We start from the raw sequence: 72,089 nt of genomic DNA, 5'->3' as shown, positions 1-72,089 counted from the left end.
TATAGCATTAAATCAAAATGTACAGTACATCAAGGACAGAGATCCCACATGAGGAGCAAGCGCACAGTGGCTCCTGTTGTTGACCCAACAAACTTTGCCATTCTATAACATCTGGAGTTTTCATCTGGCTAAGCAGAATAGTCTGGGTGTACTTCAGTTATGGTACACATGTATTGAGAAATTGTGTCCACGGATTTGGAAGTTTGAATGGATAATTTTGAGTAATCTAGTAAAAAGATAACTTGAAGTATGGCTGTGATTTCCAGGATACTAACACTTAATAATTTGTTGTTGTTTTTAATTACCTCTTCAATACTTCAAACACTTATTGAGTACCTATGGTGTCCTCAAATACTTCTTTTGCTTTGTTTTTGTTTTTTTGTTGGTGTTCAGGATAGAAAGATGATTAAGATGTAACATCTGACCTTCTGGAACTTTCAGTCCAATGATCTATATTCCATTTGAATTTGAATTGAAGCATTAATTTTAAAGTCTATGTTGCCAACTATTACATTTAAATATCCAATTTCCCCTATATTATATAATTAAGTGTAATTTTTAGCATAAAAAACTAGTAACTGCTCATTAGTAAAGAAATGTTATAGAAATGCTCAAATAAAAATGAAGATTTCCTGAAGTGATGTCATCTATTGTTTGTAGTTAGACCATATTTCAATCTAACCATATTACACAAAGTACTAAAAAATGATTAAGTAGTTATTTTTGCCATAAGACACTGGAATATTTTTCCCTAAGAAAATATAAATAAGAAAAGAGGCAAGTCAACCCAGAGACCCTGTGCTAGCAAAATACAGTCAGGATCTGGTGACTAAATATGAATATCTCCAAAGAGTCCTGTTGGATGTATTTAAAGGAACAGAAGATTTGTTAAATAAACACACAGTTTGGAGGATTTCTAATAAAAGATCATGCATTTAACTCACATGGAAATACTAAGTGTCAGAATCTGCCCCAAGACCATAGCTTTCTAGCTCACCCAGAAGATATTAAAAGAAATCTTCAAAAATCAGGTTTGGGTTGAGCACCTCCTTGACTGACATCATAGAGGCTGCCTCTATGGTCTACTTTTAGGGACCAAGAGAAAGAGGAAAGAGCTAGGCAGAAGGAGCAACATAAGGCTAGGCAGCAGGCCAATTAATGACTGCTTTACACAGTGATCTGTCATCAAGGAGACTCAACAAGGCCAGTCCACCCCAAATGGCACCTGTTTCTGATATGAGAAGCCAAGGCATTGGTCAAGCAGCTGCTGTGACAGAAATCAGCTTCTGTCAGCTCTGCTAAGAGCAAGGCCACTGGAAATGGAACTGCCCTGGGTGTCAAAGGATTCCTGGTTCAGAACCACAGACCCTGTTGGCCCCAAGCTTAAAAACCTTTAGCTCTGTCCAGCCTCTGCCCAGTTTCCAACTCTAACCACTGTTATTGAGAGGATGGCCTAGGGTCACTGAAATGTAAATTGCCAATTTGTACCAGCCTCCTATTCAGCTCTTCTCCTAGTCCAGCCACATAATGGAAGTCAACACATGGTGCCTTCCTTGGGGCCAGCGGTGCTGTGGCTCAGTGGGTTAACGCCCTGGCCTGAAGCGCTGGCATCCCTTATGGGTGCTGGTTCAAGAGCTGGCTACTTCACTTCCAATCCAGCTCTCTGCTGTGGCCTGGGAAGGCAGTAGAAGATGGCCCAAATCTTTGGGCCCCTGCATCCACATGGGCGACCAGGAAGAAGCTCCTGGCTCCTGGCCTTGGATTGGCACAGCTCTGACCGTTGTGGCCAATTGGGGAGTGAACCATCAGATGGAAGACCTCTCTCTCTCTCTCTCTGTCTCTCCTCTCTCTGTATAACTCTTTCAAATAAATAAATAAATCTTAAAAAAAAAATACGGTGCCTCCCTTAAGGAGACTCACATCTCTCTTGTAATTCTCTTCCAGCACCCCATGGATAGGTCTGGGCCTCACACATACCTGGCCACGCCTTAAAGCCTATCTGAATATTATTAAGCTTAAAAAGCACTTCCTTCCAGTTCCTAAAAAACAGAGCTTAGAGAAACAGCTAACTTAGACAGTCCTGCACCTATCTGGACAGGTCCTCACTGAGGAATTAAAGGACCTACCTCTTGAGGGAGAGTGCAAAATAATCCAAAATGTAGATGGTTTATTAGTCTGCTACCTTCCCCAGCCTGAAATTCTGGTCTTGTGCATTAGCTTAACTTCTTAGCAAAACATAACTACCAGGCATCCAGGAAAAAAGCATAGCTATTCCACCAGAAAGTTAATTATTTAACCCTTATCCTCACTCCTCAGGAGAGAAGATCAGCCCCAAGAGTGGATACAGGCCCTGCCACAGATTGCTACTTCTGCAACTTTCAGGTAGTCCCAGCATTTCCCTAACAGGTTATGAATCCCTAGATACAGAGAAATAGCAAAGTTCTTAAATCAGGCTCCCAATAAGGAGCCAAAGCAGAGCCCCCTCCCTTGGGAAAAACAAACAAACAAAGCACAGCTTTCATCCATTGAAAAGCTGCCCTGACTAAGGCTCTCACAAAAGGATTGCTAAAGTCAGTCCATCAAAACAGGCAGGCCCTAGACCTGCTAACCGCTATGCAAGAAAGTACCCTCAAACTATGGTCAAACTAAATGGGTACAAAATCATGTTCATGCTTTCTTGGATGAGGCCAGACAACTCCAAGGCCAGGTCAGACAAGGCTAAAATATCTGGCCTAACATCTGGTCATAAAAATCCTGATAGTTGCCTCTCCTTGGAGACATAGCATCAGATTCTTTTTGCTTCTCCATAGACTATTGTGCTTTAATGCGTCTCCAACAGAAGACAAGCATACAGCTCCAGGTAATTCTGAGACAGGGCTTCCATCATCAAACAAGATGACCAGCCCTATAGACCAAGCAGAACAATGCTCACCAAGGATATCAGAGGACAGATAGCAAGAGAAAAATACCCATATCCATCTCAATGCCCATTTGTCACCTTCTGAAGCAGCTACAGAAGATGGACCTTCAGCCTTTTATCCCCTTAAGATTATGAGTATTTTCTCTTGAGGGGGGAAATGTTAGATAGGAAGTTAGAAATTAGCTTATGTGTGTGAGAAGGGCCTGAGGAAGCTGATAGCTACAGCATCTGCATTTCAAAGTCACCCTGATAACCTTCCAAGTACACTCAGTACCTGCATTTCAAAGTCCTGCCCAGACCATGAAGATCTTCAATGTGGTCCTAGACCTTCCCCCAAGGAAAGCTCCCAGGAGAATTCTCTATCCTCAAGACCAAATGGATTACCTGACCTGATAACATGGGGCAATAAAACCCGCACAGCTGTCCTAGGGAAGCCCCTCTGCCCCAGTGCTAGGGTGCTAGGAAACCTGGGGAGGAATTTGCTAATTTGTTCTCAAACAAATCCTTTCTCCTATAGGAGGAGGAGGGGAAAGAGAAACCTAGACCCCTTTTTCTTTATAAGCCCCAGTCTAAACAAAGACTGTGCACTCAGCTCTCTGCTCTCCGATGAGCCACCCACTTGGCTCTGCCCAGGTGCATTCTCCATTTAACCATGTAACCTTGCTTTCCCCCAGTCTGAGTGACTGGGCACTCTCCCTCTGTCCCTTCTATTCTAATGGATGCCCTGACCCTAATAAAACCTTGTTACTTTGAAAAAAACAAAACAAAACAAAAGATCATGGAAGCTTTACCTAAGGGCACACATAACAGTCAGCAAAGACTTAAAGCTGAATCTTTCCCAATCTGAAATCAAGGAGTAAGCAAGAAAAAGCCAAGAGACTCCCTGAAAAAATTTCCATTTGGTTCAGAATCCACCTAATCTTCTAGCACTTTTTGGGACAATCTGTGCAGTGGGACCAATCATGGTAACTTATTAAAAGACCATTTTAAAGAGCTTATTTCAGAGCATGCGCTGCTTCCTGTTTCAAAGAAATCATAGACCCTTTGGCATTCTTGGCAGCAATAAATAAATAATCTCTAGGACTAAAGGGAAGGCAAAGAATTGAGATAAATACAATAGTGAGAAATAAGCTTAGTTACTGTAGTAGTTTTCCAAGTATTTGTTCTCCAGACACATTCAGATTTTTAAAAATTACTGAGGACCCCAAAGAGCTTGATAAGGTTATAACTATTGATATTTACCAATTAGATTCAAACCAAGAAAAATGTAATTATTTAATGCATTAAAAATAATAATATACCTATTTCATGTTGCCATAGCTAATCAATTTTTGTGAAAAATAATTTTTGTATGACCTATCTCTACAGGTGTTGTAATAGCCAGCTTGTCATTAGTGTTTAAAGGGGTTGGGGTGGGGTGGGCACTGTGGCTTAATGGGCTAAGCCTCTGCTGCAGTGCCAGCATCCCATATGGGCACCAGTTCAAGTCCCAGCTGCTCCACTTACAATCCAGCTCCCTAGGAAAACAATAGGAGATGGCCCAAGTGCTTGGGCCCCTGTACCCATGTGGGAGACCTAGAAGAAGGCCCTGGATCTTCACTTTGGATCAGTTCAGCTCTGGCAGTTGCAGCCATTTGGGGAGTGAACCAACAGATAGAAGACCTTTCTCTCTGTCTCTCCCTCTCTGTCTGTAACTCTAACTCTCAAATAAATAAATAAAATCTTAAAAAAAATCCTGCGGCCAATTTACTTTGTAAAGAGGAGAGGATTATTTTAGCTCACTATTATGGAAATGAAAGGTCTAAGTGCTTCATCCGGTGGTGGCTGTCTTGTTGGCAGAGCCCTGAGGCAACACAGAGCATCAGATGGGAAGAGACAGGCAGCATATGTGTTTGCCTAAAAGTTTTTGGTTTTTTCTCTTTCTCTCCTTGTATCTTGATGAAGGCATCAAGATGCAACCATGGGGGCCACAACCTATTTTATAATCTAAACAAATCAGTTCCTAAATGCCCTGTTTGTAGACATACTGGATTAATTTTCTACTCTCTTAATCCTATCAGCATAAAACTTTGAGGACTAAACTGTTGGATGAATTCAGATCACAGCATGTGTCTCCTGGTCTTTGACATATTGCTGTGCATGCCAAGAATTCAAGATTGTGATTGCTCCTTACCTTGGTTATCTCATGGCAACATAGGCAATGTGCACCAGGAGGAATAAGATAGGGTTTCCCTCCAAGACAGAGGGTAACTTGCCTACTGTCTGTTATAAATGGCAGGGTCCCCAAATTCTGTTTTCCTCTCCTGTTAAGCAACCCACTGTGTATGCTGTCATCCCTCTAAGCCCATTTGTGTTACACTTGGAGAACTGATGCTCACTGCAGGGAAACCAGTGTAAACACACACAGGCTATTGGTGTGGTGTAAAAACCATGCTACAAGAGTATTGTGCCTTCTATCATCTCCCATTAAACTACAGTAAACTGACTTGTTAAGTTGCAAATAGGGAAACATCTATGATCCTTTACAGTTCTTGGCTACAACTATATTTTTGACAACAAAAAGAAGTAACAAAAAGAGTAGCATTGACATTTAAAAAAAATCTCTGAGGCTTGGTTTAATTGAAAAGAAGTCAGCTCTTGTATCTGATTCGATCTTTTGCACTATGTTGTTTTGGTTGAAATCCATGACGAAAATCTGGCAGCATACAGCATGACTTTGCAGACCCATGAAAAGGGCCTCAGGACTCTAGTGGTCCTCAGCCCACACACAGTGCAGATGATCTACAGCCAGGCAGATTATTGTCTATGTTAAGATGTCTTTACTGTTGGATACAGTTCCACAAAATTCTTCCTTTGGAAGATGAAGTTGCAAATAATTTGTTTCATTACCGTGATTGTTGTTTTTGTTACTTGTTATTTATTGTTTGTTTTAAGAACCTTCTGAAAATCCACTTGTCCAAATATTTAACCAATAAATTTGCCTTCACCAGGGTAATAGATCATTCATTGATCTTATCACAGACTGCTTATTTCTCAAGGCTAATTTCTAAGTTTTTAAGATTTATTTTATTTATTTGAAAGACAGAGTTACAGAGAGAGGTAGAGACAGAGAGAGAGGTTTTCCATCTGCTGATTCACTCCCCAGATGGCCTCAAGGGCCAGAGCTGCATCAATCCAAGCCAGGAGCCAAGAGCTTCTTCCAGGTCTCCCTGGTAGGTGCAGGGGCCCAAGGACTTGGGCCATCTTCTGTTTTCCCAGGCCATCAGCATAGAGCTGGATTGCAAGAGGAGCAGCCGGGACTAGAACCGGCACCCAAATGGGATGCCGGCACTTCAGGTCAGGGCTTTAACCTGCTGCGCCACAGCACCAGCCCCACAAGGCTAATTCAAAATCATTCCTTTTTTGATCCCACAAATCCTAAACTATTATTTTATAAACTTTGGCTGATCCCAATTAGTCCTCCTAGTCACATTGAAAGACCTACCTTAAAAAAGACTCTCCAGCCCTTACAAATATTCAGCCTTTCATCTCCTTTCGCAAGATAATGCTAGAGCACGGTCTGTATGGTGATCCCACATATATACTTAGTACACAAAGCAGCAAATTTGGCTTTCCTTCCAATTAAACCAATTAAAAAATATGTATTTTTATTTGAAAGGAAGGGAGAGAGAGAGAGTGCTTTTCTATCCACTAGTTTACCTACCAGTACCTGCAACAGCCTGGGCTGGGCCACACCAAAGCCAGAAGCCCAGACTCAATACTAGTTTCCCACATTAGTGACAAAAACCCAACCACTTGAGCCATCACTGGTGCCTCTCAAGGCACACAGAAGCAAGAAACTGGAATCAGGATCAGAGATAGGACTCAAATCCAGTCACTCCAATTTAGGATGTGCCAAAGATATTTGCATTTAATTATCTATTTTGTATTGGAATTTTTCCCTTATCAATAACTAAAATTCTAAATTTTGAGGTACTAAGACTCAAAATGCTTAATAATCTCTGCACATAGGAAGAGAAAGTTTTGGGGGCCTTCATTACAAGAAAAATCTTGGTATCAAATCTATCATTAAATTCCATAAAATTAGGGTCCAGTTTTAGCAAATAAAAATAATCAATTAATTGATTCAGAAAAACAATAAATCATTTAAAATATTAATATGTCTCAAATATTTCCTGGGTATTCTGTGTTTTATGATGTAACTTTATACAACATTTGTGCTGTATGATTTGTGGCTCCACTTTAACAACAAATATTTTTATTTGCTGGTTAATTTTGAGCCTAAAAGATCTCAAGCACTTGACAAGATCAGATAAAGTAATTACTTTACTATAGATTGGGAAGTGATTACAGATACAAGTGTGAGAAAGAAAACACAAAATTTTAAGGTAGATGAAAAAAATCTCTTATGCTACCAAAGAATTCTGAAACTCTGTTTTGTTTAAATTTTAGCATAAATTTTAAGATTTGAACAATAACTGCAGAACAAAAAATGATAGGATGAAAGCCAGAATCAAACTATTTACAGAGAGAGGCATGGAATTGCAGTCCATGGTATATAAGAATATAACAGGGATTGGGACAAAAATGTGATGGCAAAGGTGAGACTATAAAACAGGTATCAAATTTTTCAAGCCTTAAAGGCTCAGCATATCGAAAAGGTATGAATCCTTAGTCCGGATTTCAGAGCATAAACATATTACCTCTAAAGTTCAATCCTTTGCTGATAGTCAAAATTTGTTGAGACCATCTGTTGTTCAAGAACAGCAAAGAGCAAGAACAACCTACACATTTTTATTATACTACAATTTTGCATATGTGAAGAATTTTGAAGATTAATCTTTTGTATTTTCTTAAAGATTATTCGTTTTATTTAAAAGGCAGGGGGACAGAGAAGGAAGAGGAGGGATGGAAGGAATCAAGGGGAGACATACACATACACACACAGAGAGAAAAAAAGAGACAGAGGAGAGAGACGGAGAGAGAGAGAGAGAGAGAGAGAGAGAGAGAGAGAGAGAGAGAGAGAGAAAGGAGATGGCCATGATAGTCAAGTCTGGGCAAGGCTGAAACCAGAAGCCAGGAATTCCATCTTGGTCTCCCACATGGGTGACAGGAACCCAAGTACTTGGGTTGTTTGCTGCTGCCTTCTCAGGAGCATTAGCAGGAAGCTGAACTGGAAGCACGGTAACTGGAACTCCAAACCATGCTCCAATATGGTGTACTGGCGTTGCAAGAGGCGGCTTAACCCACTGCACAACAGTCTCTGATCTTTTATGTTTTCATAGCATAGTAGCATGGAGAACGTATCAAAGAGAAAGGCAGAAGACTTGGATTTTAGTCTCAGATCTGTAACTACTTAACATCTTCATTCTGGAGCAAGTTAATTCCTTTATATAAGTTTGCTAGGGCTTCCATAACAAAACACTGCAGGTTGGTAGCTTAAACAACAGCAATTTATTTTCTTGCAGTTTGGTGGCTTGGCAGTCTGAAATCCAGATGTCAGCAGGGTTGATGTTTTCTGAGTCCTCTCTGCTTATAAATTGAAGGCTGTCTGCTCCCTGTGAGGGAGCTCCGGACTCAAAGCAGGCCAGACTAACGCCATCCCAGCATGAACACGCTAAACAGAACTGGATGGAAGCCTCTTGTAACAGACACTTACCACTGATTACAAGATCTAGGTTTCAATAAAAACAATCTAGAAAGGGCTCCATTAAGACTGTCCCAGCCTTCAGAGTAACCAATGTGTAACCACTACTTTTGTTCCTTGGAGATAACCTGTTACAGACACACATACTCCTAGACTGTGAGACCTCAGTGGCTTGGTCTTTCTTTCTACCAGCCCCTCTGTTTGTTTGGAGTGTTTCTTCCTTTCTTAAATAAAAAGTCACTTCTACTCATGTTGTGTCCAGTCTTGTAAATTGTCATCAACACAAGGACACAAACTGGGACTCATCTTACTGGTTTTCCTGCAACACCTGTGTCTTCTCATTATCTTCCCTCTAAAGATCTATGTCCAAATTTCCTCTTCTTATAAGAACATCAATCATAGGGGCTCATCCTAATGACTTCATTTTAATTTAACTTCCTTTTTTTAACTTTTATTCAGTAAATATAAATTTCCAAAGTACAGTTTATGGATTACAATGGCTTCGCCCCCCCCCCCATAATTTCCCTCCCACTCGCACCCCTCCCATCTCCCGCTCCCTCTCCCATTCCATTCACATCAGGATTCATTTTCAATTATCTTTATATACAGAAGATTGATTTAGTATATATTAAGTAAAGATTTCATCAGTTGGCACCCACACAGAAACACAAAGTGTAAAATACTGTTTCAGTACTAGTTATAGCATTACTTCACATTGTACAACACATTAAGGACAGAGATCCTACATGAGGAGTAAGTACACAGTGACTCCTGTTATTGACTCAACAATTTGACACTCTTGTTTATGGCGTTAGTAATCTCCCTAGGCTCTAGTCATGAGTTGCCAAGGCTATGGAAGCCTTTTGAGTTCGCTGACTTCGATCTTATTCTAACCCACTGTTGGTGGGAATGCAAACTGGTTAAGCCACTATGGAATTCAGTCTGGAGATTCCTCAAAAACTTGAATATAACCCTACCATACAACACAGCCATACCACTCCTTGGAATTTACCCAAAGGAAATTAAATTGCCAAACAAAAAAGCTATCTGCACCTTAATGTTTATTGCAGTTCAATTCACAATAGCTAAGACCTGGAATCAACCCAAATGCTCATCAACAGTAGACTGGATAAAGAAATTATGGGACATGTACTCTATAGAATACTATACAGCATTCAAAAACAATGAAATCCGGTCATTTGCAACAAAATGGAGGAATCTGGAAAACATTATGCTGATTGAATTAAGCCAGTCTTAAAGGGACAAATATCATATGTTCTCCCTGATTGGCGACAACTAACTGAACATTTTAATTTAACTTCCTCTTTAAAGACCCTGTCTCCAAATACAGTCACATTCTGAGGTTATGACTTCAACATAGAAATTTTAGGAGAGTTCCCTTTTCTGAATTTTGTTTTTCTCTCTTATAAAATAAGGATATGGAAACTGATCATTTCTAAAGTCTCTTCTTACTCTATGATTTATACATCATAAATCATAGTTACCTGTTATACTTTATGGACTACAAAATTAAAAGTAGCAGTACAAGCGCGTGAGGCAGACTGATATTCCAGCCCTGAATATCTGAAATCATGATGCTATTATAATGTTAATGAAGATCACAGATGGTAAATGTTCATTTGAATTTCAAATAATTGAAGCTTTTCAAATGTAATGAAACAATTCAGCAAATTCTGCATAGTGGGAAAAGTGTATTTTTTTTATTGATTCCAGTAGGACACAGCAAGACATATCTGTTGAACTGTCACCTATTGACCCTAAGGTCAAAGGTCTTTTATTGAGACTACTAATAATCAGTAACTCTATAATACCATAGTCTATGGTTTGAGGATATAGGAAGATATTTGTTTTATTTTTTGGTTTTTCAAATTATGTAGCTATTTTATAGCTAAATTAATTGTATGTTATATCTGTTTTTTTCAATCCTTAGCTTTCTTTATTAATGGCTTAGCAGGAGGGAAAACTTTGTCTCTATATTTACTTGAAAAAATTTAGGGGGAAGCCCCCTATAGCCTCTCCCTGCTAGGTTCAGAGGCCATCATAAGCTCTTCAGTTTCATTTTGGTGGAAGCCACAGCACCATGAATGCCTTCAATAAGAAGTGATCTAGACAGGTGCATAATAAAACCAACTACACAGAATGTTCTGAAAAGTACATTAAAAATAAGACCATCTAGGCCTTACCCCCAGCATATTGATGCAGCATTTCAAGGATAGAGCCCAAGAGTCAAAATCTTGGTAAAAAATATCACCCCTGACCTCTGCCACAGAAGATTTTGATGTAGCTAGTCCATCTGTGTTTGCAATTGCTTCAGAACCCTGGATCTCAGGGCTGGTGCTACGGTGCAGTGGGTAAAGCTGCCATCTGCAGTGCCGGCATCCCAAATGGACTCCGGTTCGAGACTGGGCTGCTCCACTTCCTATCCAGCTCTCTGGTCTGGGAAAGCATTAGGAGGTGGCTCAAGTGCTTGGGCCACTGCACCTGTGTGGGAGACTAGGCGGGAGCTCCTGGCTCCTGGCTTTGGATCCGCGCAGCTCCAGCAGTTGCAGCCAGTTGGGGAGTGAACCAGTAAATAGAACACCTCTCTCTCTCTCGTTCCGCCTCTCCTTCTCTCACTGCACCTGTGTGGGAGACCAGGGGGGAGCTCCTGGCTCCTGGCTTTGGATCCGCGCAGCTCCAGCAGTTGCAGCTAGTTGGGGAGTGAACCAGAGGAAGACCTCTCTCTCTATTTTTTCTCTCTCTCTCTCTCTCGTTCCACCTCTCCTTCTCTCACTGTGTAGCTCTGACTTTCAGATAAATAAATAAACAAACAAATAAATAAAACCCTGGATCTCACAGGACTTTGCCATCTTACTATAAGAGTTCATCACTCCTGGAGCATGCTCTATACTACACAAGGTCAAGAATGATGTATAAAGGACTAGTAACATATTGTGAAGGTATGGAGATAAATCTGAGCTATGCTACTATATTTAGGAAATCCATTCCCCTAATAATCAAATATCATAAGTCTCCAGTGAGGTGTCCTAATTTTCTGTATACATTTGGAAAGAAAAGAACTAAGACTCTTCTCTTGCCTGATGTTACTCTGATGTACACTTTCTCTGTACCATTCATTTGTAAGGAAAAATTGTGAGATACTTTGAAACTCAGTGTCTAGTTCAGCAATTCAGTCTATCTTTGCCTTTGCCTTTGACTATTATTTTACAACTCTGCAGAGACAGAACTGTGGAAAAGTGATAATGATGAGAATAATTTCTATATAGAAAGGACAATTGTGCTAGATCAGCACTGTGGCATCACAAGTAGTCACCTGTGACACAGTCATCCCATATGAATGCTGGTTGGTGTTTCGGCTGCTGCACTTCTGATCCAGCTCCCTTCCTATGCCCCTCAGAAAGCAGTGCAAATGGCCTACATGCTTGGGCCCCTGCCCTGAAAGGGAGACCAGGATGGAGTTCCTGGCTCCTGGCTTTGGCCTAGCACTGTCCCTACCATTGCAGCCATTTGGGGAGTGAACCAGTAAATAGAATACCTCTCTCTCTCTCTCTCTTTCTCTCTCTCTCTCTCTCTCCTTCTCTCTGTAATGCCAATAAGCTAAATCTTCTTTAAAAAGGAGAGTTGTGTGCATGAAGTGCCAATGATGACTGCTTTGCAGATATTGACTAGTTTTATGCTGACTCACAAAAGTCATTTCATTATTCTGTATCTGACAATAATATTTAGTACTCTGAGTTTTCATTTGAGTGGCTTATTATATCTTATTTGTTCTCTCATTAATTGGATTAAATAAAATAGTTGACAAATGTTAATTAGTATGATAAAATTTAAAAATTTATCCTTTAGAAGGAGGTACCTTTCTCTGAAGGGAGGAGAGAATTTCTACTTTGATTATGGCTTTGTCTAAATAAGGCCGGAGCTTGTGAACTCAAGAGGCTTCCATAGCCTTGGCAGTTCATGACAAGAGCCCCAGGTGCTTACTGGCATCATAAATCAGGGTTTTAATTGTTAAATCAACAGCAGGAGTCACTGTGCACTTACTCCCCTTGTAGGATCTCTGTCTTTAATATGTTGCACTGTGCGAATTAATGTTAAAACTAGTATTCAAACAGTACTTTATACTGTGTGTGTCTGTGTGGGTACAAACTGTCGAAATCTTTACTTAGTATATACTAAGTTGATCTTCTGTATATAAAGATAATTAAAAATGAATCTTAATGAAGAATGGGATGGGAGAGGGAGTAGGAGATGGGATAGTTTGTGGGTGGGAAGGTGGTTATGGGGGGAAAAAACGCTATTAATCCAAAAGTTGTACTTTCGAAATTTATATCTATTAAATAAAAGTTTTCTAAAAAAATTTATCCTCTAATGTATTCAGTTATAGAACAAAGAATTATTGACCATGCCTTAAGTACCAACTTAGGAATTCAAAGGATCCTAGTGTACTGGTAACAATGCTTTGTGCCATCCCTTCTCTTGAGGATGGTCGAGGTTTACTGACTCACCTATCAGGAATAGAAGTGTAGCATATCACTTCCAAGGTTGCATTATAAAAATTACAAACTCTATGCACATCCTTTCTTATCCTCTTGCTTGTGTCTCTACAGAGTGCTCTCACATGATAAGGAACTGACATCTCCAGCTAACAGCACATGAATGAGTTTGTAAGTGGGTCCTCCTTCAGTCAAGCCTTGGAATGACTGCAGCCCCAGGTAATACAAATACTGCATGATCGAACTTATATGTGGAATCTAAAAATGGTTGAAATCATGGAAGTAGAGAATGGAATGGTTGTTACCAGAGGCAGGGGTATTGTGTGTTGGGGAGATGTTGGTCAAAGGAAACAAAGTTTCAGTTAGATAAGAGAAATTGCTTCAAGGGATCTATTACACAAGTGGTGACTATAACAATGTATTATGTTCCTGAAAATTGATGAGAGCTTTTAAGTGTTCTCACCACAATGTATGTGAGTAATACAAATGCTAAATAATTCAGTATTCCACAATGCATACATATTTCAAAATAGCATGCTGTATGTAATAAATACATGCAAGTTTTATTTATCAACTTAAAAAAAGAGGTAGCATGGGTCAGTGTGAGAAGCATCATGGTAGAAATCACAACCACAGATTTTGGAGCTGAAAATGCCTAGATGTACAGCGGCTGGTGTGCTGCGTGATCCAAAGCCAGGAGCCAGGTGCTTCTCTTGGTCTCACTGTCGTGGTCACTACCTGTAGAGCTCTGGGTAAGTCTGATCTTTAAACAGGGTTACTAATGGCTACTTTTTGGAGTTGCTGTGTTTGAGCTTCTAATTTTGAAGCAACGCATTAAAAGATTCAGCGCACAGTACATTCTAGATAAACTACACTTGATGGAACAAGGACATAAGCCTCAGCCATTTTTGATCATTGCCCAAAAGATAGATAAACATTGAATTTATTCTTTGCCCTTGAATCTCAATTGGGTCTCACACCCTATTTCCTTTACACCCCTGCACTCTTTACCAGGTTTCCAAGGCCTCACAAGGCCAATTGAGAGACCAGTTCCAGGAATTCACCTCTGCCTGCTACCCTCACACCCACCCCTTCACTGGGCCTCCTAAAATATAAAAAGGCCCAGCCCCTTGGGATGGAGCCTTCTGTCACGTGTTCTATCATGTGCACACCTGCAGGTGGTCACCCACCTCTATGAATTTATTGTCTCTGAATAAATTCGGTTTGACTGTAGGTTTGGATACTGCCTCCTCTCTATTCTGCACCTCTTTTCCTAACAACAGTCATCATTACCCTCTGTCCTCTCATTTTCTTTTTAAGGCTGGTCTTAAGTATCCTCCAACATATTTTATTTAAAATCCCTTTGTCAATCTGTATTTAATAGCAGTAGACATTCCAGATTCCACCTACTTGCCTATCCCAGGATCTAGAAAATCCTTTTTCAGTGTACGGTCGCACACCAGTAAAAAACATACCTACAACATGAAAATATTAGTCCTTTACTGCAGGTTGTATGCAGAAGAAAAGATGTATTTGTTTGTTGGCATTTGCCAATTAAGGGGTAAAATTACAGCAAACATACTGTAAGACAACTAGTAATGTGTCCCCCACCTGAAAACAAAAAGAAATATAATATAACTGACTGGTAGTTTAAAACTTTTAAAAATCTGTCAACCAAATTAACAATATTTATTTGTTTGCCTGGAGGGTGTAAAAAATTAGAGAGCAGGAGAGGAAAAGTTCATCTTTCTGCTTACAGAGAGAGAAAGAGATTTTCCATCTGTTGATTCACTCCACAAATGGTCAAAACAGCCAGGAGTGGGCTAGGCCAAAGCCAGGAGCCAGGAATTCCAACCTGGTCTCCACATGGATGGCAGGGGCCCAAGAAATTGGACCATTCACTGCCTTCCCAGGTACATTAGGCTACTTAATTCACCCTAATGATATATTTGTTGGCAGTTTAAAAATTTTTATTATGTGCATATATTCTTAATCAAAATAATCAAAATATATTCAGGTTGAATCATATCATTTCCCAATTGGTAATTCCCTGTCAGTTTTATTCCTCTCAACATTTCAGTTTTCTATTTTAGCATAATAGAGCAATTCTAAACATTTCCTTTCAAAAATAGTGCAAATATCACTTTTTCTCCCTGGAGAGGTTGATGCCCACAAATGTAGTTTTGCTTCCCATTTGAGTAAGCATATCACCCAGCTTTGATCATGTCTGGTAAGGGGAAGTCACCTCTCTCTTGGGCCTCTCCCCAGGGAGAGAAAACAAAGAAATTTCCAGCATCTTCCAAGTCAACTATTTCTCATTAACCACAGTTTTAGGCAGTTCATCCTTGGTCTGCACCCCGGACACATCTAGACAAAGCACAGTAAAGCCCTAGTTCTTGTTTCACACTTGATACTGTGCACTTACCATTTCAGTTGACCTCAAACCTTAATGTAGTACTATGTCAATGGGCTTAGGTTTACAGCTAGTATGTGGTTAATGGAAGATTTATATTCTCAAACATTTTGAAGCCATCATATTTAAGATTCAGAGACAACAAAACAAAAAATACCTTTAATTGACTCAAAGTTAATTCACCCCTGAGTTAACCCAAACAAACTAAAGATTTTTGTCCTTTGGTGGGAAATAACCAAATGAGGCCCTGTTGCTGTAACAGCTATGGTATTTGTACTGCAGGAATCTGTGCTGCTCTCATAAAATCTGCTGTTACCAATCTGAATAATAGCCAGATTCTCCTAAGGACAATGTCATGTTTATTTGGGAATAGAATAGCATTTCAACGGGAATACATGTGCGTAATAAATGGTGAGAATATTCAAAGAGGTTGGGGCAAGGAGAAGTTTTTAAAGGCAAAATCCAGGAGGGTTACATAGATATTTTGAAACAATAATCCTTGACCACAAGGATTAGCAACAAGGGTGGCGCCAGCCACTTTTGTCAATCCTAACATAAATAAATAAATAAATAAGGAAAGAAAGAAAGAAAGGAAAGAAGAAAGCCAAGAGATAATGAAGAAAGGGTTCTCATTCCTCAGTGCTTGATTTCGCAAAGACTGCCAGAACTGCAACCTTGCACGGCGGTTTCAGTGTAGGATTTACAAGTCCTGATAGGGGATCCAGGCAAGGCATGAAGGTCTGCAGGATCTCTGACCCTCACTTTGCCACGGAAAACAGTCATGCCCTCTGCCTCAGATGCTGGAAGGTTGTACCCACCCTAGACACCACAGGGGACCTTGCCCTGCTAGCTGTCTCCTGTTTCCTGCTCCTACCACATACTTTTCCTCTCCTAATTCATGGCCTTTCATTTTGAACCCATTTATTTGTGTTATTAACATGATCTCTCTCAATAGGCATGATTCTTTCCATTGCTCTGCTGGCTAGGCTTCTGCTCTTCCCTTTACGGAGCAGTTGTACAACCTTGGCCGAAGCACCTGCTTTTTCTGCAGGTGCTTAGCTATAAAACAACCCCTGCTGCATGGGGTCACTGGGAGGATTAAATAAATTAGACGAGTCACTTTTCTTAGAACAGCACTTGACATGAAGGGAGTGCTCTGTTGGGCAGATGTTACAATTTTTATGGAGAATTTCACTTATTTTTCCCTTATTCTATTTTTCATTTCTGTAAATTTTAGCATAATCTTATTCTTTTGCTCTCTCTTCCTGTAAATTTCTCTGTCGTTGAAAAATCATTATGTTTCTTGGTCTGGTCTACTGTTATACTTTCCCAATGGTTAACTTTAATTACTAGTTGTAGGCCTTTCTATCACTTAGATTTTGTTAAAATGTCTGTTCTCTTTTTTTTTTATTTTGGTTGGATGGGAGGGTGGCAATGTGGATTGGTTTTTATGGTGGGCATAATTTTTAATGACTTGTTTTCATTATGACCAACAGGAAATAAGTCTACAGAAGTGATTATCAAATTGGAGTGTACCTTGGAATCAATTGGAGCACTGTGCAAGCACAGAATGATGGCTCTAGACCCAGAGTTTCTGATCCAGAAAATAAACAGGTCCAACAAGTTCCCCAGTGCTGCTGATGCTGTCAGTTGGTGGCCATTTTTTCTGGAACCATTTGTCTGGAGGCACATAAATAGGGAAGGGAGTTCTTAATATAAACCAGAGAAACCCCTTCTCCTGTTCCCAGACCCAAGGTTAACCATGCGCTCCCGTGCTTTAATTCTACCCTGACACTCTCTGCTAAGTTTGAACTTTTCCCAGGGGATTTATAGATAGGTCATTGATTTGCTGAAGCACTTACTTAATAAAACCTCATATTAGGGGCTTGTGCTGTGGTACAGCTAGTTAAATTGCTCCCTGCAGCACTAGCATCCCATATGGGCACTGGTTTGAATCCCAGCTGCTCCACTTCTGAACCAGCTCCCTGCTAATGTGCCTGGGAAAGCAGTAGAAGATGGCCCAAGTGCTTGTACCCCTGCACCCACGTGGGAGACATGGATGAAATTCCTGGCTCTTGACTTCAGCCTGGCCCAGCCCTAGCCAATGTGGCCATCTGAGGAGTGAACCAGTGGATGCAAGATCTCTCTCTCTCTCTCTCTCTCTCTGTGTCCCTTTCTCTCCCTGTAGCCCTGTTTTTCGAATAAATAAATGAATGAATCTTTTTAAAAAATCACATTATTACTTTTATGAGAAATCAGTAATATACAATGATTTGATTTTAGGCAAACCTTGGCAATAGCACGCAAGAAGGGAAGAGCAAGGTGAATTTCATACCACCAAAACACACAGTTCTGCTCTGATACTTTTGAAAATCCAGGGGAAGTGGAGTGTACAGAAGACCCTCCCACCCCAGAAGTGTAATGGTAGAAATACAGGAGCCAAGTTCCTGTTACTGCTTTTAAATCCGTTATTTCTAATATAATTTGAGAATAGTCATAGAGACAACCAAAATCCCCACCATAGCTCATCTCTTTCTATTGGGGATAAGTTACCCCAGTGAATGGGTACTCTCCCTATATGTGTTTGTATAGTTATATTTATATGTCTATCATTTTATATCTGACATATATATGCAGTATTGTTTAAATCATGAGTCTTTTTCTCTCTTTATGATCATAATCTATGTTTCCCCTCTTTCTCTATTATCCTGTTCCCAAGACTCTTCATTCCTAACCCTAGAATACAGGGAAGTGGCTAGCTAGGCACTCCTGGTTTTTTCCTCTATCCCTAGGGAGCAAAGGATGCTATCCTGGGAAAACTAGAGTCCCCCAAGGGATCTCTTATCAAATTTGAGTCTAAGCTACATTGCACCAACAATTCTGAAAATAGACATTTGCCTCCTACTCCAAACCTCCTGTTGGCTTTGTTTCCTCCACTAAAGAGAAAGATTTTTCCCCTTGAAAGGATTCTTCTCCCTAATCAAATAATCTCTCTGCCTCTTCCTACCTCTCACACTCTGTTATCCCAAACATACTGCCACATTTGACAAAGTGAGAAGTCACGTAGCTCTCTCCAGATGGCGGGATCTGACCCATTGCTTGACTCCTACCATTCCACCAGTGAGCCTCAAGCCAACTGCCTAAAGGCCATTCAGGAATCCTGCAGGTGCAGCCACTGCCAAGGCTCAGGGGTGCTTGAGCTGGAAGGATGAGTGGTGCCCTGCTCTGCAGGAAAGTTGCCCTGAAGCCCTGCACTCCATGCCACCACTAGTGAATATGTCTTTTAAAGACTGGTGGACTTGGAGCAGGATCTGCATTTTCAAAGTCTCTTCCTGGATTTTGGCTGGTTGGGACCCTGACAGGAAGTTCTCCAAACTATTCAGAGCTTTTAATCATTGCCTGCAGAAATTCTAGGTTTTTTATCATCTATTTCCCTACACAAGTGTTTGGCCCTCGGGGTCCTTTGATTCTTTAGCCATCGGGGGGGAAAAACGTCTTAAAAAAATTCAGATGAATCTACCTTGCTCTCCTCTTTTACTTTAAAGGCTACTGCTGCAGAATTGTCTCACACACCAGGAAAGAAGTTTTTCCCTGTGTTTTTTTACCTTGTTCCTTGGCAAGATATGACTTTGGTGTGTCCACATCCATGTAATTTATCATCAAAATTGCCATATCTTTGAGAGTGGCCAAGTGCTGAGCCATTTGGGGTACTAGTACAAGAGAAGAATATCAGAACAGGCCCAAAATGTGTGGTGGTTATGGTCACCATACGTAATGTGCACATTCCCTCTCCAGGAGAAACTTCCAGCAGAAGCTCCCAGCAAACAGGCTGTGTGTCACCTCTCAGGACCATCTGCTTGTATTTACAATCGCAGCAAGCCTTGAGACTAGCTAACTTGTGCAAAATGTATTTGTACACATGTGGGATCTATAGTCCAATTGCCTGGGTTTGGTTGGTGGATAAATCTGTAGGAGTTCATGTTATAAACAGATCCTTTATTGTCTGGACACCGTGTGTTTCTGTCTTGGCTCAAAATGTTGAGATTTTCATCAGTGTTTCCTTTCTCAAGAGAAAGTGTTACAGACTTTGACAAACATTTCCACCCTCTCTAAGAAGTACCATGGGAAAATTTTCCTTTCTCAGCAATTCTACATTACTAGCTCTTCATGCAAGGAGGTCAGACTTAACTGATTGAGTAGACCAGGAAGAAATCAATACCCATTAGGCCGCATTTCCCTTTTGGTCTGGGGTAATAATAATAATAATAATAAGTGATATCTTTTGAGTGTTTGCTATACACCAACAATTTGACATGGTTTTGTGTGATGTATAGGCTTCTGGTGGCTGTTGCAACAAATCATCACAAACTAGGTGGCTTGAAACTAGAAAGATTTATTCTCACATTTCTGGAGGCCAAAGCTGGAGATCAAGGTGTCTGCAAGGCCATGCTCCCTCTAGAGGCTCCAAGTAAGAATCTATCCTTTGCCTCTCAGTTTCTAGCAGTTTTAGTAGCCCTTCACTTGTGGCCACATCACTTTAATCTCTGGCTCCCTGGATGTATTACATCCTCTTCTTCCTCTGCCTCTAATCTTCCTCTGCCTCATAAGAATGTTTGTTATTGGATATAGGGCCTACCCAAATATTCTAGGATGACCTCCTTATCTCAAGATCCTTAAATATACCTGCTAAAACCCTTTCTCCAGATAAGATAATATTCAGATTCTGGAGATTAGAATAGGTTCATATCTTCTTGGGGACCATACTTTAATCCACTGACTCAAGGATTATTTTCCTAAATTCCTGTAATGCAAATCTAGAATACAGATACCTGTTATACTACTTCTTTCAACCTCTATTTTTCTTGTGGGGAAATGGGGCTTACTTTCCCAGGTCACAGAGATCTCAGTGGAACAGCCAGGACTTGAACTTGGGTAGCTGAACTAGAGTCCACATTCATAACCTTGATGTCACAAGTCTGAGTTCATACATGACCTTTCTTCTAGATGTTTCACTCTTTCTTATACCCCTTTTCTTATCAATTACAAAGATTCAGAATTTCTTACTATTTAAGGCTTTCACATGGTAAACTGACCAATTCCTCAGCTCCACAAATAGATTTAATAGAAAAGGTACCATTCTCCAGATTTTCTTGATAGGGATAGTTTTTGTCAAACAAGATGCAATGGATGGGGTAAGCACAGTGGCACAGCTGGTTAAGCCACTGACTGTGGCACTGGTATCCCATACTGACATCACTTCAAATCCCAGCTGCTCCACTTTTGATCCAGCTCCCTGATAATGCACCTGGGAAAGCAGCAGAAGATGGCCCAAGTCCTTGGGACCCTGCACCCAGGTGGGAGAACCAGTTGAAGCTCTTGGCTCCTGGCTTCAGATTGGCCCAGCTCCACTTGTTGCGGCCATTTGGAGAGGGAACCAGAGGATGGAAGACCTCTCTCTCCATCTGTCTCTCTCTCTTCCTCTCTCTCTGTACCTCTGCCTTTCAAATAATTAAATCTTTTTTAGCCTTATTTAAAAAAAGATGTACAAGGATGCATAAAAATGTTTTTGGAAAAACGGAGTTAAAAAATGTTTACTTTGATACAAAAAATTTTGAAATCCATGTGTTTATTTTTCATAATATGCATTTCACAAGAACTTTATGAAGATCCCTGCCATGCACAGATTTTGAAATTTTTGCATGAATATATATATACACATACATATATATATTTATATATATACTGTTTAATTCAGTTTTCCATGAATTTTTGGAGTACTTACGTGTGTTTCTAGTAGGTAATAAAATATATGTATTGCTCAAAACAACTTGCTTTGTAAAATTATTAGAGCTTACAAGAACATAGGGTGTGGGTGGCCTCTTAAAATCTATGCAACTTCAGGCTGGTGCCACGGCTCAATAGGCTAATCCTCTGCCTTCGGTGCAGGCATCCCGGGTTCTAGTCCCGGTCGGGGCACCAGATTCTGTCCCAGTTGCCCCTCTTCCAGGCCAGCTCTCTGCTATGGCCTGGGAGTGCAATGGAGGATGGCCCAGGTCCTTGGGCCCTGCACTCGCATGGGAGACCAGGAGAAGCACCTGGCTCCTGGCTTTGGATCAGCGTGATGCTCCGGCCGCAGCGCGCCGGCCGTGGCAGCCATTGGAGGGTGAACCAACGGCAAAAGGAAGACCTTTCTCTCTCTGTCTCTCTCTCTCTCACTGTCTACTCTGCCTGTCAAAAAAATAAATAAATAAATAAATAAAAGAAAGTAAAAAAAAAAAAATCTATGCAACTTCATTACCAACATCTTATAAACAAAAAAGGAAAGAAAAAAACACAAAAGTTATTATTTGGGGCCAGTGTTGTGGTGCAGTTGTGTGATGCTGGCACTCCATATGAGCCCCATTTGGAGTCTAGACTGCTCCACTTATGATCAGGCTCCTTTCTAATATACCTGGGCAAGCAGTAGAAGATGGATCAAGTGCTTGGATTCCTGCCACTCATGTGGGAGACCTGGATAGAGTTGCTGGATCCTGGCTTGTGTTGCAGCCATTTAGGGAGTGAGTCAATGGATGATAAATCTCTCAATATATAACTCTAACTTTCAATATATACATACATACATAAATTTTAAAAATAAAAAGAGGTATGAAAGAGAAAACTCAGACTTCCCAGGTAGATAGTGCAACATGTGTAGAAACTAACACATAGGTTATTAAAAATATATGTAAAAAAAAACCCAAAAAAACAAAAAAAAACACAAAAATCTAGCAGAGTGAAAATACTGGATGCATGGTATGAGCCCATGATAGAGTGGATCACTCCCTAAACACTCTCACGTTGTTAGTAGGTCTGCAGGGCCCTACTGCAGTATTAAGGCATATGGGACCAGCAGGAATAAATAAATTATACCTCTATACCAGCAGGAATAAATAATTGACATTCAGATATAACCTTATAATGAAAGAACAAACATGAGACATTTATTTAAAGTGATTAAGCTCACATACAATTAGTAAATGGGGGTTTAGTAACAGTTAAGGAGGTTCATACAGAATATTGTTATGGTGGTCATTGCAATAATAGCAACAGGTGCTCAGAGAGTGCTCATGGCTTTTATGTGCTCCTCTGTGTGTATACAAGACAGCACTGTGAGACAGGGACTTTCAGCTGAGAAATCAAACCTTGAGAAGTTACATGATTTAGCTAGCACCATTATTAAAATGGAGCAACTTGGAGAAGAAGCAAAATTCTGGAGCTGAAATGATACTTAGGGGGATTAGAGTTAGTGTATCAAAGGCAGGGGGGAAAAAAGCTACCAGCCAAGGTTCTTGAGTTGATGTTATGGGGACACTGCAAGATCAACCTGGATAAATTAGAATTTGGAAAAGTCATGTGAGTGTATAAGTGTTATCCTGGAAATGCCCAGAAAACTGATAGCTAATTAGGCATACTATTTTTTAAGATCATATAAGAATAAAATGAATTTAAATAATTCTTCAACTAGAACATTATTTTAGAATAATTCTTTTTTTTTTTTTTTGACAGGCAGAGTGGACAGAGAGGAAGAGACAGAAAGGTGTTCCTTTTGCCATTGGTTCACCCTCCAATGGCCGCCACGGCCGGCGCGCTGCGGCCGGCGCACCACACTGATCCAGGTGTTTATCCTGGTCTCCCATGGGGTGCAGGGCCCAATCACTTGGGCCATCCTCCACTGCACTCCCAGGCCATAGCAGAGAGCTGGCCTGGAAGAGGGGCAACCGGGACAGAATCCAGCGCCCCGACCGGGACTAGAACCCGGTGTGCCGGCGCCGCAAGGCGGAGGATTAGCCTGTTGAGCCACGGCGCCGGTTTTTAGAATAATTCTTAAATTTATCAAAAATGGATTTCTGATAGAATATTTAAAATTTTTCTCAAGGATAAAGCAAAATTATCATTTCCACCATCTTTTATAACATGATTCTGCATGATCAGCTGCTACTTTCAGGTGAGTTGGACACAGACCCATAAAAACCAGAAAAACAAATACAAAAACTAAAAATAAATAAATCAATGACATGGTTTTATTATCTCACACCATGAGTGCCCTGAACAAATAACTGATTCTAAAAGCTCACTGCCTAAAACCTGAGTCATGTACCAACATTTTAAATATGAAAATAACAACTTCTGGAGGGTAACCCAGAACTTCTAACTTGTGTATAAACAATAACCCAATGTAACAAATTATCTCAGTTGGTTATCTTGGTGAACACTTAACAAACAGGGCATCTCTTTGGAGAGTAGGTGAGGAAGGACAGCTGCTCAAAGTTAGGAAATCTATGGATACTAAAAGTGTTCCTTAAAACATTCTTTGTTTTTGTGGTTGCTTTTCTGAACACAGCATCTGGTTAAAACCGCTTTAAATTGTTTATGAGCTAAATCAATCATTACCATGCTACTCCAGCAGAACTTTTGGAATCTATTTTACATTCATCTGCATGTTAGAACCAACTCAAATTTGGGGAAGAAGTTTAACCCTCTGCAGGTGATTTTTCTAACTTTTCTCAATGGAGAAGATATGACAAAGGCCAGCCTAGCAGAATGGATGATACCTGGATGACATCATATCTGCCATACATCACACCTTGTTCTTTTATACTGGTTCTAGTATATTCCACTTAGTCATATTTTGTGTATGACTGTAAGCAACTATAAATCACTTATGAAGGCAGTGAGGTATAAATTGGTTGTAAAAGAAAATAAATATGTATCATTTCAAAGCTACTTAGATTTTTTAAAATACCAGTTCAACTACTGGTATAAATATACATACATATGCATCTAAACTCCTCCCAAATTTGCATAAGAACTTGTTCTTCCAGTTGAACAACTGAATTGTTTACTGAATCTAAGGTGCCAGATCTCAGGTTATAGATGGCATTTAAAGCCTCTGGGTACTGAATATTTTATTTTTCCAAAAAGAAACATTTGCAGCAGTCACTTCTCCTGAGGACACTGTATTCTCTTTCCAATAAGGCTTATTTTTATCTTAAAAAAGAAAAGTTGCATACACATTTAATGCACTATTTCTAAATCTGGAGATATCCTACTTCCTTGCAGGAGTAATCAACGCAGGATGACTCATCCTCTGCAGTTGGTTTTCCAGTTGACAGAAGACTGAACTTTCCCCATCACTTCTTTTATACATATATAATTTATACATATATATTTTATTTATTTGAAAGGCAGAGTGAGAAAGGGAGAGAGACATCTTTCATCTGCTGGATCACTCCTCCAAATGGCAGCAAGAGCTAGGGCAGGGACAGGCTGAATCTAGGAGTGAGAAACTCTATCCTGTTCGCCCACGTGGGTGGCAGGGAACCAAGCACAAGGGACATCTTCCACTGCCTTCCCAGGTGCATTTTCAGGTTGCTGAATTGGACACACTGGAAGAACATCCAGGGTTGGAACCGGCACTCTTGTGGGATCTAACCTCACATGTGGCAGCTTAATCTGTTGTGCCACAATACAGGCCCTAAATCCATCCCTGTCACTTTCATGGCCTCATTACACCAAGGCACATGCCCAGCCTTCAGACTCTAAGCCCTTTTATTAAAATGCAAAGACTGGAACTTATAGTCACACATTCAACCATTTCCACCAGCCCTAAGTTTAGCCTTCATTTTTTAAATGGAACACGAAATAATTTTTCTCGCTGTGTAACAAAATGTCTCTCTAAGTTTGGTTTACTCCAGGAAGAGTCAGAGATTTCTGGGTTAGGTAATTTGTGTAGTGACCACATGACACAGCAGTGAAAGTCTAGGTAAAATGAGTTCAGAAAATAAGAAAAGCTATGCTCAGGGTCCATTGTGAGAGTTCGCACTGTGAACAAAATGAGCTCAATTCACCAGGGCCTATTGAGAAGCAAATATCATGCTTCCCATAATTGTCTTCATAAAGGATAGGAGACAAAGGCCTCTATGCACCAGCTTCCATCTCCATTGGTTTAAGGTTGTCTTAGTAGGTAACTTACCTATACTTTCAGGTTCCATGGCATCAGAGGCAGCCTTGGTACAGAAAACAGAAAAATACTGGCTCTCATTTGAGGTTGGAAATACAAAGTAGGTCTGAGCTTGTGTAGAAGCATATACCACAGTTAGAGCTGAAATCAGAGGTGAGTCTAAGAAATGAAATTCAGTGTTCCAGAGGTATCTACAAGTACCCAAGTGTGATGGTAGTTGTTAGTATGTCAATCTCCAATGAACCACACCTCTTGGGAAGCTGGCCTTCTACTATCTCTGACCTGGGCTTATGACTTCTCTAATAGAGTACAACAGAACTGACAGGGACAGGTACTGTCCCTGCTATGCGCCTAGTCCTTAATAGACCTAGTTGCTTATATTGCCTGTTTCCTGGGATGTTTGCTCTTGGAACATTTCAATGTGCATAGTTCCTGGCTGAGAGGTCTGTCTCACAGAAACTGCTGACAGGCCCTTGAATATCAGCTCCAACACTGTCAGCAGTGGTATGCAAGTACCTGACTTCATTCAAGGAATTGTTGCCCACTGGTGTCACTAGGTTGGGCTGGCCAATATCAGTCCCAAAGTTACACAGTAACACATCTCTTTCAAAGATGGGAGAAACAAAGAGCAGTTAGTAGGCTGGTGGGAAATGATCCAAGTGAAAGCAAGTGGTCATTATTCAAGAGAAAGGTGAAAATTTTTGGAGTGGCAAAAATGGATAGAATATAGTGCAATAGTAAGCAATCAGCCCTACCTAGAAGTATGGGTGGTTCAAGTGAATTCTTAGTGGTAGGAAAGAGGGTAAAGTGAGTGGACTCAAAGACAGGGGTTAGTAGTTGAGGTGACAGTTCTCCAGTAAAGGCTTTCTTTTACCAGTGAAATAGGAAGCAAGGTGACCATCTAAAAGTGAGTATGGTGATGGAGATCCGGAGGGAGAGGTTCAGAAAGTGTGACGTGATCAACTGTGGAGTCGGGGTATCTAGCATCATTGCAGGGCAGCCCTGGGAACCTAACAAAGGACAGTGGCTGTTACTGCAAGTGATAGCAGTCAACAGCATTGTTTGTTGGGCTCCACTGAGCTGTGTGGGTGCAGGAGCAGCAGAGTTGGATTTAACCGGATTGTGTTTGGCTAATAATCACAGCACCATACTAGGCTCCTCTGCCTCCTCCCTTCGCCTACTCACAGAAATATCATCTATATCTTCCCTAAAAGACAGGGATGTTGTTCAGAGATCTTGGGGATTCTGACTCAGCTCTCAATAGCTCTCCCAATAACATCTCTCAAAAATCTTCCTTGTGTCTTGTCACTCACTTCCCCACTTCAATCTCACAACTCCTTTGCTTCTCTGTTTTCCATGTTATGCAGTTTAGCTGTACCTTGACTAATTTCCAGAAGGGGACCAAGACAGTCGTGGAAGAAACAGTATCATTAGGACTCTAACCTATCTCTGTAATGCCAAATATCATTATTGAGCACTATTAAAGACCTAGGTATTTTTTTTTTTTGACAGGCAGAGTGGACAGTGAGAGAGAGAGACAGAAAGAAAGGTCTTCCTTTGCCATTGGTTCACCTTCCAATGGCCGCCGAGGCCGGTGTGCTGCGGCTGGTGCACCGCGCTGATCCGAAGCCAGGAGCCAGGTGCTTCTCCTGATCTCCCATGGGGTGCAGGGATTAAGCACTTGGCCCATCCTCCACTGCACTCCCTGGCCATAGCAGAGAGCTGGCCTGGAGGAGGGGCAACCGGGACAGAATCCGGCACCCCGACCGGGACTAGAACCCGGTGTGACGGTACCGCAAGGTGGAGGATTAGCCTGTTGAGCCAAGGCGCCGGCCAAGACCTAGGTATTTAGCACACATTTCTAACACTTTCAGCAAGTGACCCTATTTTAAAGGAATGAAAACTTAGCAAAATAGTTGCTGGAATAGTAAACACCAAAGCTGACAACCAGGCCCTCTTTTGCATGTTCTGCAGCAATGACTCCAGCTACCACCCCACACTTTCTAGCCCTCATTTGCCAAGGAAAAATTGGGCTTTTGCTGTCCTATCTCCAACTGTTGCATATTCAAGTGCCATTGTGTATGCTTGCCCAAATACCCTTAATCCAATATGTCACTTCTAGTCTTTCCAAACACTAGACTTCCTCTGCTTCTGATCTTAAGAGAAAAAATTTTCATTTTCATGATCCAGGCCTAACTTGTTCCTAGATACTGAACTTTTGTTGATGTTATTCTGTCTATTTTTAAACCTCTGCGTACATTTGCCTACATTTACTGATATCTTGTTACTGTTGACAAGATCATTTTTCTTTTGTGGTCTGCCTGGTGTAGTCAGGGCTGTTCCGTAGCATCCTGTACCTCCATCCATGTGATGTGCATGGCGCCTGTCCCCAAATGTGACAAACTGATGTCTCCAGGCACCACCAATGTCCTCTGGGAGGCAAGATATCCCTGGTTGAGAAACCCCAGATTAGGAGTAAAGATCAGGTAGGAATTGGCTTTACTTGCATTTTCTTAACTTTACTCTATATTTATATTGGCACTTTACCACAACAATTAAATATAAGTTATCTTAATACCTTTGGGTTTTTTTTTTTTTTTAAAGAGAAACAGATAAGCCCTTCTCAGATATTTACATTCTCTATAATATGGCCTCATTATCATCACAGTCTGTGTTAATTGTAATGGTGCCTTGATCCTAACATACTTCTGAGGGGAAAAAAATCTATAATAGCATTTAGTACATTCTATTACAGGGCTTTACAAACAAAAACAAAAATCCCATGCATATTTCTGGCTCAAACACTAGCATCTCTAGTAACAGAGATAGAGTAATATTCACCTTTATATATGCAGCATTTGCAATAATCGTAATAAAAAGTATGTGCTCAATTTGTATTTTTAAATTGTGTTGGGAAGAATTCAATTCTGTCTTTTTAAATTGTTCTTATATCAATTTATTTTGCACTTGTGACCTTTATTCACATCTCAGCCCTGCCATCTAGTGGCCAATTACCCAAACTACAGGTATAATATCTAGTAAGAAATAGGGTAATATGCCCTAAAAGCAAAAATTTTAAATTATAGTCACTATTATAAAATAAAGAAATTTCTAACCATTTTATATTTATGCAGGTATATTTTCCAACTACTGGAATACTCCAATCTTTAATTTTTTGCCTAGTTAAGTAACATTGACTCACATATACAAGGTTTTTAGCACCAATACATAAGAATATTTTAAACAGCTCATGGAAAAATGAAATTAAAAATAATACTAATTTTCCATGAGTTCTTTTAATGCCATTAATAGGACATTACCCCCTTCGATTTTACACAGCGTCCTTTCCCAATCAAGCTCAGAGTTTGTTTCTTTTTTAATCAAAGGCCTCTCTTTCTGAAAACTCTAAGACATTCAAACAAACACCTGCTAAAATGCAAAATTCAGCAAAATAGAATACCTTGAGACAAGCTACTCAACTAATAAGATTCACTGGTTCATTTCAAAGTCATTCCACAGTTTGGGTTGAAATAAGTCATTTTGGAGCAGAAGGCTATTAGTGACTGAATTGACCCATCAATTCAACCAAGTAGGTTAAAAAGGAATTAGTCTGAATATGAAAAAGTTACTGTGAAGAGGTATCATCATCATCAATGGAGTGAACCTCCTTGCTGAATCAATGCCTGCACTAATTATGATTATATAATTTCAAGAGTTGCATTTACATATAATTTAACTGCTATAAGTAATAATAATGAAGTTAATTAATAATACAGATTGGGTTAGGGGACCAAAATCAGAGAGTGAGAGATTAGGGTTCTCAATTCAATTTCAACTTTGCTGTTTAGTAGTTGATGTATCACAAATCTATTATTAATTCATATTTATGAGTTACAAAATGTATTTTCTTTATCAGGAAAACATAACCAAATGTCTCTAAAATGTGATAAATTGTTCTGTCATTTATCTGTTTTGCTGAGATCATTAACACACTTTGAAGCCAAGTGTAGCAGATGTATAAATGTTCAGATATTTCTTATTCTGCCTAATATTAGCTTCTGATACACAATTTGAAAGATGGATATTTCTTTTTTTAAGATTTATTTATTTATTTTGAAAAGCAGAGTTAGAGAGAGGGACAGAGAGAGAGAGATCTTCCATCTGCTGATTCACTCCGCAAATGGCAGCAAAGGCCAAGCCGAAGGCAGGAGCCAGGAGCTTCAGACGGGTCTCCCACTTGGGTGGCAGGTATCCAAACTCTGGAGACATTTTCAGCTGCTTTTCCCAGGCCATTAGCAAGGATCTTGATTGGAAGTGGAGCAGCCGGGGTGTGAACAGGTACTCATATGGGATGCCAGTGTTGTAGGTGTGGGGCTTTATCTATTAAGCCACAATGCTAGCCCTTGGATACTTATTTCTAAGGCTGCAAACATACCGGTGGTATGACCTCATATATTTATTCTCAAATACTTGAAATTTCTGAAGAGTTTGATTATTTATACTAATTCCTCATTGCATAGATGGAGGAATTGAGGTTTTGAGAAGTTTAACGCCTTGTTCAAGCTAATGGCTCTAATTGTGGTAGATGATTCTACAACTTTCAGTCGCTTGAGAGGACCATTAATCCTGAAGCTGCATCATAACTTAATGCTTATGGCTGCACACACCACCAAGCGTATCACAAGGTGAGACCTCTAGGTCCAAGGCCATCATGCTGCACATCCCTGCATACCTTACTAATCTGCAGAAATCCCAACTTGTTTAAGTCATTCTTGTTCTCACAAACTCTCAACCTAACAGATGTACCCTCTCCACTTCCCTCCCTTCACAAACACTTCTGGTGCTTCCTGTGAGCCAATCCTTGAATAGCAGTCCTCTTTCCTTCAAACTCTCTCCTTTCCTCTTAGGTGAAATATATCTGTACCCTGAGAGAATATCAGAGCAAGGAGTTAAGGTAGGTACATTCCTCACTGCCACTCATGGCTACTTCCTAATTATCTTATCCCTTCTTTCTTGCCAAACAAAACAAAATAGAGGAAAAATACACTTCTATTTATTTGGAGCTTGTGTTATCTGGGTATACAAGCAGTCCCAGAAATATAAAATGATTTGGCTTACAATTTTCTGGCTTTAAAGTGATGCTAAAGTGATATGCATTTGGTTGAAACTTTACCTCAAATTTTGAATTCTGATCATTTCACAGACTACCAATATATGGTACAATGCTGTTTTGTGATGGTGTGCAGTGTCAGTGAGTCACTGCTCCCAATCAACCATGGGATCACAAAGGCAAAATATCCATACCTTACTATACACTGTGTTGCCATGTTTTGAGGGATATATCTTATATTTTCACTTCTCTTCATGTCTACAAAATCTCAATCTGAGTTTTCTCCTTCAAGTGAGAAAGATAACTACTCTTTAAAAAAAAAAAAGATTTATTTATTTATTTGAAAGGCAGAGTTACAGAGAGGCAGAGGTAAAGAGAAGAGAGAGAAGACTTCTATCCAATGGTTCACTCCGCACCATCCAATGGCTGCAATGGCCGGAGCTGCACCAATCTGAAGCTAAGAGCCAGGAATGTTTTCTGGGTCTCCCACGTGGGTGCAGGGCCCAAGGACTTGGGCCATCTTCTACTGCTTTCCCAGCCCACAGCAGGGAGTGGGATTGGAAGTGGAGCAGCCAGGACCATATGGGATGCTAGCACTGAAGGCGGCGGCGTTACCCAATATGCCACAGCGCCTGCCCCTGAATTATGCTTAAGATGAACCTGAAGATAATTGCCCAGCATGATGCTGTAGTCCAGGAATGGTCTTTACATGAGAATTGGGACTTTTGCAATTAACAGTCCCACTACCTTAAAAGATAAGAAATGAGGCAGTGAAATCAACAGCATCAGTGAAACCACCATCATCACAAACACACAAACAAACAAAAAAAAGTGGTTGGCTGACTGTTACTAAGGAAAAATTGTCACCTGAGTGGAAGACCAGATACAGAAAGTCAACACTTAACCTATTGATAAGAAGTTTTTCAACGTGCTAAAAGGGCATGAATATGATCCTTTGTATAAAAAAAAATTTTATAGCATGTTACAGGGGGTCCAATGCTTTAAAAGGCACATAACATTCTTTTTTAAAAAATATTTATTTGAAAGAGTTACAGACAGAAAGAGAGAGAGAAAGAGAGATTTTCCATCCACTAGTTCACTCCCCAAATGGCCACAACCACTGAAACTGAGCCAATCTGAAGCCAGAAGCTTCTTCCAGGTCTCCCATGTGGGTGCAAGGGCCCAAGGATTTGGGCCATCTTCCACTGCTTTCCCAGGAACATTGGCAGGGAGCTGGACCCAAAGTGGTGCAACCAGGGCTCAATCTGGCATTCATATGGGATGCTGGTGCTGCAGCCTGGGGCTTTAATGTGTTACTCCACAATGCCAGCCCCAGCATTATAACATTTTTAATGCAAAGCCCAGCTGTGAGGCAGCACATGCCAATGCTGAAGATGCTGTGCTTTTAAGGAAGAGCTGCATGAGACAACTGTGGGTGAGAGATATTTCCCAGTAAATATATTCGGGGACTAGTGTTGTGGCACAGCAGGTTAAGCCACCACTTAGAACACCAGCATCCCATACTAGAGTGCTGGTTTGAGTCCCAGATCCTCCATTTCCAACCCAGCTTCCTGCTAATGTGCCCGAGAAGCCAGGAGAAGTTGGCTCATGTATGGGGACCCTTGCCACTCAAGTGGGAGATTAGCATGAATTCCTGTCTCCTGGCTTCAGCCTGGCCTAGCCCTGGCTGTTGTGGCCATTTGAAGCATGAACCAGCTGATGGAAGATCTCTCTCTCTCTCTCTTTCCCTCTCTCTCTCTCTCCCCCCTTTCTCTCTCTCCCTCTGTCTGATGCTCTGTTTTTCAAATAAATAAACTTTTTTAAAAATGAGAAAAAGAAAACATTTAATGTACATGAAATTAACTTGTTCTGGATGCATATGCTGGAGCATGCATCCACTCATCAAGAGCCCCAGACAATGCCAGGATTCAACGCATTCAAAGACCATGAAATGTTGCTTCTGGTTGGAAAGTCTGCAGGGTCTTCCTTAATCTGCCACTCAGAGAATCTAGAGTATTGAAGAATGAGGTCAAGCATAAGCTCTCTATTTATTATTACCAAATATGAATGCCTAGATGACATCATTATTGCTTGAAGACTTTTTTTTAACTGTTTTATTCTATAGGCATAAGAATAGAGAATAATGTGGACAAAACAACATCCCATTTGGTGTCTTTTGATGGTAGACAATACCTCAGGGCATCCCACAGTAAATCAGTGACATGCATCCTGATGTAGAGGTTGTGTATTTGCTGCAGAACAAGTCTCTTTCAATCAATGGATCAAGGCCCAGTAGCTGGGTTTGAAACATATTCATTATGCCAAATATTTCTGCAGACTCTTAAAGAAACTGGATCCAGCTGTACACTCCGAGAGTTCTGGGAGGGTTTTAACATCCTTAATTTTTCCTGTGCATTCAGTTGATATTAGTACTCCCATACAACCACACAGCTCTTCAGAGATGTGGGGACATTCAATTCTTTCATCTCAACACTTTCTTATTATTCATCAGTCCCCTCCTGCTGTAACTTTCCATTTAGTTCCTCACAGATTCCATCATCATGAACATAGTCTCCCTTTGCAAATGCCTTCAACTTGGAGTTGTTTCTTTTCCTCATCTTATAAAACTCCAAGCCATGGATGATTACCTGTTTCAGACCTTCTCTGTGTTTTCACCTAAGCTGGAAAATGTTTGTAACAGAAATCACATAAACAGATGACTAGTCTCAGTTTAAATCCATTATCTCTGACCATAATGTGAATCTTGAAATTACCAAGAAATCCTATTACATTTATCTTTTAAGTTTGTTTTCTGCTCTCCAGGATGATCATGTCCATTTTATGCCTTTTACTATAATCTTCTATATAACTCTTCTATCTTTATTTCCCAGGTGTCCTTGCTGCATATTTTATTCGAATATGTGATTATCATATAGAAGAATTCCCATCCTCTCATCAACAAATCATCAAGTGTACCTACCACCAATGATCTTCCTCCATTTGTCAAAGAGAAGGGTTAGCAAGAGTTCTTCCTCCACAAAACGAAGTTTGTTTTATTTTCCCAGAAAGCTTTTATTTAAGGAACACAAACTTACTGCATTTCATAAATAAAACTTTAGGAACATAGTGATTCTTCCTACCATACCCATTTTCCCACCCACACTCCCCCCTCTTTTCCTCCTCCCTCTCCTAATCCCATTCTTATTTTTTACTAAGTTCTATTTTCAATTAACTTTATATACATACAATTAACTCTATATTAAGTAAATAGTTCAACAAATAGTATGAAAAAAAAAGTCTTTTCTCAACAGTAGAGACATGGGCTGTTCAAAGTCATTGCATCTCAAAGTGTCAAGTTCATTCCTATAAATTACATTTTAGGTGCTCTATTAGTTACAACAGATTAGGGAGAATATATAGCATTTGTCACTTTGGGACTGGCTTATTTCACTAAGTATGCTATTTTCCAATTTCAACCATTTTGTTGCAAAAGACAGGATTTCATTCATTTTTATCACTGTGTAGTATTCCATGGTGTACATATCCCATAATTTCTTTATACAGTCTTCAGTTGATGGGCATTTGGGTTGCTTCCATGTCTTGGCTATTGTGAATTGAGCTGCAATAAACATAGGGGTACAGATAACTCTTCTTTATGCTGATTTCAGTTTCTCTGAGTAAATTCCAAGGAGTGGGATGGCTGGATCATATGACAGGTCCATATTTAGATTTCTGAGGTATCTCCATACTGTCTTCCACAATATCTATACCATTTTCATTCCCACCAACAGTGGATCAGTGTACCTTTTTCCCCTCCATTCTCACCAGCATCTGTTATTAGTTGATATCTGTATGAAAGCCATTCTAACTGGGGTGAGGTGAAACCTCATTGTGTTTTTGATGTGCATATCCCTGACAGTTAGTGATCCTGAACATTTTTTCATGTGTCTGTCAGGCATTTGGATTTTTTCTTTTGAAAAATGCCTGTTTAAGACCTTTGCTCATTTCTTAACTGGGTTGTTTTTTTTTTGTTGTTGTGGAGTTTCTTTATCTCTTTATATATTCTGGTTATTAATCTTTTATCAGTTGAATAGTTTGAAAATAATTTCTCCTATTCTGTTGGTTGCCTTTTCAGTTTGCTGAGTGTTTCTTTTACAGTGCATAAGTTTCTCAATTTGATGTAATTCCATTTGTCAATTTTGGCTTTGATTTTTTGTGCCTCTGGGGTCCTTTCCAGGAACTGTTTGTCTATGCCAATGTCTTCAAGGGTTTCCCCAATATTCTCTGATAATTTGATGGTATCAGGTCATAGATTTAGGTCTATAATCAATTCTGAGCTGATTTTTGTGTAAGGTGTGAGGTAGGGGTCTTGCTTCACACTGTTGCATGTAGAGATTCAGTTTTCCTGGCACCATTTGTTGAAGAGAGTGTCCTTGCTCCAGGGATTGATTTTAGCTCCTTTGTCAAGGAAAAGTTAGTTGTAGATGAATGGATTGATTTCTGGCATTTCTATTGTGTTCCACTGGTCTATCCATCTGTTTTTGAACCAGTAACAGGTTTTTTTGATTATAACTGCCCTGTAGTATGTCTTAAAATCTGGTATTGTGATGCCCCAGCTTTATTTTTGTTGTATAAGATTGCTTTAGCTATTCAGTGTCTCCTGTGTTTCCATATGAATTTCAGCATCATTTTTTCTAGATATGCAAAGAAACTCCTTGGTATTTTCATTGGTATTCTGTTGAATCTATAAATTGCTTTTGGTAGTATGGACATTTTAATGATATTCTTCCATCCATGAACATGGAATATTTTTTCATTTATTTTGTCTTCTTCTATTTCTTTCCTTAATGTTCTGTAATTCTCATCGTAGAGATCTTTGACATCCTTGGTTAAATTTACTCCAAGATATTTGATTTTTTGGGTAGCTATTGTGAATGGGATTGATCTCAGAAGTTCTTTCTCAGCTTGGCATTGTCTGTGTGTTCAAAGGCTATTGATTTGTGTGTGTTGATTTTATATCTTGCCACTTTAACAGACTCTTCTATGAGTTCAAATAATCTCTTAGTAGAGTCTTTTGAATCCCCTATATATAGAATCATGCCATCAGCAAGTATGGACAGTTTGACTTCTTCCTAATTTGTATCCATTTGATTTCTTTTTCTTGCCTAATGGCTCCAGCTAAAACTTCCAGGTCTAAATTGAATAGCAATGGTGACAGTAGGTATCCTTATCTGGCTCTGGATCTCACGGGGAATACTTCCAACTTTTGCCCATTCAATAGGATGCTAGCTGTGTGTTTGCCTTGATTGTGTTAAGGAATGATCCTTCTATACCCAATTTACTTAGAGTTTCATCATGAAAGGGTGTGGTATTTTATCAAATGCTTTTTCTACATCTATTGAGATAATCATATATATATTTTTTACAGGCAGAGTTAGACAGTGAGAAGGAGAGACAGAGAGAAAGGTCTTCCTTTTCCGTTGGTTCACCCCTAAATGGTCGCTATGGTCAGCACGCTGCTGCCAGTGTGCTGCGCCGATCCGAAGCCAAGAGCCAGGTGCTTCCTCCTGGTCTCCCATGCAAGTGCAGGGCCCAAGCACTTGGGCCATCCTCACTGCCTTCCTGGGCCACAGCAGAGAGCTGGACTGGAAGAGGAGCAACTGGAACAGAATCCGGTGCCTCAACCGGGACTAGAACCTGGGGTGCCAGCGACGCAGGCGGAGGATTAGCCAAGTGAGCTGCAGCACAGGCCGAGATAATCATATGTTTGTTCTTCATTTGTTAATGTGATGTATTACATTGATTTGTGAATACTGAACTATCCCTGAATACCAGGGATAAATCCCACTTGGTCCAGGAGAATGATCTTTCTGATGTGTTGTTGGATTCAATTGACTAGAATGTTGTTGAGGATTTTTGCATCAGTGTTCATCAGGAATATTAGTCTATAGTTCCCCTTCCCTGTTTTATCTTTTTCAAGTTTAGGGATTAAGGTAATGCTGGCTTCATAGAAGGTGTTTGGGGGGATTCCCTCCCTCTCATTTGTCTTGAATAACTTTAGAAGAATCGGAGTTAGTTCATAAAATTTTGGTTGAATTCAGCAGTGAAGCCATCCGGCCCTGGGTTCTTCTTTATTGGGAAGGTCATTATTAGTGATTCAATTTCCATCTTGATTATTGGTCTGTTTAGGCTTTCTATGTCTTCATGGCTCAATTTTGGTAGATTGTATGTGTCCATGAATCTTTCCTTTTCTTCTAGGTGTCCCGGTTTGTTGGTACAGCTTGTGGTAGTAATTCCTGATGATTATTTTTATTTCTGTTGTATCTGTAGTTACATTTCCTTCTTCATCTCTGATTTTATTGATTTGGGACTTTTGTTTTTTTGTTTTTTTTTTTTTTTTTTGGTTTCTTGAACCAACGCTCTGTCAATTTTGTTTATGTTTAAAAAAAAAAAACAGCTCTTCATTTTGCTTGTCTTCGATATTGTTATTTTGGTTTTAATTTTGTTTATTTCTTCTCTAATTTTAATTATTTCTTTCCTCCTTCTAGTTCTGGGTTTGGTTTGCTGCTGTTTTTCTATGTCCTTGAGATGCATTGATAGCTCATTTATTTGGTGCCTTTTCAATTTCTTGATGTAGGCACCAATTGTTATAAACTTTCCTCTTAACACTGGTTTTGCTGCATCCTGTAAGTTTTGATATGTTGTGTGGTCATCTTTATTCATTTCCAGAAATTTTTTGATTTCTCTTTTGATTTCTTCAATGACCCACTGTTCGTTCAGGAGCATGTTGTTCAGTTGCCATATGTTCGCAAAAATTCTAGAGATTCCTGAGTTATTGATTTCCAGCTTCATTCCACTGTGGTCAGGGATGATGTATGGTATGATTTTGATTTTTTTGAATTTTCTGAACTTGCTTTATGGCCTAACATATGGTGTATCTTAGAGAAAGTTCCATACACTGGTGAGAAGAATGTGTATTGTGCGGCTGTAGGATGGAAAGTTCTGTAGATATCTATTAGGTCCATTTGGTCTATAATATCAATTAACTCTGTTGTTTCCGTGCTGATTTTCTGTCTGGTTGATCTGTCCATTGCTGAAAGTGGGGTATTGAAGTCCCCCATTACTATTGTATGAGAGTTTATATCTCCCTTTAGATCCACTAATATTTATTTTAAATAGCCAGATATCCTGTAATTAGGTGCATATAAGTTTTTAATAGTCACTTCTTCTTGTTGAACTGATCCCTTAATCATTACATAGTGCCCTTCTTTATCTCTTTTAACAGTTTCTGTCTTTAACAGTTTCTATTTTGTTTGATATTAGGATGGGTACACCAGCTCTTTTTTGGTGTCTGTTAGCATGAAATATTTTTTTTCCATCCTTTCACTTTCAGTCTCTTTATATCTTTGTTGAAGAGATGTGTTTCTTGTAGGTAGTTAATAGATAGGTTTTGTTTTTTAATCCATTCAGCCAGTCTGTATCTTTTAACTGGAAAGTCAAGGCTATTTACATTCAAGGTGACTATTGATAAGTAAGGACTGGTCTTGCCATTTTTCTATAAATATTCCTATTTTTTAGTTTGGATTTCCTTTGCACTTTTACTGGGTGATTTTCTGCCTTCACCTTCTTTCATATTGATGACCATGTTTCTGTTTTTCTGTGTGCAGTACATCCTTAAGCATGTTTTGTAAGACTGGATGAGTGGTGACAAATTCTTTCAATTTCTGTTTGTTATGGCAGGTCTTTATTTCACCTTCACTCACAAATGAGAGCTTTGTAGAATACAGTATTCTGAGTTGAAATTTTTTTTTCTCATAAGACTTGAAATATATCTCACCATTCTTTCCTAGCATGTAGGGTTTCTGATGAAAAGTCAGCTGTGAATCTAATTGGAGATCCTCTGGAAATATTCTGGCATTTCTCTCCTTCACATTGTAGAATCTTTTGTTTATGTTTTACTATGGAGAGTTTGACAACAGTTTGTCATGTTGAAGATCTTTGCTGATCATGTCTATTAGGAGTTCTATGTGCTTTCTATACTTAGACGTCCCTTTCTTTCTCCAAATTAGAAAAGTTTTTTTGTAATTGTTTCACTAAAAAGGACTTCTAATCCATTCTCTCTTTCCATGCCTTCAGGAATTCCTAAGATCCATATGTTGGGTTCTTTGATAGTACCCCATAAATCTGCAACACTCTTTTTTAGTTTTCTAATTTCTTCTTCTTTTTTTTTTCTGGTTTGACTTTAAAATTTCCAGAGATTTGTCTTCTAAATCTGGTATTCTTTCTTCTGCCTCACCAAGTCTTTTGTTAAATTCTTCACTTCCAATATTTCATTGATTTCTCTCTAGACTCTCAACTTCATGGGAAAAATTTTCATTCATGTCACGTATGAATTTATTATTCATTTATCATGGATTTGCTTCTAATTAATTCTAAGTAATATGATGATTGATTTTTTGAATTCTGTTTCTGGAATTTCTTCAATCTCTTTCTTCTGGTATTGAAGTCTACTGTATTCTTTTGGGGGACATCATGTTGTCTTCCTTATTCTTGTTTCTTGAAGCACTGTGGTTATTTTTAGGCACTTGTTGAAATACATATTATTATTATTTTCTCCCCTCTGTGATGGCTTTTATCTTTTAATTATGCCTTTATGGCTTAGTGGAGAGTCTGCTCTTTCAGTGAATACCCAGAGGCATGTGCTGGGTGTGGTCAGGGAGCTCTATTCAGTGCTCCATTGTGAGGGAAGTGTCCAAAGTGACACCCAAGTTGGACATGGTAAATCAACCTTATTCCCTCCCTCTCTCCCTCTCTTCCATCCTTCCTTCCTTCCTTCCATCATAGGGTAGGTTTGTTCAGCTCTGTTGGTGTAGTCTCATGCTCACCTCCTCTCCTTCAGTGCCTGGGAGTTAGCCTCAGTGGATACAATATTCTTCCGTGCTGCCATGAGAGCCACACAAAGGATCCATGTAGTCTTCAGTGTGAGGATGGACCCAGTAGCATTGATCCTCACCAGGAAATCAGGGAGTCCCAAGTATGTGGAGCCACATGTGACTGTCCAAACCACAACCTGTGCTCTCCCATGAAGTCACAGTGTTTTCACAGTCCCACTACACAAGGCTCCCAAGGTCAGAAACACCCATTCCCCTGTCAATTCTACCAGCCTGTCTGGCATCTCCTCTTGGCTGGTTGCTGGGTGCGTGGACTCAAGCTAGTGCAACTGTTATATATCACCAAAACGGCACCTGCCTTCTTTCAGTTAGTTACAGAATGCCAATGCTGGGTAGTCAGGAAGAGAAAAACATGCTCCCTTTCACCTCTCTAGATAGGCAGGTACATTTCCCACCATAAGTCTCCAAGTCAGATTCATGCCAAACTCTTCTCACAGCTTTATCACCGGAAGCTTTAGTTGCTGCAGTTTGGTCTCATGTCACTCCAAGGTTTGTGCTGATGCTCTCGGCTGCTGGGGTCCTGAGCTGTGTCCATCCACAGCCTCCATATGGGTCCACAGTGTCCCTCTAATTTGTGGAGAGTTCCCTCTACAGTTTTCTCCCTAAGTCTTCCCTGAGATTGCACTCTCTCCACCTTTTAAAATTATCTTTCCCTAGTTTAGAACAGTAAGCTCTTTCCTTATTCTGCCATCTTGGAATCTTCTCTGGCAGTTCTACATGAGTCTTGGATCCTTTGTCCTGACAGCTTTTCAAGGACTTTGATCCTTCTAGTCTCTCTCCTTTATTAAATCATCCCTGATATTTCCATAGTAAAACATATTGATCAGATTCCCATATCATCCCTCTAATAGAAATTTCAATTGCTTCTGTTTGCTTGCTTATTGACTGTCTCTCTTGATTATATTTATGTCTTCATAACCATGAGGATATTGGTAAGTTTATTCCTTGCTATGTATCTAGATTATAACTACTTCAATACCTTACAGAGTTGGCACAAAACAAATTGTTTTACACAATAAAAGCAGTGAAAATATTACTGTACTATCATGACCATAATTAGATATGAGGTTCATTTTTCTATTCATGCCAATGTTTTTATGATTACAAACAATATAACATATATATTACATATAATATATATATATGAGAAGGGTTATATTTCTATTTTCTTTAAAAGTAGCTGTAAATTAAATTCATTGCAAGGTGGCATCTCATTATCTAGCCCACACTATAAATAATTTAAGCATAAAAAAGAATAGTGACTCAAAAAATCAATAAGAATACAACAGGAAAGAAGTGGGTTTCAGGCACAACTAGATCCAGTGACTCATGTAACTCTCACCAAAATAACCTGAATCTTTTGCCCATTATTTCTGTATATTTGTTGAATTTCTTCTATGGCAAATGGGATCATTCTATGTAGCTGTCAATGATAGGAGTTGGAAGAATCCTGAAGAAAGTCATAGATATATAATCTAGATTACACTAGGATTATATAATCCCAAGTTTCTAGGCCATAAAGGAAACAGAGAATTCTCCCTCCCAGAGAAATACTTCAATAAACCCATTTTCCTTTGTTATCCCATTAGTTAAACACAGCAAACAGTATCTTGTGCACTGTGATGGGATGTTTCTTAGTCACATCCTCACTGTTATTGTCAGTAAGACAGAATCTGTGAAGAAGAAGAAGAAAGAAGAAGAGGGAGGAGGAGGAGGAGAGGTGGAGGAGGAGAAGGGGGGAGGAGGAAGAGGAGGAGGAAGAGGAGGAGGGAGAAGGAAAAGGTGGTAGAGGATATGTATTTGACCTGAAGTTAGGACACCACTTGAAATGCCTGAGTTTGACTATCAGCTGATTCCCTATTCCAACTTCCTGCCAGTACATACCCTGGGAGTCATCAGGTGATGGTTCACTCAGTTGGTTCCCTACCACACCTGTGGGAGACCCAGATTGAATTCCTGGGGTCTTGGTTTTGGACTGTCCCAGATCTCACTGTTGTGGGTATTTGGGAAGTGAAACAATAGATGAGAGATCTCTGTCTCTCTGCCTTTCAAATAAATAAATAAATAAATATTTTATACAAAAGAAGGTAGGAAGAAATGTGCAGTGTAAACCAAAAACAACTGCAATTCCAATGGATCAAAACCATTTACATTTTGTCTGCTGTTCTCACATATTCCTTTGTCTGTGTTAAGATGCAGATGTCAAAGATTCATCAACAATCAGGAGTGCTATTGAGCTTAGTGAAGTTAGCCTAAATAATCTTATGACAAACTAAGTACAACATTAGTAGAAAGAAGAAGATCATATGAACTAGGGTAGAAATAAATGAAATTGAGATTAGAGAAATAATAGAAAAAAATTAATGAAGTGAATAGTTGTTTTTTAAAAAAGAGACAAAATTGACAAACTCTTAGCTGGACTAAGAAAAAATAGAAAACACTCAAATAAATCAGAAAAAAGAGACATGATATGGAAAAGGGATAATGAGGGACTATGAAGAATTATATACCAACAAATTAGTTAATATAGAAGAAATGAATTAATTCCTAAAAACACACTGTGAGGAGTCATATGGGTTATAGGCAGTTAGGTTGGTTCATTGGAAAATGAAGAAAGGAGAATCCCCCTAAGAGGGTGCAAAATGTTTGCTTCCCCAAAAGTTATCAAGATTATCAAGTTAGCAAGATTATCAAGTTAGCAAGATCGAGGTGCCAAATCCCACTGCCTGTGTCTCCCCAAAAGTTATCTTTAGCAAGGCCAAAAGTGCCTGTCCCACTCCTTGGGAGCTTCCAATCTTATTATGGAACTGCAAGGGAGTAGTGACTCAACCTTTTTGAGCTCCAGTTAACTGTAAAAAACAAGTTAGCTATTCTACCCTCACCATGGCTCTTTTGTTTTATCATGAGCAAAGTAGACAGGGCAAATAAGACTATAGATAGGGTTTTTTGTTCCAGCATGTAACTGATTGTTAGCTGATCCTCAGTTTTTTCTCCCAAAATTGTGTTTAAAAATCCCACTACCACCAGCCCCTTTCAGTTTTGCCTCTCTTGGACCAGCAAGTCTCTGACTTAAATAAACCTTGCTTTTCTCTCTGCCTTGTCTATGCAGACAAGATTATCAAGTTAGCAAGATCCATGCGGAAATTGTTCTTCCATGTGAGACAAAGAACAGAGGTAATCTTTCCTCACCCCAATTTTACCCTAACAATACCACATACAATCAAAAACATTCCAACAAAGAAAATTCCAGGAACAGATGGCTTCATGGTTGTATTCAAAGAACTATAAAATTCTTCTTATTTTTATTGCTGAGACAAAAAGATGAGGAAGATGAGAGACAGAACTTCCATTTGCTAGTTCATTCTCCGAATGCCTGTAACAGTCAGGGTTAAGCCAGGCTGAAACCCAGAGACCAGAACTCAATCTGTGTTCCCACATGGGTGGCAGAGACCCAGGTATTTGAACTATCACCTGGTGATGGTTCCAAAGGAGACTAGAATTGGAAGGCATGTTGAGACTTGAACCCAGTGTTCTAATATGTGGTGTTGACACCTTAAGTGCTATCTTAACTGCTGTTCCGAATGACCACCCCAAATTCTTTTTAAACTATTCCAAAAAAAAAAAAAAAAAAAAGAAGAAGAAGAAGAAAAGGGAACACTCCAAAATTCATTCTATCAGGCCTACCACCCTGACTGCAAAGTCAAAGGCATCATAAGTACAGAAAACAACAGGCAAATATCTCTGATGAACATAATGCAATAACTCTCAATAAAACACTAGTAACTTGGGGCCAGTACAGTGGCTCACTGGGTTAATCCTCTGCCTGTGGCACCGGCATCCCATATGGGTGCCGGGTTCTAGTCCCGGCTGCTCCTCTTCCAGTCCAGCTCTCTGCTGTGGCCCAGGAAGGCAGTGGAGGATGGCCCAAGTGCTTGGGTCCCTGCACCCGCAGGACCAGAAGGACCTGGCTCCTGGCTTCAGATTGGCGTAGATTCAGCTGTGGAGGCCATCTGGGGGGGGGGGGGGGTGTGAACCAACGGAAGGAAGACCTTTCTCTTTGTCTCTCTCTCACTGTCTAACTCTATCTGTCAGATAAAAAAAGGGGGGGGGGTTTAAAAAAAACACTAGCAAACTGAATTCAATAGCACATTAAGAGGAACATTAACCACATTGAGTAGGATTTATCCCTAGGATACAAGGATGGTTCTAGACATGAAAAGCAATAAACATGGTAAATGACATTAGTAGGAAAAACAAAACCACACAATCATCTCAATAGATGCTGAAAAGGCATTTGACACAATTTAATGTCTTTTTGTGATAAATTAGAGCAAGAATGTGCCTCAACACAATAACGTCATATATGCAAACCCACAACTAACATTGTAGGAAGAAAGCTAAAGGCTTTTCTTCTGTGGTCCACAATAGGACAACTATGCCCACTCTTGCTGCATCTGTCCAAAATAGTATTGCAAGTCTGACCTAGAGAAATCACACAACAAAAAGAAACAAAAGACATCAAATCAGAACAGAAGTAAAAATATCTTTATTTATAGATGACACGCTCATATATGAGCATGCTTCAAAAAAGTTGGTGGGAAAATGGAATTATGACTTTATCAAGAGTCATAATGTTTAGAAAACCATACAGACTCTATTTAAAAAGTCAGAATTAATAAATCAATTCAATAAAGTTCAGGATATAAAATCAACATACAAAAAGCAGTGCTAACAATGTTATCTGAGAAGACGAAAGAAAAAGTTGTATTTCTATTTTCAAGATAATAATGAAATACTTAACCAAAAGGTCAAAAAGTGAAAATCTGAACATTGAAAATTTTAAAACACCAGTGAAAGAAATTGAGGAATGCACAAATAAATGGCAAAAAAAATTCCATGTTCATGGATAATTAATATTAGCAAAATGTCTATACTACCCAACCTGATCTACAGATTCAACTAAATCCTTATCAAAATCCCAGTGGCATTTTTATAGAAATAGAAAAACAATCCTAAAGTTCATACAGAATTACAAAAGATCCTGAGTAGTCAAAATAATCTTGGGAAAGACAGCAAAGCTGGAGGCATCACATTTCCTGACTTCAAATTATATTATAAAGCTTTAAAAAGTGTAGTATTGGCATAGAAATAAACATAGACCAATGGAACTAAATAGAGAACTCACAAATAATTCCACACATTTATGCTCAACTGATTTTTATCAAGGTTGCCAAGAACATGGTAACAGAGGAAAGGACAGTCACTTAAATAAATGCTGCTGGGATATCAACATGCATACAAAAGAAATCAGGCCTCTGTCTTATACTAAAAACAAAAGTCAACTCAAAAGGATTAAAGACATAAAAAAGAGATAAAACTTGAAACTATAAAATTCCTAGAATGAATATAGGGTAAAATCTTCTTGAAATTGGTCTAGTCATGACACCAAAGCACAGGCAGCAAGAGCAAAAACAGGTATGTGGGACTACATTAAATCAAAATGCCTCTGTACAGCAAAGGAATAAATGGAATGGGAAAAATATTTACAAACCATGTATTTACAAAACCACTAAGAAATTAATATCCAAACTATGAGGTAACTTCAAAAAGTTTGTGGAAAATGGAATTAAGATTTTTATTCTGGGGCTGGCACTGTGGCATAGCATGTTGGAGTCCTGGCTGCTCTGCTTCCAATCCAGCTCACTTCTAATTGTCCCATGTAAGCAGGGGAAGATGGGCCAAGTACCTGGGTCCTTGCCACCCATCTGGGAGATTGGGATATAGCTCTGAGTTCCTTTCTTCAACACTGCCCAGTCCTGGCCATTGTGACCATTTGGAGAGTGAATCGGTAGGTAGAAGATCTCCTTCTATCTCTGTCTCTGTCCCTTTGCCCTTAAAATAAATAAATCCTTAAAAATATTTATTTTGGTGTAAAAATATTTGAAATCCATGCCTATGAGGGTTATTCAAATGTACTTATGAAAATATATATTCTGAGGAAAAAAATGCATGCATTTCAAACAGTTTTTGCACCAAAATAAACTTAAGTTTTTCAATCCATTTAACACAAAATTATTTTTTAAAAAGATTTATGTATTTGAAAGGAAGAGTGACAGGAATGGAGAGAGAGAGGGAGAGAAAGAGATATGTTCCAACTGCTGGTTCACTCCCCACAAGCCGCAATGGACTGGGCTGGGCCGGGCCGAAACCCAGTGTGGCCCTCCATCTGAGTTTTCCACATGAGTGGCAGGGGCCCAAGCACATGGGCCATCCTCTGTTGCTTTCACAAGTGCATTAGCAGGGAGTTGAATTGGAAACAGAGCAGCTGGTACTCAAAATCCGCACTCTGATAAAGGATGCAGGCATTGCAGGTGGCATCTTAACGTGCTGCATCACAACGTCAGCCTTTTCCACAAATTTTTATGTAAGAAACTCAAACAATTCAACATCAGACATATAAATAGCCCAACAAGGGCTGGTGCCATGGTTCACTTGGTTAATTTTCCGCCTGCGACGCCGGCATCCCATATGAGCACTGGGTTCTAGTCCTGGTTGCTCCTCTTCCAGTCCAGCTCTCTGCTGTGGCCCAGAAGGGTAGTGGAAGATGGCCCATGTACTTGGGCTCCTGCACCCATATGGGAGACCAGGAAGAAGCACCTGGCTCCTGGCTTTGGATTGGCATAGCTCCAACCAAAGCAGCCATTTGGGGGCTGAACCAACGGAAGTAAGACCTTGCTCTCTGGCTCTCTGGCTCTCTCTCTCTCTCTCACTGTCTAACTCTGTCAAATAAAAAAATATAGACCAACAAAGGATCTAAATAAACATTTCTGAAGAAACATTAGATAGTGAAGGGGCATATGAAAAGCTGCTCAATATCTTTAATCATCAGGGAAATGCAAACCAATACCATAATGACTATAACTCACATGTATTAGAATGCTTATAAAAAGATGAAGGTAGGCTGGCGCCATGGCTTAATAGGTTAATCCTCCGCCTGTGGTGCCGGCACACCGGGTTCTAGTCCCAGTTGCTCCTCTTCCAGTCCAGCTCTCTGCTGTGGCCTGGGAATGCAGTGGAGCATGGCCCAAGTCCTTGGGCCCTGCACCCGCATGGGAGACCAGAAGAAGCACCTGGCTCCTGGCTTCGGATCAGCACAGTGCGCTGGCCGCAGCGGCCATTGTGGGGTGAACCAATGGAAAAGAAAGACCTTTCTCTCTGTCTCTCTCTCTCTCACTGTCCACTCTGCCTGTCAAAAAAAAAAAAAAAAGACGAAGGTAAAAGTTTTGTTTGGCAAGGATGGGGAGAAAAGGAAACTCTTATATGCCATTAGCAGAAATGTAAATTAGTGCAACCCTTATGGAAAACAGTATGTAAATTCTTCAAAAAAATTAAAAATAAAACTACCATATGATCGAGCAATTCTACTTCTTGATATATTTCCAAAGGAATTATAAACAGGATAATGAAGAGACGTCTGCACTGCTATATTCATTACAGCATCATTCACAATGCCAAGCTAGAGAAATAAACTAAATAAAATCTCATTAACAAATGTAAGAATAAAGAAAAGCATGATATATACATACAATGGAATATTATTCAGCCTTAAAAAAAGACAAGAAAATAATGTCCTGTTTGACAACATGGATGAAACTGGTGGACACTGTTAAAGTGAAATAATCCAGGCAGAGAAAGACAAATATTTCATGATATCATTTAAATGTGGAATTTTAAAAAGTCAAACTTGTAAAAGAAGAAACTTGAATGTTGGTTACCAGATGCTGGTTATCAGAGGCTGGAGCTCATGAGGAGAGGTTGGCCAGAGGGAACAATGTTTCAGCTAGACAGGAGGAATAGGTTTTAGGGATCTATTGCAGTTGGGCAACATGAAATAAGAAAACTGCAGAAGTACAAATACTGCATGATTCCACCAACGTGAGGTATCCAAAATACTCAAGCATAAGATAAGAGAGTAGGATGGTGGTTACAAGGGATTGGGGGAAGGGTAAATGAGGAATTGGTTCAATGAGTATAATTTCAGTCATGCAAGATGAATATGTTATAGAAAATTGCAGCACAAAGCAGTACCTGTACTTGATGGACCTGTATTGTGCGTTTAAACATTTGTAAAGGGGACACAGACCTCATATTCAGTGTGCTTATCACACTCTCAAAAACAAACAAACACAAAAAATCTTTGGAGATGACGACTTTGTCTATTACCTTAATTGTAGTGATGATTTCACCTATGTATGCATAGGTCGAGACTCATCGAATTGTATACACTGAGGATATACAGTTTGGGCATATAAACTACACCTCAAGAAAACAAAGGTAAAGTAAGGCAGTGCAAGTCTACCAAACAGATTCTTTTACAAGACTATCAGCTATCTGAGGTCCTTTGCATTTCTACATAATTCCATTTTAGAATCAATGTGTCAATTCCTACCAAAAATAATCTGTTACTTTCATACAAATTATATTGAATCTATAGGTCAATTTGAGAATAATTGATATCTTGGGGTAGATGTTTGGCTTAGCAATTAAGATGCTGGTTAGAATGCCTCTGTCTCATACCAAAGTACCTGGTTATGATATCCACCTCCACTCCTTGATTTCAGCTTCTTGCTGCTATGGACCCTATTAGGCATATAACCCTGGTATTTGGGTTCTTGCCTCCTACATGGGACACCTGAATTGAGTCCGTGGCTCTTGGGCATTGGAGGATGAACCAGAAGATGAGAGCACTCGTTCTCTCTCTCTCTCTTTCTCTCAACCCCCTCTCCTCTTTGCCTTTCAAACAAATAAAATATAAAAACTGACATCTTAACAATATTTAATTTTCCAATCCAGGAACATAATATACTATTTCATTAAATTTGGTCTAATTTGATTTATCTCAACAATTTATTATACTTTTAAATTTAGAGATTGTACATATTTTTGTTATATTATCTTCTAGGCATTTGAGAAGTTTTGTGGTTAATGTCAATGATATTGCTTTTCTTTTGATTTGAGGAGACTGTTTTAAAGAAAATGCTTAGTTTTGTAATTTTCAGATTATAGAACTGTTTGAAAGATAGTACAGAGAGTCCTGGTATAGTCCTGAACCAGTTCCTCCCATGTTACTATCTTAGGTTAGCAATGAGTTTTTGTCAAGCTAAGAAAATTGGCCGGCGCCACGGCTCAATAGGTTAATCCTCCACCTGCGGCACTGGCACACCGGGTTCTAGTCCCGGTCGGGGTGCCGGAGTCTATCCCGGTTGCCCCTCTTCCAGTCCAGCTCTCTGCTGTGGCCCGGGAGTGCAGTGGAGCATGGCCCAAGTCCTTGGGCCCTGCACCCACATGGGAGACCACAAGAAGCACCTGGCTCCTGGCTTCAGATCAGCGCGGTGCGCTGGCCACAGCGGCCATTGAGGGGTGAACCAACAGAAAAGGAAGACTTTTCTCTTTGTCTCTCTCTCTCACTGTCCACTCTGCCTGTCAAAAAAAAAAAAAAACTAAGAAAATTATTTTTAGTATATTAATAAGAACAGTATTGCTTCTTAATTTTATTTTCTAATTTGTAATTGATAATTGTAGGAAAAATAATATATATTCAAAATTGTGTCCAGTGCTCAATTCATTTATTGTATTTAGTTGTTTGTGCATCTCTAGATTTTTTACACACACTATTGTGGCACCATTGAATGATGATAATCTTACTTCCTTCTTTCCATTCATTTGGCTTTTAATTACTTTATTCTGCCTTATTACATTTTATTTCTTATCTACTTTATTTCTTACTACACTTATTATACTTTCTTTATTCTGCCTTATTATAAATAGGAACTTCAACATAATGATAATTGACATGGTATCATAGGATATCATTGTCTTATTACCAATCTTAAGGGAAAGTTTTCCTTTATTTTGTTTGTGTGGTGAATTACACTGGCTGATCTTTGAATGTAAAGTAGCTCAAAATTTCAGGAATAAACCCTACTTAATCTTTCTAGATCATTTTAAACACTTGTAATTTTTAAACAGTCTTCTGTCATTAGATACTTCAACTCTAAGTTTCTGGGTATTTTAAGTACCATTGAAATAAATATCCCTGTAGCTAAATCATTACATCCTTTCATAATGTCTCTATGAGCAATACATAGGAATGGAATTGCTGTATCGCAGGTTTTTAACATTTGTTAAAGCCTCCGCCTGCAGTGCTGGCATCCCATATGGGTGCTGGTTCGAGTCCCAGCTGCTCCATTTCTGATCCACCTCTGTACTGTGGCCTGGGAAGGCAGTAGAGGAGGCCCAAGTCCTTGGCCCCCTGCACCCACGTGAGAGACCCAGAGGAAGCTCCTGGTCTTTCATGTGGCTACAGGGGCCCAAGAACTTTGGCCATCTTCTACTGCTTTCCCAGGCCATTAGCAGGGAGCTGGGTCAGAAGCAGAGCAGCCAGGACTCCAACCAGTGCCTATATAGGATGCCAGCACTGCTGTTATACTATAGTGCCTGCCCCAGTAAAACATTTTTGCCAATACTTTTTGAACATGTCTCTCTTGTTTTTTTTTTTTAATTGCTTATTTATAATCTTTGTTCATCCTTCCATTTAGAGGGTTAAGTTTCATCTTATGATTTATAAAAAGATTTTGAATTTATCTTGAGTTTTTTTTTATCAACTATACAATTCCAGACTTATTAGAAGCAAGTCAGAACACAGATTAGGACCCCAGAGTTTTAATTACCCTTCAATGATAAATTAAGGATAGTGCCAGATTTAGAAACATAGTGAGTAAATACTATGTTCTGCAGAAAATATAAAAGCTTAGGGAGATACATAATCCAATTATGTTGTTGAACAGGGCTCAGCAAACTATGGTCCTTGAGCCAAGTCTGGCCCTTGATGATTTGTAAATAAAACTTTACTAGAATACTCAAACATACACATCCATCTATTTATTATTGTCTGTGGAAACTAACATGTGACAGAGGTAGTGTTGAATAGTTGCCATAGAGACCCCATGGCCTTCAATACTTAAAATATTCACTATCTATCCCTGGAAAGATAAACTTGCCAAGCTCTGTTTTAGAAAGATGACTCTGGCAGCAGAATACCAGATAATACTAAGATGAAATTGGATGCATAGAAAATATTTGGAAGGAAATTGTGTTAGTTCAGGTAAAAATGATGAAGGCCAAGTCCAAGGCTCCAGTAGTAGGTATGGGAAAGAGGGACCATCGAAATACATTTCATATACAGATTCAGGAGGATTACGTAAATAACTAAACATGAGAAAGAAGAAAATTGGTAAAAAAAAAAAAAATACTCCAAGTTTCCTATTTACCATAACTGGAAGCATAACAATGCTCTCAACTGTCAACTGTAGAGAAAAAGGATGGGAGAAGAAAAACTATAGGAACAAAAATTCATAGGATTGGTACTGTGGGACAGTAAGCTAAGCCACTGCTATGACATTGGCATTCCACATTGGACTGTAGGTTCAAGTCCTGGCTATTCTGCTTCTGGTAGAGCTCCCTACTAACATGGCTGCCATCCTAGCTTCAGCCAGGCCCAGACCTGGCAGTTGTGACCATCTGGGGAGTGAACTGGATAGAATATATCTCTTTCTCTGCCTTTGTAGTTCTGCCTTTCAAAAAATAAATAAATCTTGGAAACATTTATAGGTTCAATAACTATATTTTAGATAAGTTCAACAATTATAAGACATGTGCATAGAGCTTGCCCAAATTATCCCCATCATTTATCTATAATCTGTAGCTGATGCTATAGGATATCTCTTAAGGAAATTCAAAATAATTAAGCAACAAACAAAAGGTCTCCTGAAGCTATATATTTAAGCAGTTCTCATAAATGTTAATTTATACAATGGAAGATTATAGTTAAAGTGAATTTAGATATATGAAGATAGACAATTTTGAGATACATAATAATGAATAAAAAAGTATGCTTCAAAGGATGCTGTAATGTGGTCCTATATATATGTGATTTAAAATATATATTATACATATGGTACACAGATATATAAATGTAGAAATGACAATATGTTTTCAGAATAGTTGGAGAACAGGAAGGGGAGGGATAGAATAGGAAGGGGAGATTAGCTTGATCTGCTATGTTATGTTTCTTTCTTTTTTATTTTAGAACTTCCATATGCTAGCTCACTCACCAAATGCAAAAGCTGAGCCAGGACAACGCCAGGAACCTGGAAACTCATACAGGTCTTCCATTGGGTGGCAGGGACCCAAGCTCTTGAACCAACATATGGTACTTCCTAGGATTCATTAGTAGGAAGCTAGATTGGAAGCAGAATAGCTGGAACTTGAATAGGAACTCTGAGATGCAGGCATCCCAAATTGTGGCTTAACCTGCGGCATCATAACACCCACCCATCCACTCACCCCATTTTTTTCTTTTTAAAAAGTTTCCATTAAGATGATGAAAGGAAGGTTTAAGTTGTCAGGAAGCAAATTAAAAAGATATAAGTTCTGAACATCAGAGCAGGGAGAAGACACGTTTTCCAAAAGAAAAGCATAAAATGTACCATTCAGCTTTGCAGACAAGTCATGTAAAATGATAGCTCAAAGCTCTATTATCATTCAGAACAGTTTTGGAGTGTATCAGTAGAACAACAGGGATGCAAGGCAGGTAGATGGTGGGGTTCGGTAAGGAGAGACCTGGCACCGATGAAGTGGAGGCAGTGACAGTCAATGGTTCATCCCCAAAGCTAGCAGTGAATAAAGTGAGAAGAAAGTAGACAGCAGGTTAAGTGGCAAATATTTCATTTGTTCGATGCCTCAATTTCAGGCCAGGTGAGTACTCAAAGTCATTCAACAGTTTTGTGGTGTTTTTTTTTTTTTCTTTTTTGCAAAAACCTTGAGTCCTTACAAGAAAAATATCTAAGTATCATTTTTCCTTTAGAGGGTATCCCCAAACTATCTCATATGTTAACATAACATAAAAATGACATTAACAGCTTGCTTCAAATCAGAAGTAACACAAACATCAGAATAGCAGAAGTTATGAAAATGTAAATGTTGAGACATAGGGATTTTCTAGGTGTCTGGCTCCCTAAGTTGGAACCCTGTAAGTGGGAAGTATTCTGATGCAGCCACCTAGGTCAGTTCAGCCTCTCAGACTTGGAAACTTCATCTCATCAATGTGATCACAATCATCAGGTCTCAGGAAGCTGTTTCATACTAACAAAGCTCATCAGGCTGATTTTAAGCCACTTACTTACAATAAGAAATGTGATTGCCAAGCCTTCTTGAGTTATCAGCCCGACCCATGAGCTCAGTATTCATCAAGACATCTGGAAAGCAAAGAAGCACAAAATAAGGAGCTACATTACTGAAAAGTGCAACAACATCTGGCTTTGATATGACAATCTCTGAAACTATGATGTTCCTCCCAATTGCCTTCCTGAATGGGCCTAACCATCAGCATTTCCTTCAGGCAAAGGCATGTTCTTACAGATTCTTTTTTTTTTTTTTTTTTTTTGCAGCTTTATTTCTGAACATACTGATGTATGTATGCATTCTTACAAATGTTAATATCTTTCTGTCCAGGAGCAGACACGTCTCTTTCAAATGATTCTTTTCTTTTCTCTGCACAGAGTGCACTCCTCATGTTATCGCTTAACATCCTGAGTTGTTCAAAGACATCTATAATGATGCTCATACAGAAGGCAGGATTTATGTTTATAAGTTCATAAGTACATGATGAAGATCAAAGGCAGCATTCCCCAACTTTCAGTCTTACTTCTAACACTATCATGATTTTTACTATTTCTGGGGACAACTATAATTTCATTGTTTATTTTTCTTTTTTGCTTCTTTATCTAAATTTAGTTTTAAATTCTATATTATATTACTATGATTAGTTACCAACTCAGCCATATCTGACATAGTAAAAATAACCCAAAAGATTAGAATAAAATATTATTTAAAAAACTCATGTTTCACCACTACCCCCATATGATATATGCCACATTTATCATCACAGCTGCTAAAATATGACAATGTTTTGTGTTCTCATGCAGTCTCAGCCTGTTACTAAAGATTGCATAAGTATTAACCTTGTTACAATATCAGCACTACTATAATTTATCAAACCTTAGTGGGAATGCCAGCTCAACCTTTAAAAGAAACTTAAAAAAAAAAAAGACTATAGAAAATATGAGTTGATTATATGGAATGTTCCTTAGGATAATAATGTTTAAATAAGGCCAATTTCCATGGAAATAATCTAGGATGTCTTTTATGAAATTCTATAAAAGAGTTCTGATAGTGCATTTAAAGGGCTATCATTAAACCATTTACTGCTGTGTAGGTGGTGAGTTTTAAAACATTTTCTCAGACATAAAAAGGTATAGTTCTTTTGAATCTACCACAAATTGTTTATTCATTCTATTCAATGTTTATGGTACTCTAAGACACATTTGAAAGCAGCCATAAAGAAAATAAAAGGATAAGGAATTATGGAGCTTGTTGGGAAAGATACAGAGGACATATTTTCAGAGGCTTTTTGCAAAAGTGGAGGAACTGATCAGGCAGAGACAACACTGGAGGGAAAGCTTAAGAAAAGCTTCTCAGGGGACTGGCGCCATGGCTCAGTTGGTTAATCCTTCGCCTGCAGCACCAGCATCCCATACAGGTGCCAGGTTCTAATCCCAGTTGCTCCTCTTCCAGTACAGCTCTCTGCTGTGGCCCAGGAGGGCAGTGGAGGATGGCCTAAGTGCTTGGGCTCCTGCATCTGCATGGGAAACCAGGAAAAAACACCTGGCTCCTGGCTTTAGACCAGCGCAGCGCCAGCCGCGGCGGCCATTTGGGGAGTGAACCAACGGAAGGAAGACCTTTCTCTCTGTCTCTCTCTCTCTTATTGTCTATAACTCTGTCAAGTAAGTTTTTCAAAAAAAAAAAAAAAACAAAACAAAAACAAAAGAAAAGCTTCTCAGTCTTTTGAGTTTTCAGTGGCCACAGGTAATGTTCATTGTCTAGAAAACATACAAAATATTCTGATCCTTAAGATTTCTAGCACTTCTCACTGAATTGTACACATCATATAGCATTAAATCCTTATTTCCTAACCTAGGTTCATGGTTATGCAGAAAATCTCAAATTAAAATTAAAAATAGTTTAGTAACACTTTAGGTACTATGTATATTATATGCAGGAAATATGATTCAACCTAATATCATTGAATCAATGAGTTATTCAAGCATCTTAATCTTGAGCTTTGTCGCATTAATTTCTAACACAGTTTAGGGAATGGTGGTTATTCATTGGCTGCTTTCATTCCTCTCTTTCTTTTTTACCAACCAAAAGGAGTAGGATTTCTTTCAGAACTTGGCCATTTCTAGTTCAAAGCAGCCATGTGGTTTGAGAAGACATATGCCACCCCAGGTTAAGTCCAGGAGAGCATCTTGTATCTGACCATAGTGGTTGGTTCAGGGATAGGCATATATCCCATTTTGGCTAATGAAATGTCAGAGACTTCATAAGGACTCCCTTGAATGAAGTTTGCCTGCTTTTCTGTGGGAGCCCCAGAGATATTTCCCTGTACAATGTGAGAGGAATGAGAGATCCATCAGTGTTGCCAACAGGGAATATTGCACAAGAATGAGTTCAATTTCTGGAGGACAGAGCTACCAAAATAAAAATGGAATTAGCATCTTGATGATATCATGAACCTGTGAGTCAAGTTTCCCATAAACCGTAAAATTGGAAGAATCTGTGGACAGTTCAATTTATAAATCTCTATATAAAATATATATATTTTTTTTCTTTATGTGCTTTGGTTCAGAATTTCTATTACTTGCAATCAAAAGCCTCCCAACCAATGTAGGGAGGTAATTTAGTACATTGGAGGAAGTATTGTGTTCAGGAAATTTAAGTTCTAGTTTAGTTCTACTATTGGGCAATATTGTGCTCTTAAAATGTTCTTTTTTAAAGATTTATTTATTTATTTGAAAGGCAGAGTTACAGAGAGGCAGAGGCAGAGAGATAGAGAGAGGTCTTCAATCTGCTGGTTCACTCCTCAAATGGCTGCAATGGCCAGAGCTGGGCTGATCCAAAGCCAGGAGCCTAGAGCTTCTTCTGGGTCTCCCATGAAGGTGCATGGGCCCAAGGATTTAGGTCATCTTATGCTGCTTTCCCAGGCTACAGCAGATTGCTGGATCAGAAGTGAAGCAGCTGGGACTCTAACCAGTGCCCAGTGGGATGCTGGCACTGCAAGCAGTGGCTTAACCTGCTATGCCACAGTGCTGGCCCCTTTAATCAATTACTTTAATCATTTTATTTTTAAAATGTTTACAAAAGAGCACTAGTTCCAGTTGACTTCTAAAACAGGGCACAAATTGATTAGATGCCTACCAATTCTATTCCTCTTTCTGGCCATATAGGTTGATTATATATGCCAACCTTGTGACTCAGTTCTCAAAGATGGGGTATAGGCAAAAGTAATTAAACTACATCAAGAACTTTAAAAAATATGTAAATAAAAAAATACTTCATTTGTTTCCAAAGTCCCATTTGGTTCCAAAGTCCTTTCTTCCCTTTCTTCAGTGACTATGGAGGCCTAATTTTAGGATAGCAGAATCCTGGATACAAGTCTTTACCAGGAAAGCTGTTCAACTCACATCAGACACCAAGTAAATATGAACTAAATTAAATTTTGTGTTAACAGAGATTTGGAAGTTTTTTCTTACAGTAGTTAGTTAGACACTCAGATTTCTTTCTACTTCATTAGCAAAATTTAAATTGGGAGGTAGTAAAACAAGCTCACTATTCATTTAAATTATTAGTCACATAATACTGAATTGAGGTAATTTCATCAGTGCAATAAACATATTATCAATCCAGCAAGTATTGTAATGGAAAACAAAATGCTGGAAAGTTTTCAGACTGTCTTATAGGTATCAGGTGGATACTGGGATGGAAACTGGAGAAACAGGGTGAAGTAGTCTAGGCCTCCCATTCATGGGCTTGAACCTGCTCCTCAGCATGTGAGAAGCCACAGCAAAGCCCTTAGAGGAAAGTATGAATGAATAAGGGGAAAGACCCAGTTGTGAAATGACCAAATGATGATTAGAGTCTTTCCTAAATCAACTTATCACACTTACTCAGGCAGAAGGAGACAATTAATTAGTATCTGAGTCACAAACCAGTTTGAAAAGTTAGTCTTCTGAACTGGATTTATTTTGTCTTTTCCAACTGGTCTCAGACCTTCAGCTCTCCTTCCACCTTTTGCACACAAGTAATACTCCTCTAGTACTATAACTAGATTCTTCCAATTCTCATTTCCAGCAAGATCCTGCCCCCACTGAAACTTGAGCTAAGTGTGCATCACTACATTCCCCTGCCTTCCAGTCCCAGCTCACCGGGAGAACCACCTCAGCTAGTTCTATTTAATGTAGATAGGATGTCATTGCAGTGGGAATTCCCCAAGAGCAGGCATGGTTCTCATTTAGATGTTGATAACCAATGACCATCACAGATTTTGCCCTCTGCTCCACTAATATTTATAAAACTGGTAATAGTCAGGAAATAAGGTTCTCTGGCTAGCAGTGCTCTCTAGATACTGTTATCTTGACAAATAAAGAGGCCACAGGTACTACCCATAAAGGAACTAACTAAAAGGCTTACCTGTGCAAAGAGAAATACTGTTCCATTGCTATAAACAATGCAAATTTTTCTTTCTACTTTCCTGTTGTGGTTGATGGTAAATACATACATATAGATGTGACATACATGCATACACACACACACTCCAACGTCCTATGCATATATATATATATATATATATGTTTATGAAAACTGCACTGTGGTCTCTTTTAGAACCAGGAAACAAGCTGAAAAAAGATATACATGGAAGTAGGGATATAAATTAGAGGTTGGGACAAAGAGGAAGTAAGGCAGGGCTTGGAGATCTCACCTCTGGGGTTGGGAGGAATCAGCAGGTTAGAGCAGCTCTGAACTGTGGGCTCACTCTCTGCCTTTTCAATCATTTTAGGCTTGATGAGGGACACTCTGCAGTCCAGAGTCTGCACTAACTCTATGAAATGAATGTTTGCTGTACCATGGTTAGGTAACTTAGTTATTTTTGCATTTCATTTCTTGCTATGGTGTTGTGCCATGTTGAAGTATAGTGCAGCAAACTAGCTTTGGCCTACCACAGACAGGAATTTTGCTTTTGAATAAACATTTTATTTTATTTTATTTATTTGAAAGGCAGAGTTACAGAGAGAGAGGGAGAGAGACAGAGAGAGACAGAGAGAGAAGTCTTCCATCTGCTGGTTCACTCCCCAAATGGCCCCAATGACCGGGGCTGGGCCAGGCTGAAGCCAGGAGCCTGGAGCTTCTTCCACATCTCAGGCAGAGGCCCTAGTATCTGAGTCATCCTCTGCTGCTTTCCCAGGCACATTAGCAGAGAGCTGGGTCAGAATAGCCAGGAATCAAACAGGCACTCATATGGGATGCCAGCATCACAGTCAGAGGCTTTATCTGTTATGCCACAACTCTGGCCTCACCAATCTACTTTAGACTAATTTTAGTGGTAGCATGGATTGCCTACCCAGAGATATTTAAAGAGACCAGCATAGATCTGTGGAGACCGGCAGAAGGCCCATCCTGTCCTTTGTTTCACGTAAAAGATGATCAGTTGAAATCAAATAATGACAAGGTCTGGCACAAGGCTCTTCAAACTTAAGGAAATCGCAGACCTTTTTTAAGGGGTTACCTCCAAAGCAGTCCCTGGGGCAAGAATTTAAGTGCTGAGTAGTTTATTTAGGAAATACATAAGGGAGTAGAGAAGTGATTCAAGGCAAAAGTGGCAGCCAATAACAGGTGTGTTAAGCCAGCTCCTATATTGCATGACTGAAGATACATATCACTGATTTATCCCTCCTCATTGACCAGGGGCTGAAGTATTCATACACTCAATATTTCACTGAAGACTGCTGCCTCGGGTGCTAATTCCCCTGACTTTCCAGCCTGCTACACATGGACAAGAAAAAGCCTCAAACACAGAGAGGCACACCTGACAATTCAAGGTACACTGGCACAGACAGAAATAGTTTGAGAGAATTGGGAAATGGATATTTTTATTAAATTTGCCTAGTCATTGGGTGACAACAGACATAAAGAGCATCCAGGTAAGGAGTGCTTGGGGCCTGTGTTTGCAGCTTCCCCAGAAAGAATGCACAGCAGCTTTTCAAGGTTTGTGAGGGATTGACTCTCCAACAGTCTCATAGGATGCATGGTAACATAATTATTTAAAAAGAAAAACAAGTGGCTGGCGTTGAGGCATAACAGGTTAAGCCTCAGCCTGCAATGGGGGCATCCCATATGGGTGCCAGTTTGTGTCCCAGCTGTTCTACTTCTGATCCAGTTCCCTGCTAATAAGCCTGGGAAAGTGCCAGAGCCCAAGCGCTTGGACCCCTACACCCATGTGGGAGACCTGGATGAAGCTCCTGGCTCCCGGCTTTAGCCTGGCTCAGCCCTGGCCCTTGTGGCCATCTTGGGGAGTGAGCCAGAGGATAGAAGATCTCTCTCTCACTCACTCTCCCTCTCTCTCTGTAACTCTGCCTTTCAAATAGATAAATCTTTTTTAAAAATTTAAAAAAGAAAAACAAAGCCAGAATATGAATTTGACAATGTGTATGGGCTCTACCATAAATTTTTGAGTTAGATCTGCTGTTACAAGCTTTTTTTAAAAAAAAAATTATTTATTTGAAAGACAGAGTGACAGAGTAAAGGGGCAGGGGAAGGCAGAGGGAGAGAAAAAGAGAGAGAGACAGAGAGACAGAGAGACAGAGAGAGAGAGAGAGAGAGAGAGAGAGAGAGAGAGGTGGGGGAGAAGATATCTTCCATCTGCTGGATCACTTCCCAAATGAACACAACACCCTATGCTGGGCCAGAATGAAGTCCGAAGCCAGAAGCCAGGAACTCCATCAGGGTCTTCCAGAAGGGTGGCAGCACCTCCAGTACTTGGACCATCATCTGCTGCTTTGCAGTAGCATTAACAGGGAGCTGGATTAAGAGCAGAGCAGCTGGGATCAGACATGTAGGTGTCCCAGATGGTGGCTTACTCTGCTGTGTCATAATGCCTACACAAGCTACAAGGTTTTAATGGAAATATAGTTAAAACATATAAACAAAATTCTATGTGCCTAAAATTACATACTTCTCTTTCTGTCTGTCTTTTTAAAGATGAGTTTTATTGGTTTGAAAAAGTTCCCATTAATTCCTAGATTGTTAAGAGTTTGTTCAATGAGTGGGTGTTGGATTCCTACTTTGTCTATTCAAGTTATCATATAACTTTTTTCTACTACTCTGTCAATATGGTGAATAACACTTATTGATCTTTAAGTATTAAACAATCTTGCATTCCTGAGAGAAATCCTTTGATAATTGTGTGCTATCCTTTTTTTAAAAAAATAATTAATTTATTTTTAAGGAATATAAATTTCATATGTACAACTTCAGAAATAGTTATTCTTCCCACCATATCTGCCCTCCCACCCACACTCCCACCCCTCTCCCTCCTAACTCTCTCCTTCCCAGTCCCATTCTCCATTAATTTTCAATTACTTTGTACACAGAAGACCAATTCTATATACTAAGTAAAGATTTCAACAATTGGCACAAATGCACACACACACACACACAAACCTGAGAACAAATCACAGTTAACTCTTTTCAATTAATTAGTTTATGAGACAAAATATTTAATTTTTTAAGTAAGCTTTTATAAAAGGATATATTTCATTTTTTTAGTTTAAAAAAAAAAACTTTAGAAAGGGTCTGGCACTGTGGTGTAGCAAGTAAAGCCTTTGCCACATGGGAGCCAGTTTGAGTTCTGACTGCTCCCTTTCTGAAGCTCCCTGCTAATGTTCCTGGGAAAGCAGCAGAAGATGGCCCAAGTCCTTGGGTCCCTGAACTCACGTGGGAGACCCAGAAGAAGCTCCCGGGTCCTGGCTTCAGACTGGCCCAGCTCCAGCCATTGTGAACATCTGGGGAGTAAATCAGTAGATGAGTGATCTCTCTCTGTCTTTCTATCTCTCTGTGCCTCTCTCTGTCTCTGTCTCTTTCTCTCTCTCTAACTCTGCCTTTCAAATAAATAATTTTTAAAAATCAAAAAAATAAAACCAAATCCCATGACACAGCCAGAATTCTTGGTAGCCAGCAACACTAGCCAACTTGAACTGATTTTTATCAGGAAAGGAACTTATTAAAGGATCTTACTGTGAGACAGACTAAGAATCAGGTATATAAGAATCAGGTTAGGTACTCAGCATGTCCCAAATATACAACAAAGCCAAGTTGGCAGGACCCTGGCAACACGACTGCCAAATAATGCAGACTGCTGCTTTAGCCTCAGTACAGTTGGCATAGACTCCTGCACAATGCATACCACCACTAGCATCAGTGGAATGCTTGCTATGAAATTGCTATTACACCTGGTGTGACCATCAGAGTAGGCTCTCTGTGGGTCTCACTGTTTCCTGCACCAGCTCCCAATTCAAAGTCTGAGGAGGCCATAAGCAGGGACTGGAGACTGAATGAAACAGTTGCAAAAAACACCAGGAAGAAAAAGTGCCCCGTTAATTAAGCTCTATTTACCAACAAAATTCATAAAGAAGAGAATTCTCAAGCTAGAAAGAGTTCTGATGCTTAGGGAAATAAGCCAGTCCCAAAAAGACAAATATCACAAGCTTTCTCTGATATGTGGTAGATAATACAGAATTTTAAGAAAGTTTAGGAATGAAATGGACATTTTGTGATTTGATTGTTGCTTTTAGCCCTCGTCTATATTCCTGTGGAACTGTGGTCTTTCTACTATTCACTTGTTGAATATTATGATTATTGGTGCATTAAGCCTGTGATTATAGTTGATTGAAATTGTGTTTTTGAAAAATTTTAAAAAAAGAAGGAAGGAGGGGGTTTGGGTAAGGGAGAGGGGAAGGCAGGGAAGTAGCTTATTTTCTTAGACTTGTATCTACATAATACATGCAGTATGTTCTTTTTGTATACATAAAAATTGTTCAAAAAACAAAGCACACTACAAAGCTGTAGTAATTAAAATAGCAGAGAGGAGAAATTCTTAAACATTGTCAGTTGGAATGTAAGTTAGGACATCCATTATGGAAAACAGTATGGAGATTCCTTAAAAAACTAAAATTAGAACTTCCTTATGACCAACAATCTCATTAGTGGGTATATTTGCAAAAGACATGAAATCAGCATACCAAAGAGCTACCTGAACCACCATGTTTATTGCAACACTATTCACAATAGCCACTACTCATCAGGTGAATGGATAAAGAAAATATAGTATATGCATGCATATATACACTATTCAGACTTTAAAAAGGAATGCAATTCCATCATTTTCATCAAAATGAATGAAACTGGGGGGCATTATTTTAAGTGAAATAAGCCACATAAAGTATGATGGATACCAAATTACAGACAGAAGGAATGAGTTACACAGCACAGTGGAGGTGACTATAGTTCAAAATGTCCACTTGTATATTCTCTGAGCAAATGGAATAGAGGAGCTCCCAGGCTCCAATCATAAAATAACAACAAAGAGAAGGCCACATTAATTAACCTGATTTGATCAGTGTACTTTATGTATAAGGATTGAAATGTCACATTACACACATAAATATTTACAATTACTGTTACTCAAAAACTTCATTTTAAAAAAAAAGAATGATAAATAAAAACTGTGCAGCTTACAAAAAGAGAGAGAGAGAGAGAGAACTGAAGTGCTTGTTTGGCTCAGTGGTTAAGATGCCACTTGGAACATCTGCATCCCATATTGTATGCCTGGGTTCAAGTCCAGGCTCTAGTACCCAGTTCCAGCATCCTTCCAATGCACAAAATAATGATTTTAGGCAGCTGAGAGGCAAGGGATTCCCTGAGACATCAGGAGCAGAAGAGAAAGGGTTTCATAGATAAAGGTGGCCCAAAGCTACTCTATATGCCCCTGGACTTCCTCAAGAAGCTTTAGATAAGAGACATTCTAGGGTTGGCCTGTCATGACAAGCCAGTAGGTTATCTCAATGACTTTGTTTACCCTTTCATAGGACTTGGGATGATGGTCAGGGTTAATTCTTTTTTATTTTTTAAGATATAGTTATTTTATTTATTTGAAAGGCAGAGTTAGAAAGTGAGTGTGTGAGAGAGAGATAAAGATAGACAGTGACACAGAGAGAGATCTTCCATCCACTGGTCATTTCCCAAATGGCAGCAATGGACAGGACTGGACCAGGCTGAAGCAAGGATCCCAGAGCTGCTTTCTAGTTTCCCACATGGATGCAGGGTTCCAAGCACTTGGGCCATCTTCCACTGCTTTCCCTGGTCATTAGAAGGGAACTAGATCAGAAAAGGAGCAGCTGGGCCTCGAGGTGCCCATATGGGATGCTGGTGTCACAGCAGCAGCATTACCTGCTATGCTACAATGCTGGGTCCTAATCAGGGTTACTTCTAAGGCAGGACTACAGTCATATCCAAAAAAGCTGCTGTAATGTCAAGTCTGTAATTGGCTCTAAATGAGCCACTGGTGGCACACAAAGCAAGGGTTGAGAGTGTACCAATAATATTTTCTACAAAAATAAATTGTCCTGGGGGCTACTGTTCGTCATCCCTTCTTATAGGAACTGTATGGTAATAGCACATATGCCTAATACTGAAGAAGAAATAAAATAAATGCTCCAGATTGCTGAATTTGCCATTCCTTCCTTGTAACTCACCTAACTAGAAATAAGAAGGAAGAACCAGGAACCAGTGCTGTGGTACAGCAGGTTAAGCCACTGCTTTTTTTTTTTTTTTTTTTCTTTAAAGATTTTATTCATTCACTTGAGAGGTAGAGCCACAGAGAGTGAGAGGGAGAAACAGAGAGAAAGGTCTTCAATCTGCTGGTTAATTCCCCAAATGGCCACAACAGCTGGAGCTGAGCCCATCAGAAGCCAGCAGCCAGCATCTTCTTCTGGGTCTCCCACATGGGTGCAAGGGCCCAAACATTTGAGTCATCTTCCACTGCTTTCCCAGGCCACAGCAGAGAGACGCATCAGAAAAGGAGCAGTCAGGACTAGAACCAGCCCCCAAAAGGGATGCCAGCACTGCAGGTGGAGGATTAACCCACTGCACCACAGCGCCAGCCCCAAGCCATTGCGTTTTACACTGGTATTCCACATGGGAAACTTGATAGAGTTCCTGTCCCCTGGCTCTGGCTTGATCCAGACCTGGCTATTGCTACCATTTGGGAAGTGAACCAACAGATGGAAGATCACTCTCTCTTTCTGTCTCTCTCTCTCTGTTGCTCTTTTGAATGGATGAATGAATGAATGAATCTTAAAATAATCACAAGTGGACAAATCTGAGTTATTGTAAATGACCCTTTGTCACTCTCACTCTCCTGCTACACTCTTCGATGCTTTAAAGATTCAAGTGATTAGACTGGGCCAACTCAGGTAACCTATTCTTATGGGTACTGATAAATGAAAAATGTCAAGCTGGGACAGGTGTTTTCGACAGCAGTTAAGATGCCACTTGGGAGGGGTCAGCACTGTGGTCTAGCGGGTAAAGCCGCTGCCTGCGGTGCCGGCATCCCATATGGGCTCTGGTTCGAGACCTGGCTGATCCAGCTCTCTGCTATGGCCTGGGAAAGCAGTAGAAGATGGCCCAAGTCCTTGGGTCTCTGAACCCATGTGGAAGACCAGAAGAAGCTCTTGGATCCCGGCTTCAGATCAGCTCAGCTCTGGCTGTTGTGATCATTTAGGGAGTGAACCAGCAGATGGAAGACATCTCTCTTTCTCTCCCTCTCTCTCTCTCTCTCTCTCTCTCTCACCCTCTCCCTCTCCTTTTCTCTCTGTGTAACTCTGACTTTCAAATAAATAAATAAATCTTAAAAAAAAAAAAGATGCCACTTGGGATGCTAGCATTCCTTATTAGAGTGTTGGACTTGAGTGCTGGCTCTACTTATTTCAGCTTCCTGCTAATGCATACCTTGGGTAGCAGCCAATGATGGCTCAAGGAGTTGAGTCCCTGCCATCCACATGGGAGCCCTAGATTGAGTTCCTGGCTCTGCCTTTGGACTGGCCCAGCCTCAGCTGTTGCAGACTATTGCGGGAGGAAACCAGTGGATGGGAGTTCTCTCTCTGCCTTTCCAATAAATAAAAAAATTTAACATATCCGCCAACCTTTGAATAGTTGGTTATCAATTCCTTCCAAACTTTGAAAGTCTACCTAGAAAAATGACATGGATATGTGCTGATCATATACAGACAGCAACTCACAATTTTGTCTTGTGAGTAAAACATTTACGTCATTGTTAATTATTTTAAGAAACATTGAACTAGAATCCAGAAGTTCTTCATGAAAGCTTTACTACATGACCCTGAGAGACCCATTGAACTTCTTTGGGACTTGCAAATTTCTAGGTTCCCTTTCAGCCTCTATGAACCATGGTCTGAAATAAAAAAGGGTAGAGGTAGGAAAGTAGTTCTGATACAAAAATTAAAAAACAATTAAAATATATTAGAAATAGTGAGGGGCCAGTATTGTAGCACAGCAGGTAAATCCACTCCCCGCAGTGCAAGCATCCCATATGGATGCCAGTTTGAGTTATAGCTGCTGCACTTTCAATCCAGCTCCCTACTAATGACATGGGAAAAGCTCCTGGCTCCTGGCTTTGACCTGGCCCAGCACTGGCTGTTGTAGCCATCTAGGGAGTGAATCAGTGGACAGAAGATATAGTCCTCTTTCTCTCCCTCTTCCTCTCCCTCTCTAATTCTTTCAAATAAATAAATCTTAAAGAGAAATAGTAAGTGAAGGCTTTGATAATATTTCATTTGTTTCCTGCTTTAAATGGGTTTTAATGTAATTTCAGGCATTTGCTCTCCTTTAGTGACTCAAGCTTACTTATACTTAGCTTTTCTCACTATAATTCTACTAATCACTCCATTTATCTTTCAGTGCTTTTGCCTATCCTCGGTATTTTTCTCCAAAGATATCAATAAACCAGTTTTGTTCTCCCTTGTCACACAGTATCTTAAAAAAAAAGTCCAAAAAATATATTTCTTTGGTGTAGATTATTATACAATTTAGGTAAAGTTCAGGCTGAAAATCTTAGAAACCTAAGTTAAAGTAATTACTACCTTAAATATTATTTTTCTATTTTAGCATGACAAAATTTCAATGAAAAATAGAACATCATCTGTACAGCAATCCAATCCACTCATCTTTAAAAGCTAAATACATCAAAAAGCAACCAAATGCAGCCATATTAATGTTCCTTCATCTGCCTTGCTATAGTGATAATACAGTAATTTCTAACATCAAAAAAGAAAAAGATACTGAAAACGTTCAAGTGTGGGCGCTCCATTTGGATTCATCAGACTCTCAATGTTCTATTTAAATAAAGCTGCCCAAGTCTAAGAATGCAAGCATCCTTCTATGTCAAAGTCAGAGGTATTATAACTGCCTACTTGGAAAATTACCTGGTACTAAGAGTATGACTCACAGGAATAAGTAAAATAGGGGCAGGTTAACCACATATCAAGTATAGACTCTCAGTGGAACATTAATATGGTTTGTTGTGCTGGAGCACTGTTTTATATAATATCTATCAGCTCATAGTTGATTGTAAAATAAGGGAGAAATGTTAGAGCAATAAGGAAAATAGATTGGGTCATACTTATTTTTCTTAGCACTTTCATATCTTTTTTATTCTTTTAACTAAATTGCATTTATTTCACGTTGAGCTTATTCCTCCATCGTTAGGTTTTTGTTTCTTCAGATATGTTTTTCTTCTTTGCCAACTCTTCTTCTGATTTAGGAACATTTTGTTGCTTTTTAGTGAGGATTCCCTTAGTGTAGCAGGAGAGTTCATGTATGGGTTAATCCGATCAATGTGGTATGAACGGGAAGGCAGCTAGTTAGGCCTTAGTGAGCTGGAATCCTTGCAGCCCTGCAATATATTATCTTTTTTGTGTGCTTTTTAAAATTTATTTTTATTTATTTGAAAGGCAGAGTTATATATACAGAAAAGGAGAGACAAAGAGAGAGGGAAAGGGATCTTCCATTTGCTGCTCACTCCCCAAATGTCTGCAATGGCTAGGGTTGGGCCAGGCCAAAGCCAGGAGCCAGGAGCTTCTTCTGGGTCTCTCACAAGGGTGCAGGGGCCCGTGCACTTGGACAATCTTCTGCTGCTTCCTCAGATGCATTAGCAGGTTGCTGGATCAAAAGTGGGGAAGTCAGGAGGACTTGAGCTGTCACCCATATGGGATGCCAGCATCACAGGCATCAGCTTTACCTACAATGCCACAATGCTGGCCCTTATAGTGTTATCTTTTTACCTGTCAGTCAAAAATGCTCACTTTCCCACGATATATTTGTTTTTCATCTGGGACCAAGAGAGGGAGATGCCATGATCACCATATAGATATTAAATTCCTCTTAGAGGTGTCATACAATTCCCTATGACTTCATGCATGCTAAGTCACCATCCTTTAACTCATAAGAGTCTGAGAATGGGAGAGAGCTCTCTTTTTGCTCCTGATCATTGATGGGGGTGGTATACAGGTTCTTTCCTCTCTCTTTGGGCAGTCCTCTAGGTCACTCATGGTGAGTATTCCTGTATGTAGGGTGGCCCTCATTCAGGTATGAATGTTTATTCTCTCACTATAAAATAAATCCTGTTCTCATATATGTTTTATATCCCTATCTATCTATTTATCATCTATCTCTTCACTTTAAATTCATATCTCTGTCTGAGGCAAGAAGTTGGATTGAAAATTAAGATACTCAGACCCACATCAGCACCATAAGCTTTGTAGGTTCAGTGGCACATCTTGTAGGTTCAGTGGCACATCCAGGCACATGTTTGCCTGGATATGTTTTATGATCAGACAATCTACAGTCTTAAGTTCATCATTACTCTGCATTTTTAAGCACATGTAATGAAAATTCAGCATTCTTTCTGGGCCACTGACTCTGTGCCTGGTCCATTTGGCCTGGGTACAACCTACCAACTCCACTGTTGTTAACAATGTAATGGCACACATATGCAAAGGATGTCCTTTCACTGTCTGGCACTCGCTTCCTCCTTGATCTATGTGCTCCACATTTATAGTGCTTATTTTACAGGTCTCTTAGATATTTGGGGAAAAGCAATATAGATGATGAGTTAGAACTACCCAACTCCGGCAGTTGTACATGTCCTACAAAATTTGCAACTCCTTATCCATCTGCTCCTTTTTTTTTTTTTTTAAGATGTAGTCTTTTTTTTTATCTGAAAGGCTGAGTGACAAACAGGAAGAGACAGAAACAAAGATCTCTCTTCGTCTGGTTTATTCCCCAAATGGCTTCAACAGCCATGGCTGGGCCAGGCTGAAGCCAGGAGGCAGGAGCCAGGAATGCTATGTGGTCTCCCAAGTGAGTGGCAGGAACCTTAGTGCTTGGGCCAACTTCTGCTGCCTTCCCAGGCACATTAGCAGGGAGCTGGATCAGAAAGTGGAAGCTTAACCTGCTGTACTACAAAGCTGGCCCCTTTGTGTGTATCTTCTGATGCTGATGTTCTCCTCCTCCTATTCCCATCACTCAACAGTCTAACCCTCTTTAAGCTAAACTTCAACTTTTCTAAAAGGTAAAGTTCTTTAAGCCACTATATCATTTCTTCTCTAGTAATTTTACAAGTTCTTTAAAATGAGCTAATATTTTGATTGTTGTCTGTTAATGCTAAAGATATTATGATTTCCAAATGGTTGCATATTAGTCACTTTGGAATGTTTTAGAATCCTGATGCCCAGCTTCTTCTGCTGTACCATTTAGTTCACAATGTCTGAATGTGGGAGCCAGACTTTAGCAGATTTTAAACAACTCTAGGTGTTATTATTGCACAGCAAAGTGTGTGAACCACTGCTCATTTATTTGGGTTTAAGATGGTCTTTCTCAGATCCCTTTTTCCCTATTAAGCTCTATTTCATGTGAACCATTTTTTTAATATGAAAAATTTCATTAATTCATAATCACATTGTAGCCAAAATGCTTATATTATTCTTTTTGGTTTCTGCTCTGGGCCACCAAATTTGTATGTTGGAACCAATATATATTGGGCTCCAACCATTAATAGGGATATTCATTTTCCAAATCCTCCAATTATAATTGGTATAATATATAAGCATAAATATGTAATAGCATTAGGAACTGGGGGGACTTTGGGGAAGTAATTAGTCAAGAGGACTCAGATCTCATGAATGCAACTAATGCCCTTACAAACGAGGTTGAAGGGACCTTCCTTACCCATTCTGCTATTTGAGGATGCAGCAAGGAGGAGCTATCTACGAAGAATAGGCCCTCAGGCACTTATTCTGCTGGCATCTTGATCTTGGATTTCCCGCCTCCAGAACTGTTAGGAAATAAATTTTTGTTGTTTATAAATTATCTATTCTAAGGCATTTCGTTGTAGCAGGTCAAACAGACTGATATAGTTTCCAAAATTAAAGTGTAGGAGAATGTGGTTGGAGAGGTGTTGGTTAAAAATGTCTCTTAAAGAATTTAAAATATTGTAAAGAACATATAAAAGTACCTTAAAGTATTTTATTAACTTCTACTATCCTTTATACACTGAGAGTGGGCCTGCTGAGATGGACTGGTTCTCCAAAACTTCAGGGTAAAACACATGCCATTGTTAAGTGCATTGTTATGTTCTGTGGCCTTACCACTGGCTAGTGAGCAACATAAATCATGTTCACCCAGCAGATTGTACCCATCTGGTTTTTTAACAAGCCGTCTGCCTTTTCTTGGGACTCCCCACTCTTGCAATTCTGATTCACTAATCACTTTTAGTATGCTATTCATGATTCAATCTGCTTCACTTCCTTTCTTAACTTCATTTTTTTAAAAAATATTTTTTATTTGAAGGCAGAGCTACAGAGAGGCAGCGGCAGAATGAGAGTGAGTGAGAGAGAGAGAGAGAGAGAGAGAGAGAGGTCTTCCATCCGCTGGTGCACTCCCCAGATGGCCACAATGGCCAGAGCAATGCTGATCTGAACCCAGGTGGATGCAGGACCCCAAGGACCTGGGCCATCCTCTACTGCTTTCCCAGGCCAGAGTAGAGAGCTGGATTGCAAGTGAAGCAGCCGGGACTCGACTCGCATCAGCACCCATATGAGAAGCTGGCACTGCAGCGGCAGACTTACCTCCTCATGCCACAGCACTGGCCCCAACCTGTCTTTAAATCATTTTTTTTTTTTTTTTGGTCTTTCCATTCTTACTACTACAAATCAGAAACTCACACCCAGGACTCCTGCTAGCTTTCAGTTCCTACCTCCATTAAATGTTAACTCAGGTTTAATTTTCCTAAAGTCGATTTGTACTTTTCCTCAAGCCTTAATTTAAGTCTTACTTTTTGATGCCAACTTTCCAAGATTTTAACATGTTTTTATCTTCTCCTTCCCTAAGCATTTACAATGTATACTACTCAACTTGCCCAATCAGAACACATGGCAGTGAACAAAACATTGTATTGGGTTGTTTTGGGACTAAGAAAAATGTTACCTACCGTAGATTCCATGTCCTTAGAATAATAAAATTAATTGAGTGCTTATTATAAATGATGCTTTACATGGATTACTTTTGGTTCCCCAACAATTTGATGAGGTAAGTGCCATCTTTTTTTTTTTTCATTTTGCAATTGGCTAAGCCAAGGCACAGAAGGCTAAATCTTTTGCTCAGAGTAACACAGGATCCAGTTTCTGAGGCTGTGCTCTTAATCATGATTCTTAACTGCTTCTTAATTAACAAGTCAGTTATATTTATGTTTTTTTGCATCTCTTAATAAATTCAGTTTAGAGACCAGTGAAGTGGCATAGTGGCTTTAGCTGTCATCTGTGATGCTGGCATCCCATATTAACTGCTCTACTTCTGATCCACCTCCCTGCTAATGCACCTGGGCAAGGAACACAAGATGGCCCACTTGCCTGGGGCCATGCCACCTACATATTGTTCCTGGCTCCTGGCTTAGGCCTGGCTCAGCCCAGGCAGTTCTGGTCATTCAAGGAGTGAATTAAAAGATGGAAGCTCTCTGTCTCTTCTTCTCTGTAACTCTACCTTTCAAGTAAATAAATAAATAAAATCTTTTAAAAAAACTTTTTTTCCTTAAAAAACTTGCAGTTTAAAATATTTTTGTTACAAGGAATAACCTTTTCAATGTGATATATGAAAAGCACTTTGTAATTTATAGTGTTAAATGAACTAAGAGTTCCATTATCATCTATCTATTTTTACCATGCACAAATTATTTCATGTTTATAATTAAAACTCTGTGACTATTCAGCCACTTCCTTGTAAGAAGAGACCATGATTTATATAAGCCATTTTTTTTTTTTCTGCCCAGGAGAACCCTAGCTAGATCTATTCCATATATATATATATATATATATATATATATATATGATATATATATACATATATATATCATTAATGGCCACCTTTCCAACTTGTAGGAACATATATGAGTCAAAAATAAAAGTCAACAAGTTCCCATCTCACTAGGTTAAAATCAATATTTTAATTTTCAAATTACTATCGTGATTTTTCATGACCTATTCACAGGTAAGTAGAAATTCAGTTTCCTCAAAGAATCTCATCCTTTAGATTAATGTATTCTGCTCAAGATTTAGATTCATAATTAATGGAATAAAATTAGTTTTAATTTCAAGTACACTTGGTGAATGCTTTAGGAATGACAGAATATCACTTAAATGAGCATCATTAAGAGATTTTGATTTTAATCAAGCTCAAACACTCATTGTACCTCTTCATAGTTTTTTTAGTTGTCAGATCTTTATATATGCTTTAGTTTTCCCATTAGAGCTCTAATAATTCTCCTTTTTGTGACACCAAACTCTATGTTCATATACAGCCATGGTCACCAGGCTAATTAAGGTAAATCTAACAGGCAAACTTTACATCCAGATGTAACTCATTTTTTTGTCTTAATAGATTTTGCCTATTCATAGGCTTTCCCTCCACAACTGCTATCTTTAGGCATCATAGAAAGTACAGCAGTTTAAAGACACAAATCAAAAAATTTTAACCCAGAGATTTTGTGATGCTTCACCAAACACTTTATCTGCTATCCTCCTATATTAATTTAATGGAAAACACATACTGTTATAGCCTTATAATGTATTTATGATGAAATGAGTTCCATTAAGTTATTATATGTCAATAAACATTTTCAAAACATAAAAACACTCTCAATACAAAGCTACATTCATTGTAAAAAGGTGACACACAGGCTATTTCTAAAAAGGAACTTACTAACAAGACCTCATTTACCATCAATTACTTTTTTATTTCAAAGCCTAGCATTTGCAAATCACACACTATCTTTTTTTTCCACCCATTTTTGGAAGATAGTCATTTGTTTCCCAGGGTATATGAAGAACATCTGTGGTTTCAAATAGGTCAGGATAAGTTTCAGTATGAGTGTATAAAAATATTAACCATTTGGG

Source organism: Lepus europaeus, chromosome 1 (genome assembly GCF_033115175.1).
Source record: "Lepus europaeus isolate LE1 chromosome 1, mLepTim1.pri, whole genome shotgun sequence".
Classification (NCBI taxonomy): domain Eukaryota; kingdom Metazoa; phylum Chordata; class Mammalia; order Lagomorpha; family Leporidae; genus Lepus; species Lepus europaeus.
The sequence above is the reverse complement of the archived record's forward strand: the minus strand, read 5'-3'. Positions refer to the sequence as shown.